This window comes from Hibiscus syriacus, unplaced genomic scaffold, assembly GCF_006381635.1.
Source record: "Hibiscus syriacus cultivar Baekdansim isolate YM2019G1 unplaced genomic scaffold, ASM638163v2 tig00111832_pilon, whole genome shotgun sequence".
Taxonomy (NCBI): domain Eukaryota; kingdom Viridiplantae; phylum Streptophyta; class Magnoliopsida; order Malvales; family Malvaceae; genus Hibiscus; species Hibiscus syriacus.
In genome coordinates this window covers 94,292-166,380 of record NW_024063190.1, presented here as the reverse complement: position 1 = coordinate 166,380, position 72,089 = coordinate 94,292, and the positions used below count along the sequence as shown (strand labels likewise).

General features: G+C 34.2%; 5 protein-coding genes and 2 pseudogenes across 6 annotated transcripts; 4 read left to right on the top strand and 3 right to left on the bottom strand.

The window, feature by feature from the left end:
* Nucleotides 1-1,822: 1,822 nt before the first annotated feature.
* Nucleotides 1,823-11,085, top strand: LOC120171337 (paired amphipathic helix protein Sin3-like 4). 2 transcript variants are annotated; one of them, XM_039179046.1, is made up of 24 exons: nt 1,823-2,171; nt 2,290-2,485; nt 3,063-3,221; nt 3,338-3,524; nt 3,606-3,704; nt 3,815-3,982; nt 4,064-4,385; nt 4,781-4,911; nt 5,280-5,355; nt 5,439-5,468; nt 5,679-5,929; nt 6,019-6,173; nt 6,503-6,630; nt 6,725-6,979; nt 7,487-8,179; nt 8,292-8,383; nt 8,718-9,347; nt 9,450-9,550; nt 9,630-9,768; nt 9,865-10,014; nt 10,111-10,274; nt 10,357-10,468; nt 10,582-10,764; nt 10,962-11,085. In XM_039179046.1, the coding sequence occupies exons 2-23, from the start codon at nt 2,409-2,411 to the stop codon at nt 10,753-10,755; spliced, it is 4,293 nt and encodes a 1,430-aa protein (XP_039034977.1). In that variant the 5' UTR covers nt 1,823-2,171; nt 2,290-2,408; the 3' UTR covers nt 10,756-10,764; nt 10,962-11,085. The 2 variants fall into 2 exon arrangements, with proteins under 2 accessions (XP_039034977.1, XP_039034978.1); XM_039179047.1 differs by having other exon boundaries at nt 1,872-1,900.
* A 3,595-nt stretch (nt 11,086-14,680) lies between these two features.
* LOC120171284 (pyruvate dehydrogenase E1 component subunit alpha-1, mitochondrial-like) lies at nt 14,681-21,981 on the top strand. The gene is made up of 5 exons (XM_039179010.1): nt 14,681-14,818; nt 14,931-15,002; nt 15,100-15,153; nt 15,324-15,389; nt 21,940-21,981. The coding sequence occupies exons 1-5, from the start codon at nt 14,717-14,719 to the stop codon at nt 21,979-21,981; spliced, it is 336 nt and encodes a 111-aa protein (XP_039034941.1). The 5' UTR covers nt 14,681-14,716.
* Nucleotides 21,982-28,531: 6,550 nt separating this feature from the next.
* On the top strand, nt 28,532-29,888 carry LOC120171334 (probable galacturonosyltransferase-like 9). The gene has a single exon (XM_039179044.1). It carries the CDS (start codon nt 28,701-28,703, stop codon nt 29,808-29,810), a length of 1,110 nt encoding a protein of 369 aa, XP_039034975.1. The 5' UTR covers nt 28,532-28,700; the 3' UTR covers nt 29,811-29,888.
* Nucleotides 29,889-32,327: 2,439 nt separating this feature from the next.
* On the bottom strand, nt 32,328-33,719 carry LOC120171282 (annotated as a pseudogene).
* Nucleotides 33,720-42,880: 9,161 nt separating this feature from the next.
* LOC120171281 (protein WVD2-like 7) lies at nt 42,881-46,218 on the top strand. Its single transcript, XM_039179009.1, has 9 exons — nt 42,881-42,928; nt 43,314-43,937; nt 44,035-44,448; nt 44,553-44,617; nt 44,968-45,064; nt 45,180-45,251; nt 45,443-45,553; nt 45,666-45,731; nt 46,060-46,218. The coding sequence occupies exons 2-9, from the start codon at nt 43,317-43,319 to the stop codon at nt 46,216-46,218; spliced, it is 1,605 nt and encodes a 534-aa protein (XP_039034940.1). The 5' UTR covers nt 42,881-42,928; nt 43,314-43,316.
* Nucleotides 46,219-47,167: 949 nt separating this feature from the next.
* Nucleotides 47,168-49,354, bottom strand: LOC120171280 (formin-like protein 8). Its single transcript, XM_039179008.1, has 2 exons — nt 48,555-49,354; nt 47,168-48,455 (listed from the first exon to the last, which is right to left on the bottom strand). Exons 1-2 carry the CDS (start codon nt 49,352-49,354, stop codon nt 47,168-47,170), a joined length of 2,088 nt encoding a protein of 695 aa, XP_039034939.1.
* A 4,677-nt stretch (nt 49,355-54,031) lies between these two features.
* On the bottom strand, nt 54,032-57,156 carry LOC120171279 (annotated as a pseudogene).
* Nucleotides 57,157-72,089: the final 14,933 nt, after the last annotated feature.

Sequence of the window (72,089 nt, the reverse complement as noted above, 5' to 3'; positions counted from 1 at the left end):
TTTAGAAATATAAAAATTTATTAGATATTTAATTAAATAGGGGTCAAACTAAAGAATGATAAGTCGTGTTTTCAAATTTTTGGTCTAATTACAATTTAAGTCATTGTAAGTTTAAATATTAGGCAAATTAAAATTTGTCTTTTGAGATTTGAGTTTTTTTTTAAATTTAGGATAAATACAAGGTAATATATATACAAAGACTTTCAACTATTTGACAATGAACGCTCATACCCCTACATAAGTGCTTGAACTTGGGACCTCAAGGTAACAACAATCCCTTAATCACTAAGTCGCTTGGTTAATATTGAATTTCGAGTTTAAATACGTAATAAGTCTTTATATTCTTTTAAATAGTCTAATATTTCGACCATACCAATATATAATTTTGACTCTGTCCCTGTACAACATCCAATAAGTCAGAAGATCATTTTATTAATTATTGCAATGAAATAACGTTGTTTTATTTTCTAAAAGGTGATGATGAGAAATTTGTGAAAGATAACTTATCAGATATCATTCAATGAGGTAAGAGATTATCTTATTAGCATCATAATAAAATAATATTATTTTATCTTTATAAATTGACAAAAAATAAAAAATAAGACAACATAAGATCTTCAAAGTCAAAAAATAAACATATAAAACTCATAGCAACCCATTAAAACCTTTATCGACAATGGAGGGTTCTTGATCAGGCCGGTTTTAGGTATTTTTTGATCCGGGGTGAAGTAAAAGAAATGGACTCTATTTATGTTTTATTTTTTGATCCGGGACTAAATAAAAGAAATGAGCATTAATTATGTAAAATATTATAGTTCTAAATTAATAGACACTATAAAAATATTATGGGCCTTGGGCGGGTGCCCCTACCCGGCCCTGGAGATATTAATACGAAGGGAAATGATAACGAGCAAATATATATATATATAAGAAATGAGAATAAAATAAAATGGATAAGTTAAAGAAAAGAGTAGATACCGAAAAAGACTGAGGCTAGCGGGAAAGAAAATTACGGTTTCGTTGAGAGAAAATTCAAAGAATCTTTTAAGTGTATTACATTCTTACTTGTTCTATTATGTATAAAATAATAATTAATCGAGTTACTAATCAATCGATTAATATTTACAATAATCATTGTATTTATAATAATTTTAATTATTAATATATTAAAAAATCATAACTTTAAATGGAAACTCTTCTCATGAACAACAAAATTCTAAAATAATTCAAATATATTTTTTTCGTTTTATTTCCTTTTTTAGTATGTAAAATGTTTATTTTAAAATAAAAAGCAAAAACCATAAAATTGTACCCAATCCTTCTCCCAAACCCTAAATTCGATTTCCATCCAAGTTACCAATTTAATCTCATCTCCGCCCATCAATCTTTAACCTATGATCGAAGCTGCCACAATACTGCTCTTTCCATGCTAAGGATTTGATTAACCCGAGAGCGTGTGTAATTTATTCTTAATCGTAAAATATAAATAAATATTTATATTAAACTATTAAAACATTAAATAGAAATATGCAGCTTAAATTAAGTTACGTTACTACTAATTAGCATATCGCCTCTCAATTGACTCACAAAATCCCTAATGCAAACCCTAGTTTTGTTTTTATTTTATTATTAACCAAAATATAATTACCCTTTTCTAATAATAACCGCCGATGCCCGGTAAACCCCGTCGAAAGCAACCGGCTAGCGGCCGTCTAATATGCTATCCTCCTCCCCATGCCTCCTTTCTCCTCTTTGTTAGTAGCGATAAGCAATTTATATCCATCGCGCACTGCACCATATATAAATAACAATTCTTAAGTTGTTCTTCAAAAATCAACAAAAAAAGAAGGAAAATAAAAGAAAAAACACTGTTTCTCCAAGGAAATAAATAAATAGATAGGTAAATAAGATTTAATTATCGTAAAATCTCATCTCTTCAACGTCTTTGCTGCAATCACGAGAATCCTTCGATCTGAGAAATACTTCTTCGCTTCTCTTTTGTTTTGTCTCGAGAACACTGATTTTCGTTTTCTCCTTTATTTTTTTTACAATTTAGCCGCTTTTTCTTCGTTATTTATGTTTCGGAAATTGTTTTTCATTTAGCGTGCCTTTATCTGCAAGTAATGTGAATTTGCTTGGGAAATTCATTTAGGTGATGATCTGGTGAGGAGGTGAGGAGATGAAAAGAAAAAAAAATCTTTCGTTTGGTGATTTTCTGTTTGGTTTTGAGATCTGCATCGTGTTTAATAGTTTGGTTTAAAATAACTGTGTTTTTTTTGTTGATTGCAGGAATTTCTTTTTGGAGATAAATCAAAGTTTGAAGCATGATTTGTTGGTGAAAATAGGGAAATAATTAAGAAAAGAGAAAAAAAAAGCTTCTGTTTTGATTGAAAAAAAAAGAAAAAAAGATGAAGCGGTCCAGGGATGAGGTTTACATCGGCGGCTCTCAACTTAAAAGACCTGTGATTTCTTCTCGAGGAGAAGGGTAAAATAAAGATTTATCTTCTTTTTATATTATTATTTTTGGTCTAATTCTTTGTTTTCGTTATGATAGCTGCAATGAGATTAAGTTTGAAATTCTAACAGGTCAATCTCTGTCACCGTTTTTTCTTTCGCTTGTTCAGTTTAGCAGATTTGATTAGTCTTTTTCTTTTTTCTTGTTTAGTTTTAGTTTGTGTAAGTTCCGTCTCATTCATAATTGTGAATTATCTTTTACCTTTGATGAAAAAAAATTATTTTTCGTTTTCTAAGAATTCTGGTTGGACATATTCACTTTCTCTGAAGGTATTTGGAGATGGAAAAAAATAGTAATAGTCTTTCTTTTCTAGATGGGCATGTTTCTAGTTTTACTTCTGTGAATAGTCCGTGTACCATTAAAGATAAAGTTTTAATTGTTGCAGAAAAAAAGCTAAGTAACCCTAGCTGTTGATCTACCTTTTAAGTTGACAATGATACATGTATATATATATGTATAGTTTTTAAATTTCATTTGGAAATATACATGACAGTTTGCGGGAAATGTTCTTTAATCTTACGATATATTATGATTTCTGGTGATGAAGCTCTGGGCAACCTCAGATGGCGGGAGGTACAGGAGCTACCCAGAAACTGACCACAAATGATGCATTGGCATATCTCAAGGCAGTTAAAGATATATTTCAAGAAAACAAGGAGAAATATGATGACTTTCTTGAAGTAATGAAAGACTTCAAGGCACAAAGGTTAGATCATTATTTATTTTTAAAAACTTACCGTACTTTTGTAAGTTTTACTCCTTATACCCTAGTAATGTTTGTATGAACCAATTTGTGACTTGTGGTAATGGTACTGAATGTAGGATTGATACTGCGGGTGTCATAGTAAGGGTGAAGGAGTTATTTAAAGGGTACCGAGACCTGATTTTGGGTTTCAATACCTTTTTGCCCAAAGGATATGAGATCACCCTCCCATTGGATGATGAACAGCTTCCCCAAAAGAAGCCAGTGGAGTTTGAAGAAGCGATTAGTTTTGTGAACAAAATTAAGGTAGAATTTATGCCATTGATGAATTTATGAGATTGGTTTCTTGCTTGCAACATTTCTGATATCATTATTTGATTTTTGCAGACAAGGTTTCAGGGTGATGACCATGTCTATAAATCTTTTTTAGACATTTTGAACATGTACAGAAAAGAAAATAAATCTATCAGTGAGGTCTATCATGAGGTTTGTTCTGTTATAGTTTCCTTATTTTTTCAGTCCTCTCTCTTTGCATGGGGTTTGTATGCCGCCTTGGTTATTGGATTTTGGTGATCAGAAACTATATTTCCTTATAGGTTGCTGGCCTTTTCCAACACCATCCAGATCTACTTTCGGAGTTCACTCATTTTCTGCCTGATAACTCAGCATCAGCCTCTAATAATTATGCTTCCTCTGGTAGAATCTCTATACCCCGAGACAGGAATTCTGCTATGCCTGGAATGTGTGCAGTTCCTGTCGACAAGGTTTCTTTTAGCCTAATCCTTAAGTAAATTATGATTACTTGTCGTCAATCAAGCTAACATTTGGTTTATGAGATTTGGCAGAAAGATAGGAGTGCGGCTTTGCTGGCTGACTGTGACCTTAGCATGGAACGCACTGATCCAGATCATGATAGAGTTATGATGAAAACTGAAAAAGAGCAAAGAAGGTGCGGTGAAAAAGAAAAGGACAAGATGGGAGAAAGAGATAGGAGAGACCGAGAACTGGATGATCGAGACTTTAAAATTGATGGAAACAGAGACTTCAACATGCAGTTTCCACATAAACGGAGTGGAAAACCTGCTCGTACGAGTGACGAATCAGCTGTTGAGCAACTTCAGCGAGTTGGGGACGGTCCTGCATATGATGATAAAAATGCAATGAAAAGTGAGTTTTCTGCTTTCCAGTTAAACATTGTAGGAAAATCTATGGCTGAAAATGATTAAAGCATAAATAGGTGCTTATCTTTCTATTCTATACAATATAATTTTAACCTCATAATAGCCTAATATCTCTTCTGGGAGTCTGCTACCATCCCCATTGACAAGTTTATTCTTCATTTAAATCCCTTTGTTTCTGCTTATTTCTTCCCAGAAGTATTAGGGGGGATATAATATTTGTGTGAATAACATTGATTTTCGTGAATGGATGTTATTGCTTGATGGCAACTCTCATCTGTATGATTTCTTGTAATAAATTCAGTATTGTAAAATTTTCAAATTTTTATATTTTTCTTTTGATTTGCTCATGTTGCTTCTTTGACTTACATCATTTCATATCAGGTGTTTATAATCAGGAGTTTGCCTTCTGCGATAAATTGAAGTTAAGAAATCCTGAGCATTATCAGGAATTTTTGAGATGTCTTCACCTCTATAGCAATGAAGTAATCTCACGTACAGAATTGCAATCTTTGGTATGCTTTACTGACATCATTAGTTTGTAATTTATTAATTTCTTCTTTTCACATGAGGAATTCATGTAGTTTATCTTTCTTGTTTTAGTTTGTTGGAAGGACTTGTGTAGTATCTTACATATTTTAGTAGAACAGTTCAAGCTTTATTATGTTTTTCAACTGAAAAAGTTCAATGCATTCCTGCATTTTTTGAATTGACCTAAGCAATTTGCAGTTTCAACATCATAATATTTGGTGCCCTGGAAAATCATAATTTATTGTCACTTTGGTTTGATATAATTGTAGATACACACACATATATTAGACTGCTTGATTTGGGACAAGACGGGGATAAAACTAGTAACTTTTGGAAGTTTTTTTCTTGTTAGGTGAATGATTTACTTGGAAGATACTCAGATGTGATGGATGGTTTCAATAAGTTTTTGGCACAATGTGAGAAGAATGGTAAGTATATGCAGAAAATTTATAGGTCGGCTTTATATGAATTCAGCAGTGTCATTGTTGACTAATCAAATCCTATTATGCAGAGGGCTTGCTTGCGGATTTTGTTAGTGAAAGTAAGTACAACTATCTGTTAACCACTTATCAACTTCAGTTAAGAGTTCCTTATAGTTTATTTGAAGCAGAGCAAAGATTGTTACAATCATAACTCTTAACAATGGTTGTATTCATGTTAAACAAAACTAGGGGAGCATCTAGTTGAACTGAACTGGCCTCTACTTTTGGTTGGGTTCCAATATATTCTTAGCAAGTTGTTATGCTTGCAGAGTACTTGCACAATGAAGGGCAGGTACCAAGATCAGTTAAAACAGAAGAAAGGGATAATGGGGTCAAAATAAGAGACCGTGAAACCCGAGAAAGGGACAGACTTGACAAAAGTTCCCTTGGCAATAAAGAAGCAGGTCACAGGGTTTCTTTATTTTCAAGCAAGGATAAATACTTTGGAAAACCCATTAATGAACTTGACCTCTCTAATTGTGAACGGTGCACTCCTAGCTATCGGCTTCTTCCAAAGAATGTAGTTTTTTTGTTCGTACTCAAGCTTGTTATTTTGATCGGAATTATACGTTGGGTCTATTATTACTTCAATTGTCTATTGCCTTGCAGTACCCAATACCTTCTGCAAGCCAGAGAACAGAGCTAGGTTCTGGAGTTCTCAATGATCACTGGGTTTCGGTCACATCTGGTAGTGAGGACTACTCTTTCAAACACATGCGCAAAAACCAGTATGAAGAAAGCCTATTTCGCTGTGAAGATGACAGGTTGAACCTTCCTCAGCTGTTGATTGCATTTTCCTCATGTTTTTGCCTATGTGGGTGTTTTTATTTAACTTTAGCTATATTTGGGCTTATGCTTTTGTTTCTCGGCCTCACCTAAGATTTTGTTGTAAATTTACCCTTCATGTAGTCCATGGTGTATGCACACAACTTCACAACCCTTTTACCCCTTTGTTAACTGTTTGAAACTAATATGTGTGTGACTGTGATCCTTGCTTTGCATTCCTTTTTGGCACTATTGATATCTTGAAATATAATCTTAATATGTTCACTTGAAGTTAATTTGTGAAAATCTAATACCTTTATGTTGTCAGGTTTGAACTGGATATGTTGTTAGAGTCCGTGAATGCAGCAACCAAGCGAGTAGAAGAACTATTAGAAAAGATTAACAGTAATATCATCAAAGTAGACAGTCCAATTCGCATTGAGGAGCACTTTTCAGGTTATAGATTATGAATAAAGTATCTGTACATGTATTATATATCACACCCTTTCCTATTTTCCTGATGGCTATTCTCTTATGATTGTCACTGCAGCTCTCAATCTTAGGTCCATTGAGCGTTTATATGGTGACCATGGACTTGATGCGATGGATGTTTTAAGGAAGAATGCTCATCTTGCTTTGCCAGTTATTTTAACTCGCTTGAAGCAGAAACAAGAAGAGTGGGCTAGATGTCGTTCTGATTTTAATAAAGTTTGGGCTGAAATTTACTCCAAGAATTATCATAAATCACTGGACCACCGTAGCTTCTATTTTAAACAGCAGGACTCGAAGAACTTGAGCACCAAAGGTATCTTCAGCTTTTGCCTTTTAATGAGAGAAAAAAAGGATAAAAGAGTTGGACAGTTAAATATATTGGTCTTTGGGAGGATTATGTTATGTTATATATATCATATATTATTATGCATGATTTTTACCTTTTAATTTACCATGAAGTGATACCGAGAACTTTGGATCAGCATATGAATGGAAGCTGGTCTTGAAAACTTTCTTTGTCAATGATTTCATGTTTCCTATTGTTCTTCATGCTTTGTGGAGTAGCTTTCATGTTTGATTGCTTTTATTTTGGAACTGATATATGGCATATCTTTCTGAATATTCTTTTTTCAAAGTGTTTCACTTATTTAGGACAAAGTTAATAATTGTAAAATATTATTATACTGGAAATTTACTAATTGAAGGTTGGTTTATATTTTTTCTCCTTGAATTGTAAGACGTATTCTTTTAAGTGAATAATTGTATAACATTTATCTATATTATTGTCTGTTTTCATTGTCCCTTTTCATATTCGGTACAGCTCTGTTGGCTGAGATCAAAGAAATCAGTGAGAAGAAGCGCAAAGAGGATGATGTTCTTCTTGCAATTGCTGCTGGAAACCAACGGCCTATTATTGCCAATTTGAAGTTTGAGTACCCTGATCCTGAAATTCATGAAGATCTTTATCAGCTCATCAAATATTCCTGTGGAGAAATGTGTTCAACTGAGCAATTGGATAAAGTAATTAAAATATGGACTACCTTTTTGGAACCCATGCTTGGGGTTCCTTCCCGTCCTCAGGGAGCAGAGGACACTGAAGATGTTGTGAAGGCTAAGGACACCATCGTCAAAAGTGGTAGTCCTAGTGTTGGTGAGAGTGAACCTGGTGGTGGTGGTGGTGTTGCCATGAATCCCAAAAATTTAAATCCTTCTAGACATGAAGATGAAAGTATTCCACCAGAGCAATCCAGTTCTTGTAGGTCTTGGTTGCCGAATGGGGATAATGGCATCAAGCAAGAAGGTTCTGCTGATATAGACAGTGTTGGTCATAAAAATGCTTCTTCCTCTGATGGTTCTCAACTAGATAGAATGCAGGTCAGTCCCTCTAACGGCGGTGAAGTTGCAGGGATCAGTAAACAAGCTAGTTCCGGTGAACAGTTGGTTGCTTCAAATGTATCTGTTATTGCGAGAGTGGAACAAAGTAATGGAAGAACAAGCCTAGAGAATACTTCAGGTTTTCTTATGCCTCTAAAGCTGTTCATTTTTTATGTCATGCTAGTTGTGCAATTGAATTTTAAATTTTCCTAGAATGTTAACTAGAACGCTGAAATATATTTTGTTGCAAGGTCTTATCGCTACTCCTTCCAGACCTGGTAATGCTGCAGTTGAGGGTGGACTTGAGTTAAAGTCAAGTAATGAAAATTTACCTTTATCAGAGGTATGGGTAATACTCATTTGGTTATCAGTTTATTCATCCCTTAGATGTGGAACTAATCCCTTTGCTTCAGTGTTTTTTACAGTCCCCAGTGGTTGATAATCTTTCTTGACAACTGGTCTATATGGTTTATCATTTGAGATGTTGTATGCCTAATGACTTATCTACTGCTGCTCGTTTTTGGTTTTTAGTGAAGCGTCTGCCAAGTGACTTTTTGATGGCATCTTTTTATAAATTGTCTATTTGTGACTGCATAGTTCAGCTTAAGTCATAGTCAATGAGAAGAAAATTTTAGGTTTTGGATTTTTCTTTGTGCTGAAATTTACATATACCGCAGGGTGGTGCTTGTTCTAGGCCAATCTTATCTGGAAATGGGATGATGACAGAAGGCACTAGAAGTCACAGATATAACAAAGAATCTGTTGGACAACTTGAAAGAGAAGAGGGTGAATTATCCCCAAATGGAGATTTTGAGGAAGACAATTTCGCCGATTATGCGGAAGCTGGTTTGGAGACTGCCATGAAGGTTAAGGATGGTGCAGCAAACAAACAATACCAGAGACGTGGTGAGGAAGACGTGTGCCGTAGAGAGGCCGGGGGAGAAAATGATGTTGATGACGATGGTGATGAAAGTGCTCAGAGGACATCAGAGGATAGTGAGAATGCTTCTGAGAATGGTGAGGTGTTTGGAAGTGATTCTGGCGAAGGTGAATCGAGGGAGGAGCAGGAGGACGATGTAGACCATGATGAACATGATAATAAAGTAGAGAGTGAAGGTGAAGCTGAAGGGATGGCTGATGCACATGATGTGGAAGGAGATGGAACATTGTTACCATTTTCTGAACGTTTCCTACTGAATGTAAAGCCCCTTGCAAAGCATGTCCCTTCAGCATTACACGAGAACAAGAAGGGTTCACGAGTTTTTTATGGAAATGACTCATTTTATGTGCTGTTTAGGCTCCACCAAGTAAGTAGCATTTTGTTGAAGTGCTAATATTTAGCTGATCCTAATGGATATTTCTTGTATAGTTTGTTCATCAACTCAGTATTCCCTTTACAATTTCAACAGACACTGTATGAGAGAATACAATCGGCAAAGGTTAATTCATCATCTGCTGATAGGAAATGGAGGGCTTCTAGTGATTCAAGTCCTACTGATCTCTATGCCAGGTAATATAATTAAACTTCTATTGGTGCAGGTAAATGTTAAAAAAGTGATTAGTTTCATTTAAACTCTTTCATGATACAGGTTCATGAGCGCACTTTACAATTTACTCGATGGCTCTTCTGATAATACGAAATTTGAAGATGATTGCCGAGCTATCATTGGAACTCGGTCATACGTTCTATTCACGCTGGATAAGCTGATATTTAAAATTGTCAAACAGGTAAGGCTGATTTCCCCACTCTCTCCTAACTTCCCCCCTTTCTTTCCCTATGTGTTCCTGACCTTATCTGTACCATCTTTGTGGTGCTTACCTCAGCTTCAAGCCATTGCAAGTGATGAGATGGACAATAAACTCCTTCAACTGTATGTGTATGAGAAATCAAGAAAATCTACAAGATTTGATGTTGTTTATCATGAAAATGCTCGTGTTCTCCTTCATGATGAGAATATATATCGCATTGAATGTGTAAGATTTACCTTTTCTCTTTTTCTTCTGGATTGTTTATTTGATCTATAATATAGAACTCTCACACGCACTGCGTTTTTTATTTTTTGTTTACAGTCATCGAGGCCAACTTATCTTTCCATCCAGCTTATGGACTATGGACATGATAAGCCTGAAGTGACAGCTGTTTCCATGGACCCTAATTTCGCGGCATATTTGCACAATGACTTTCTCTCAGTTGTTCCCGAGGAAAAAGAGAAGCCCGGGATTTTCTTGAAGAGGTATATACACTGAGGACTATAGACATGGTTGTCGGCATTTACTTCGCGAAGTTATCATGATATACAAGTATAATGTTTGCAGGAATATACGCAAATGTGCGGGTGGTGACGGTCCATCTTCAACATGTTGGGCAACTGAAGGACTTAAAATAGTTAACTGTTTGGAGTGCAAGATCGCTAGCAATTCTTCCAAGGTATATCCAATTAGATATTCCTTCTCACGTTGGTGGAATTTACTTCTTTTCTTGCAATGTATTTTAAATAGATGGATATGATAAGTTAAATGACTGGAATTGGTGCTTGATAGGTCTCTTATGTTTTGGATACGGAGGATATTTTGTTCCGAGTTAGACAGAAACCGGCCTCAAATCAGAACAGCCGGTGCCACAGCCGAGCAACCGTTTCAAATGGTAATTCAGTTAGACAACGAAGGCAACAACGATATCAGAGGTTGCTCCTGGCATATACTTTGCTAGCATAAGTAGATATGGTACGTCTGAATCTGTTCTGTTTGCTCAGAATTAAAGGACAATAATGAAACATAAAGCAATTTCTCGTATGAGTTAAATCCAATCTCTTATATTCCAATTGAATTTTTTTTCCCCAAAAAATGAAACATCCTCGGACATTTTCTTCAGATTTCTGTGTTTGTCTGTCGGGTCATGCATTAATTACATATAAACACAGGCGTTAGAGACCGGGTGAAAGAGTTGACTGTGGCGAGCAAGTGGGAACTTTTGTTCTTTCTAAATGAAATCATGCTTCAATGTAGTATCATTCATATATATATATGTATATGTGACCAGCCAAATAAAGAAATAGAGTTAAATCTGTGTAAGTTGGTGGTGGTATTTGAGCCACTGTCGTGTACTGTACATAGGAGGTAACATCATATATTTCTTTCTGGTGTACTACATGACACGTATGTTCATTATCCATTCATCCATATTATTTTAACCCATGAGTTTCTGATTTTGGCTAATATTTAGCTTTACTTATTCGCATTTGATCGAATATCCGAATCATCGAATTTTGGTATTTTTCTCCCTTTTTTGTGCAAAATATGTAGAAATAAGTAATGGTTAGGATGAAAAAAAAATGATTTTCTATAATTCTATTGAACCTATTTATTCGGAGACTCATCCTTTAATCCCTGAAGTCAAAACCTGTTCTATCCTTTAGTTGAAGCTGGCCGTCTGCTTTTGATAAATACTTAGACCGTTCAAACTTATCTTCGATTTGTTTGTTTTATTGTTGGTTTAGTGTAAAAGCTATAAAAAATTGTAAAAACTAAAAAATTAACTTTTATGTTTAAAAACCATTTTTAGAGTTAAAATTTTAATTTATTATTCAATAATGTGTTTTTTTTATAATTTATAAAATTTAAAATGATATAAAATGAGATATGAGATTGGTCTTGGATTTTCAAAATTATTTAAATTTAACAATTATACTATTCTTTTTTTAAAACGGGTCGTTAAAAGATATTTTGAAAAGATATTTATTAGATCATGTACTATTTGTACACGTATTTTTATAGAAATCATAATATACAATTCATGGACTAGAAAAGATATCTCTATCTGTTTTTTTGTTTTGTTATGTCTAGTCCAATTAGGAGTACAAGTTTATTAAGTCTGATTTATATAAAATTAAACTTTAAATAACTGATTTTAAGAAAATAGATGATCTTGATGTTTTAAGTTAAAAGTATATATTAAAATAATATTTAAATTTTTTTTATATTATAATAAAAAATATATTGGTTTAAATTATGATAAAAATAGAAAAATATATTTTTATTACTTAAAACCACTACAGGCTCTCTATTTTGTTTTGATTTCTTTGTTGCAACGTCCTCAACAACTTTACTTCTAGTCATCTCATAATCAATAAGGGTAAAGTACAAATATATATATATATACACGGGCAAATTACAGAAATGGTCCCCCATTACATGGTACTACTTAATTAAGCCCCTTGATTATTAGAAGTTACAAAATGATCGTATGACTATGGAGTGTTGTTTTGTTGAGTCTATCTACTATTAAAAGTTACAAAATGGTCATCTGACTATTCATTATGTTTCAAACTCGTCATTTTCCATTAAAAATTGACAGTATTCTAGGTTGAATGTTAACTTACTTATTGTGATATGATAAAATATGATCACATAATCTCAAACGACTATCATATCTCAATCTTCATGTTAACGTCAAGATTAGACAATCATTAATTTTTTAACGATAAAAGGATGAGTTGGAACATAATGAATAGTCGGGTGACCATTTTGTAACCTTTAACAGTCGAGGAACTTAATAAAGCAATATTCTATAGTCAGAAGATTATTTTATAATTTTTAATAGTCGAGGGACTTAATGAAGTAATATCTTATAGTTGAAGGATCATTTGTATACTTTACCCAACTAATAAACAATAAAAACAATTAAAATTTAGTTAATGAAGAAATAGATACAGTCGAGTTCCATAAAAAGCCACTAGACCAAAAGTGAGAGAGAAGGTCAACAAGATTAGAAAGCACAACACAAAAACAACCTTGTGCCCTATATATGCAATTTATATCAACCTAACTCTATAACTCTATTTTTCAAAAAAAAAAAAACCCTATATAACTTTAACACAAACCAAGCAACCTCGGTAAAAAAAGAACTGTTATTATTACTCGAAATCTTGAGTTCGAGCACCAGAAATGTTAGGAGTATGAGCATTTAATGTCAAATGATTAAGAGTTATCTTTAAATAGATAATATATTGTATTTACCCCAGATTAATAAAAGAAACTATATAACTCTAATTCATTAGTATCGATTCAAACTTATAACAAAAGGAACAAACTTAAAAAAATTACCTACATTTTTATGATACAACAAATGTGTTCAAAGAGTTAGTCCATACACAAAGTAAAGCGTAGTAAGAGAAGATTATTTATTTCTGATATTATTACGTCACATACGATATCAGACGACATAAAAAAATAAATATGTTTCTCTTTGCAATAAAAGAGGAGATAGAGAGAATCGCTTTGTGATTTTCTACTCACACTAAAGGAAAGATAATCATAAATAAATCTTTAAGTTTCTCATCGTCTAAATCATCCTAAAATATAACTCCCATTTTATTAAATTATGAGATATATAATCTTTTAATTGAAACAAGGTTTTGTATAAAACTAATTAATTTTAATTAGATTACATAATCCGAATAAGTTTACTTTGGTACTTAAAATACACAATGATTTGGAAACACAAATACATATTTAGAAACGAATTCAAAATACACCAATCACACGAAAATTCCGAACATAGAAAATACACTTTTTTTTTTAATTCTTCCCATTTACTTTTTCCTGCGCTTACCCAAACGCCCAAACTGCATCACTCTCTCTTCAGATCCGACCGACCTCAGCCACCCAATCCAACGGTCGACATAGCAAAAACCTTTTGTTCAGCTTAAGAAGCACAATTTTTCTCTGTAGTTACTACACCTAGAGAATATGTTATTATTTCTGTTCTACACTTTGACTGAGAAGATACATGTTTCTGATTAACGATAGTTGGTTTACAACATTTGAGCAACAAGCTAGAGAATAGAACTCTTTGTTGGTATATCATGCTTTCTTCAGTCTGTTTTTACGGCATTGATCTATAAAATTTGGAGTGTGATAATTGTATCTTGATATATAATGCAATATTATGTTTGTATTGCATCCCAAGCCTTAAGATTGGCAGGTTACTCCCTGAGATTGGATTTCAGAAGTACTAAAATACAAGAGATCTGCATATAACAGACTAGACTATGCAGGACACTTGTTACCTTTGGGATGGGCATGTGTACCTTGCTAATGATTGTCTAGCAGTTTTTCGTTAATTAAATTCATAGCTTCATTGGGTTCATAATTTCAGACTTTTAGTAAAAAACTTACTTTTCTATGAGATTATGAATTTAACTAAAATGTACGTATTGTTGTTTTGAGTTGCCTAATTGAGACTATCTAACTGACCCCTAGCTGATTGAGTAACATGCGAGCAAAGATCAAGCATAAAAAGGAAGCTCAGTTGAGCTTCAAGTATTGAGTTTTAGAGTTAAGTTGGATCAAACTTGGCAAAACATCGGCTCGGCTCGATTATACCCCCTATGCTACTCGCTTTCAGAGTTACAACCTGAAAGCTTAAAGTAATCTACTTAAATTGGAGTTAAAGCTGTGGAAACTTCTTTCTACAAGATGCCTAATGATATGACTCCTAATTTTGTAGGCTTATAAGTCATGACAATTGGAGTGGTATTGATGGAATGATTGCACATTTGCATTCTATCTAATTACTTGATGAATTTTTTTTACATGTTGCTATTTCCTTTGGGAAATCTTAAACTATTTGAATAATTTTTTGCATAATTAATTTATATTAATTCATGCTGTTTATATGCAGATTCTTGAAATGGACACTTATAGGTATCACTGTCATTCCATGTCTGATCCTGGAAGCACCTATCGAACCCATGGTGAGATTACTGGTGTTAGACAGGTTGTTCAACCACATTACGTTTTCAGGGATTCGTTTGTTAAATGTTAGATATTTCATGTTGTATTTTAATCAAGTGAATCCAAAACTAACATTCTAGATGCGATGTTTCTAGGAGCGTGATAAGATTGAAAGAATTAGGAAGCTAATATTGTCGCATGACCTAGCTACCGAGAAAGAGTTGAAGGTATTTTTAACTTGAGTTCATTTATGAAACTATCAGTAATGAAATTTTGTAGACATTTGTTGCGATAGACATATTAAAACAACCGGAAAATTTTCAGGACATTGAGAAGGAAGTAAGGAAAGAGGTAGACGATGCAGTTGCTCAAGCTAAGGTAAGACAATTTTTGCTGTCTTCATTTTCATTTTGTGATTCTGATTTTAGATGATTGTATTTAAGTTCATATGTATGTATTTTTTTTTAATTATAATATCATTTAGAAATTTTGTCTGGTTGTCAGTGTAATGTTTCCAACATTGGTTCTTTCTCCTTTCTTTGTTCCAGGAAAATCCAGTGCCTGAATCCACTCAACTCTTCACTGATGTGTACGCTAAAGGTTTGGGCGTTGAGGTAGGAAACATTTGTGATGAATGCAAGGAAGGAATTCGAAAAAGAAGGAAGATTGCAGAAGAGAAGCATAAAAGATTGAAGAATTCATAAATTCATTCAGTAATTCAAGCATACTCATCCCTTTCAGATACATTATTTTTATACAATAGTACTATAGAATCTAATAAGTCAGCTAGCATAAATTCTAACTGATTTCTATTACTGCATCTTAACATTGGGCTACTCAAATGGGCTACACCGTTGCTGGGTCTTCAAAGGCTGATGGGTTAATGAATCCGTGCTCCTCACGTGCAATTTAATACTTCAGGTAATAATCCCTAATCCTTCAGCAATCCCTAACCCTTGTTTTGCATTTCCCCCAATTCCTTCTTCACCTCCTCGATCGCTTTCTCTTCCTTCCCCTCGTCCTTCTCCCCCGACCATGACAATACCCAGCGCTGGAGCAGATCCTTGTCCCCAAGGATCAAAGTTGGGAAACTGTCCCCGAAGAACGGTATAGTCCTCCCAAGTATCACAGGATTCGTCCAGGTTCGTCCATCGCACCAACAGTTGAGTCACAGGTTTTTGGTTCCTGTTGACGATCCTTCTTCCCATGATATGAGAAGGCTCAATTCTAATCGACCTTCCTCATTCATTTCAGGAGGTTTTGTAGAAAAAGTTGTTGATTCGCCAATATGCTTCTTCAAAAGGCTCACGTGGAAAACCGGATGTAACTTGGATGTCTCTGGTAATTCCAAACGGTAAGCAACCTCACCAATCTTTTATGTAATTTTATAAGGGCCATAGAATCATGCTGCTAACTTTAGGTTTTTTTGCAGAGCCAATGATGTTTGGCGATAGGCTGTAATTTCAGGTACACTGCTTCTCCCACTGTAAAAGTTCTCTCAGATCTCTTCTTATCAGCTTTCTGTTTCATTTTATTAGCTGCATTTTCTAATTGTAACTTGACTAGCCTTCGAATATCCCCTCTAGTCTGCATTAGGTCACTAACAGATTGCACTGATGAATTTGTTTGCCACACCATTGTAGGGGGTGGGTAGCCATATAAGACTTGAAATGGTGTTAATTTTAGGGCTGTATGATAGGTGGTATTATACCACCACTCTACATGTGACAACCATTTAGCCCACTGCTTTGGTTGGAAAAAACACAGACCCCTTAAATATTGTTCAAGACACTGATTCACCCTTTCAGTTTGTCCATCAATTTCTGGGTGATAAGCAGTATTGAATAGGGTCTTAGTACCCAGCTGCTTCATTAGTTCTCTCCAAAAGAGATTAGTGAAAGTTTTATCCCTGTCTGAAATGGCCACTTTAGGCTGGCCATGAAGCTTATAAATATTGTCCAAATACATCTTAGCAACCTCAGTAGCCGTATAAGGATGTGATAGAGCCAAAAAATAACTGTACTTGGTGAACTTGTCAACAACCACCAAGATACAATTCTTCTTCAAAGAAGTAGGTAAGCCCTCTATAAAATCCATAGTGATTACCTCCCAAGCCTGTTGAGGAATAGGTAATGGTTGAAGTAGACCAGGTTTAGCAACATGCTCCACTTTAGTTTGTTGGCATATTGTACAAGCTCTAACATAAGTAGCCACCATAGCCTGAAGCTTAGGCCAGTAAAAATAACTTCTAATTCTCTGATAAGTGGCCTGAACTCCTGAATGACCTCCATGAGGTGAGTCATGTAGAGTTTGAAGAATCTGTAATCTAAGAGAACCATTAGTACCAATATAAACCCTGTCTTGAAATCTGAGAATTCCTTTGGAAAACTTCCACTTAAGATCAGCAGTAGGATTCACAGTTAGAATGGAAATCCACTCAGTAGCCAATAAATCCTCTTTGTAACTGTCCTCCACATCTTGAACCCAAGTAGGAATGATTAGGGTAGTTCCCATAGCAAGACACTGACCCTGATCTTCCCATTATCTGGATAAGGCATCAGCCACAACATTTGATTTACCTTTTCTGTATTGGATAGAATAATCCAATCCTAATAACTTTGTCAGCCCTTTTTTCTGAATAACAGTAGTTAGTTTCTGCTCCAATAAGTATTTTAGAGGTTCATGATCAATTTTGATGATAAAAGGCTTGCTTTCCAAATAGTGTCTCAATTTGGAAACTGCTAATAAAATAGCAAGGTATTCCCTCTCATAAATAGATAGAGCAGCATGTCTTGGACTGAGAGCTTTACTTAGAAATGCTATAGGTCTGCCATCTTGAGATAAAACAACCCCTATGCTTCCAGAGCTGGCATTAGTTTCCAAATAAAAACTTTTAGTAAAGTCTGGTAGGGCTAGAACAGGTGCAAGACACATAGTTTTCTTAAGCTCTTCAAAAGCAGTCAAAGCTGCACTGTTCCACTTAAAACAGTCCTTCTTTAACAACTGATTCAAAGGTTTACTAATATCAGCATAATCTCTGATAAAGCTTCTATAATAGCATGTCAATCCCAAAAATCCTCTCAATGATTTTAAGGATAAAAGGCTTGCTTTCCAAATAGTGTCTCAATTTGGAAACTGCTAATAAAATAGCAAGGTATTCCCTCTCATAAATAGATAGAGCAGCATGTCTTGGACTGAGAGCTTTACTTAGAAATGCTATAGGTCTGCCATCTTGAGATAAAACAACCCCTATGCTTCCAGAGCTGGCATCAGTTTCCAAATAAAAACTTTTAGTAAAGTCTGGTAGGGCTAGAACAGGTGCAAGACACATAGTTTTCTTAAGCTCTTCAAAAGCAGTCAAAGCTGCACTGTTCCACTTAAAACAGTCCTTCTTTAACAACTGATTCAAAGGTTTACTAATATCAGCATAATCTCTGATAAAGCTTCTATAACAGCATGTCAATCCCAAAAATCCTCTCAATGATTTTAAGGATTTAGGCAAGGGCCAATTTCTCATTGCTTCGACCTTACTAGGATCAGTAGCAACCCCAGCAGCTGAAATAATATGTCCCAAGTATTCTACTTGGGTCTGGCCAAAGAAACACTTAGACATCTTTGCAAATAACTGATTACTTTGCAAAATATCCAAAACCAATTTTAAATGCAGAACATGATCTGTTATAGAGCTGCTGTAAACTAATATATCATCAAAAAACACCAAAACAAACTTCCTAAGGAATGAACTAAATAATTCATTTATCAAAGCCTGAAATGTTGCAGGAGCATTAGTTAAACCAAATGGCATTACCTTAAATTCATAATGGCCCTGATGAGTTCTGAATGCTGTTTTATAAATGTCCCCCTCCTTGATTCTGATATGCCAGTAACCAGACCTTAGATCAATCTTTGAAAAATAGACAGCCCCATGTAGCTCATCCAATAAATCTTCAACAACAGGAATAGGAAATTTATCCTTGATACCATCCTTCTTTTTAATTAGAAGACATGGAGAAGCAAAAGGACTTTTGCTGTGTTGTATAATAGAAGAAGACAACATAGTAGCAATATGTTTTTCCACTTCAGCTTTTTGGTTATGAGGGAATCTGTAAGGCCTTAAATTAACAGACATAGAATCATACTTTAAGGTGATAGCATGATCATGGGTTCTTGTAGGTGGAAGACCCTTAGGCTCAGTAAAAATATAATTGTACTTCTCCAATAATGGTTGAATAGCTGTAGGAATAGGACTTGAACTTTCTGCCATAGTCAGTAAAACAACATATCCCAATAGAGCAGAATTTGAAACTGTCATCTTCAATAGTGTAGCTCCTGAAATCTGTTGCAAAAAACTTGAGGGTTGTTGTCCATGTATGACAATCTGTTCATCTTGATGTACAAAACTGAGTGTCAGTTTGTTAAAGTCCATCAAGATAGGGCTGAATAACTTCATCCAATCAACACTTAGGACCATATCACTTCCCCCCAATTGAAGAAGTCTAAAATCATGAATAAAAGAATGTCCATGCATTTGCCATTCCACCATGTTACACATGGCTGCACTGTAAAGCTGTTGTCCATTAGCCACTGTAATAGCTAAAGGATATGGTATAGTCACCTGAATCCCTGCATCAGCCCACTGAGGTGTTAAGAAACTGTGGGTGCTACCACTGTCAATTAATATGTTCAGTGGTCTGCCTAAAATAGTGCCTTGAATTCTGAGTGTATTATGACCAATACACCCAGTGATAGCATTCATAGAAATTTCTAGGCTCTCCTCTTGTTGTAGCACTTCCTGATCTGACTGATTTGATAAAGTTTCTGTGGATAGAACAGGTTCTTCTTCAATCATCATATTCAATTGTTTTGTCTTACATTGATGCCCTGGAGAGAACTTCTCTCCACACTTAAAACATAGATTGTTTTATCTCCTGTAATCCAATAGGTTCTATTTTGGAGGCATACTAGCTGAATTTTTCTGCTGTGGAAGTGGTAAATTAGGTTTAGCAATAGGTAATGGGTTTAGGTAGGGTGGGTTTCTAAAAATTGCTCTCCCTCTTTTATTCTCATATTCCACAGAAAGCTCATACAATTTGGCTTGTCTGCAAGCTTCAGAAAGTGTCTTTGGTTCCAAAGCCTTAACTCTGTGCTTAATATCTTCTCTTAGCCCACTAATAAAAAGAGAGACAAAAAACTCCTCACCCAGAGTAGGATTCTGTAACAGCATATGAGGCTGTAATTCCTCAAACTTGTCCTGGTACTCCTCCACTGATCCCTTCTGCACTAACTTTGATAATTCCTCAACTATGTCAGCAAAGGACCTATCACAGAATCTATGACAAAGATCTACCTCAAATTCATGCCATGTCACATGATGCTTCTGCATAATATACCCATCGAACCATATTTCTGCCTTCCCCATTAAAAACATTGTAGCCACCTCCCCCTTTTGTTCCTCTGCAATATTACATAAAGAAAAATACTTGAGGCATTTTTGTATCCATCCTCTAGGATTATTTCCTTCAAAAAAAGGTAGCTCGATCTTGGGTCTATGCCACATTAACCCTGCAGTATTATGAGAACCTCCATTGCCTCTTCTATCCACTTCCAAACTAACTATATTATTTCTGACTGCACTGTTTTCTCCTGCGTTTATATCATTCTTAAAACTAGGTAAATCCCCTGGTTTGGATCTTAGAATTCCAGGTTCATCCGGTTTATAAGTAAACCTAGTCTTATCATTAAGCACTGTGACTTTTACAATTTGTTTTCCCTCTGTTTTAGAAGCATTAGGGGACTGTACCTGCTCATTATCAGACTGGTTTTGCTCTCCATTTCTACCAGTTAGAATCTTTAATAATTCTTCCACATACCCTTGATTAGTGGCCATCCTGGATTCCAATGCAGAAAGTCGATTTTCTTGATTCTCCCACCATTTAGGAATCTATGTGTCATCCTGAGATTGCTTGACCAAATTTCATAACTCCTCCAGTTGTTTCTGTAATGCTGAAATTTCTGGTGTTTCAGTCATACTTTGATTTTTCTTTGGCATTCCAGTAACGATTTGCCCGGAAAAATTTGGCTCTGAGATACCAATTTGTGATGAATGCAATGAAGGAATTTGAAAAAGAAGGAAGATTGCAGAAGAGAAGCAGAAAAGATTGAAGAATTCAGAAATTCATTCAGTAATTCAAGCATACTCATCCCTTTCAGGTACATTATTTTTATACAATAGTACTATGGAATCTAATAAGGCAGCTGGCACAAATTCTAACTGATTTCTGTTACTGCATCTTAACATTGGGCTGCTCAAATGGGCTACACCATTGCTGGGTCTTCAAAGGTTGATGGGTTAATGAATCTGTGCTCCTCACGTGCAATTTAATACTTCAGGTAATAATCCCCAATCCTTCAGCAATCCCTAACCCTTGTTTTGCATTTCCCCCAATTCCTTCTTCACCTCCTCGATCGCTTTCTCTTCTTTCCCCTCGTCCTTCTCCCCCGACCATGACAACATATAATTAATAAAAGTTCTTTCGTTTTACTTCCTATATTTGCATATGTTCCTTAGTTGGTCCTTTTCTTTTCGAAGTAAAATTGCTATCAGATAAGAATGACATCCTTCAAATGTAGAGCTTTGCCAAATCTATTTTGAAAAATTAGTTAACCCAAACTAGTCTAAGCCCATTTATTTCATTCCAAGTTCTTGGAAAATGGGCAAGAAGTCACCCAATGAAAGCTAGTAGGCTTCTTTGTACATGGGGAAAATGTTATGTTGATCCCTTTCAATTTTGGTTTTCATGGTTTTGTTTAAGATGACCCTAGATGCTTTGAAAATAATGTTGAAGATAGTAGGTAGGAACCATGACTGAATTCTTTCGTCGGTCATGTGGCTAACATGAATATAGAGGTAATAGGTTTGTATTGTTAACTGAATATGCTTAACCAAGCTATACTTGGTTATAGACGAGGAAACTTCACTGGACTGAACGGTACATGAGACCCAATTCTATTGTGTGTGCATTTTGCCTCTATATATAATGTTGTATGGAGTAGGAAATTATCTTGGTTGAAACGAATTGGTCGTTGGCTCATACCAAGTGGCAACTGTTGTTTCCGGTTAGTCGATGATTCTAACAGAATTTTATTTGTTCTTTTTAACTGCAGTCATTTGGAGCAGATAGGAAAGTAAGAGCTACACTTGCATAAGGTTTGAGATCTTCTTGGAACATCATTCTTTTTGAGTTTGTCCCTCCATTTAATCTTGGAAGGAAGATGAATAAAGAAACAAATGAAGCTGACCCAGCTACAAATTGATTCTTCAATAAGAGTAACATCCATCAATCCACTGACGTTTCTTTATTAACAACTCTAGATTCACATTGTGATAGGTAGAGATGTAGAAAGTTTTAGCACAGATAGATTTAAACAATGCCCTCCTAGAGTTATATAAGATGACTTTGATAATATTGATGCTTGAAAAAAAATCAACAAAAGGATCAAAAGGTCTGATCACAATTATATATGTAATGTCGAATGAAATTCTATAGGTCATACCCGATACATGACTCATGTTCATCATTGGGTACCGACACTCTAATCGCTCTTATTGCACTTTCCTTCAAAACCCCTTGAATTGGAGGTACAACTTATACGTTCTCGGTACACTGACCGTTCCTTGAGTACATGATTTCGCTATTACATAATCTAACTTACTTATCATGCCACTTGTCGGTACATGCTCGATTGAAGATACTTGGACGTATTACACTTAATATGGTTACTTCGGTAGTAACTCACTCCTACAAGTGTTTTTAGGCCTTCTTCATCATTTATGTCCATCATGGACTAAGTTCCATTATTACTGATCATCCTTAGCTTTTATATGGCTTAAAAAGGTCATATCTAAATGTCCAAAATGAGTAATATCGATACTCTACTCACTCCTACAATATTTATCCTCTCAAGCATAAAATCATATATTTCCGTCCTTAATCATGCATGACCGCTCAATGGAGCGTATAATCAATCTGATCATCATTGGTTTGTGCTTTTAAAATCCATTGCCAACTTAAATTATGGGTGAATGATCATCAAAAGACTTGGGTTTTTTTAGTATATTTGTTCTTTTTCCCTAATAAAATTGTACTAGAATGAAAATCTTTGGTCATAGATCCCACGTCCCCCCGTGACCCGGTGGTGGGAGCATACAACAACCATTTTCTATTTTCCTTACCACCTCGGTCGGTGGTAATGAAGTCAGTTTCAGTCACTGTCATTCATATTCCATCACTCACCTACAGTTGAATATTATATATATATATATATAAAGTTGAGGGTAATTAATAATTAGTTCATAATTTTATCAAATTTTGTTATATAAATCAAAGATAAAATAAAAAATTAGGGTGGGAGGGGGCTTGGGTCCCTCCCACTTATATATTTATAGTGTAGCCCCGTCATTGTATTTAGTAGTAAATTTGATACTTTTTTGTCCAGTTATGTCTTGAATTTGATTTGTTGATTTAAATTAGTATTAAAATTTCATATTTTGGTTTAAATTAGTATTTGTGGTAAGTAATTTATTTGAATCATAAAATTAAGTGTAGGTATTTATTTGAATTTAAAATTTAAGTTCACGTATCTAATTGGATCAAAAAATAGTTTAGATGTTAAATTAAACTTTAAAATTAAATTTAAATATCAAATTCAACCTTAAAACAAAGTTGAAGTACTAAAATATACGTTAAGTACACCTACTTCCCCAAGTCCCCCATCTGCCAGTAAATTTCTTAATTAATCCCTTTATTTTTTAACCTACTTTATAATGACCATCAACCAAACAACCCTTGTTTATTTTACATGACCTGACCCACACGTGCAAGTAAATAAACACCATCTTCCTCACTTTGATTAACTTATAAACAGGACTGACTTTAAGTTTGTCACCATTAACATAAACATGTCAGATTTTAGCCTACATTTACATGTTCTCTCTGACAGTTCAGAATCCCCCTTGCTTTATTCGGTAACTTCTCATAGAAATTGATGTGATTTAGTGTCTGTATTCAGCAAGCAGGGAATTAAAATTGTGGTTGGAAATTGCAAATCTTAATTAATTTGCAGGGTTCACGAGGTCTTTGATGAAGTAAACCCTTCCTTTATTTTATCTGCAACTTGCCCTGGGAATCTCTGTACACCTTCACGTATCCATTTTACGTAGCACACTAATCATTACCACTTTAATAACATTTTTTTTTTGGATAATTCAAAATTTTTATTACTCAAGAACAGAACATGTTACAAAAACATATAAAGATTAGCCTACTTACAAAAAGAATCAGATCATAATATATCCCAATATTCACATAGAGTAATATTAACACTATCATTCCTATTAATATTTCTATCATGCAATTGTAATCTAACAGTATCCTTACTGACATGAAATAGATCTTGAAAGTTCCTGGATCGGCTTTGAAACAGTCGTTTGTTGCGTTTATCCCAAAGAATATAGATAAGAGCAGTAAAAGCAAGTTTCATGATCGATGTTAGAAGAGATTTTCCTTTCCAAGTAGAGCTTGCCCACATAATAAGAGCTTCCCAAGAGCGAATGTTAAATTGCAGACCAGAGTTGGAAAAAATAACAGTCCATAGCTGATCAGCCATAGGACAATGGAAGAACAAATGTTCCCTTGTTTCACATGGATCATCACAGAAAAGGCATTTACAGTCGTTAATAAGCTCCATACGGTGATGTCTATCTCTAGTTGGGAGTCTATCAAGTAAAGCCATCCAAGTGATTAAACTGTATTTGAGAATATGGAGAGGAAACCAAATAGTTTTCTACCATGGCACTTGGGGTCTTCTATCTCGAAAAGCATCCCAGACATCAGTTACTTTCTCTGCTCCAACAGTAAGGATGGGGTAAGCCACAGTTCGAAGTTTGAAGATACGCCTTAGGCTCCAACTGTAAGAAGATTGAATGTCAACATTCCAAAAATCATTGTCTTTGAGAATTATTAGTTGATAAAATTAAACAAATTATGGTATAAAAATTGAGTTTGCATTGGACTTTGCCTTGAAAATGTATTTATTTATTTATTTACACAAAATTGTACAACTATTGATTTTTCATGTTGGATATTTGATGAGAATGTTTAATACTAATATTTACTCCATTGGATTAACTTTCCAGTTTTTGTATGACTAAATTTTGACAAATGAAAACAGAAGACCTAATTTATCGATTTTTATAAAGTGGAAGGATCAATTCAGAAATAGACCTGGCTTGTTCTCTTCTTCTTCGCATTTTGACTTTTGTGGGTGGTCACATGTGGCACGTTCCTTTGTGTTAATAGAACACAGGTTTTGATAATAAGTTTTGGGTAAGCTTCAAGATTATCATACAATTAAATTAGTATCGATTTATACAAATTTTAATATAAATTTGTATATTTATTAACGAATGTCATTAAGAATAGCCGTTAGCAAAACCCCAAAGAAAAAACTGCAAACCAAAACGTGTTAGCCAGGGGCGGATCTTCATGAAGCCCGAGGTATTCCAGGCAACCCCTCATCCAAGGGTAGACCTCTATGGTGTCTGGAGTATCTCAAACAACCCCTTCACAAGTGTAACCCCTAATCCAAATGCCACCCCTGGAGCTCTTGTAACCCCTGACGAAGGCTTCTGCGTCCGCCTCTGGTGTTAGCTATTGCTACTACTAGTTGTTAATGACTTTATCAGTGAATAATGTATCAAAACTCTCTAGTTTGATTACCTTTACATGTTGAATAAATAAAAATTCTTGAAAGATAAAAACCATGAAAATTAACAAGTTAATAACTATAAGTTAACAAGTATATACTATGGAAATATTAGATAAATTATTGGTTGATTTAGCGGAATGAAGTGTTAATCCTTTAAATAAGATCAGTGATTCAAATTCTATCTTGTGAATTAAACCAACAAAGGTTGAACAATTATTCTAGTAATAAATCTTTACAAATTCGTTTTAATTAACTACTGATTTAGATACCGATAATTATATTAAATTCGATTTAATTTGGATGAGATTTTGTAGCACATGCATTATGTGGGTGCTTTCAATTTTATTTGATTTTTGGAAACTGGAAAAGGAAAACGAGATCCAAGTTGTATGGTTGTAGTCCAATGAGAAGACCAGAAAGAAGGCATTGTTTATGATAAACATATAAATAAAAAAATTGAAGTTTTGTGGGATTAGACAAATAATAATAGTAATAAATATAAAATAGAAAGAAAAAAAAGGGGAAATGAAGCGAAAATACGAGAGGGAGCACGTGCGATCACATGGGGAATGCCAGCAAGGACACGATGGAATTAGGCATAAACCAGCTGGATGCTTTGGACGCGAAGTTGTCACGCTACTAGTGGTGAGCCCCAGGCTCTGCTGTGCAGCCCAACCCAAACAATGACTTATATATATATATTTGGATAAATTATGCGTTTAATATCTAAATTAGCAGTTTTGATCCGTTTTAGTACTTAAATTTTTAATTTTTTCAGAATCATACTTAGCGTTTAATTTTCTTTTTATTTTAGTACTTTTAATGAGTAAATTACATCATTCATCACTCAACTGTCTTCTAACTCTTATTTTGGTACTAAAGTTTAAAAATTGTCAATTTAACTACTCAACTTTCAAATTGCTCTTATTTTAATTACTCTAATTTATTTTATTAATAATTTTTTGACATGATATTTTATTATTATTATTATTTTATTAATACATAATTAAAAATAAAAAAAAAAGTAAAATTGAAAGTTAGAGTGATTAAATTGTGAGTAAATTGAAAGTAAAATAATTAAATTACAAAAAATTAAACTTTAGTGATCAATATAGGAGTGAGAAGATTGTTGAGTGATGAATCATGCAATTTACACATAAAAAAGGTGCCACGTGAAAATCACTTGTTAAGTTTTTAACGGCGATGTACTAAACCAAAACATAAACTAAACGTTAAGTATGATTTTGAAAAAAATAAAAGTTTAGGTACTCTTCAACATATATCATTTTAATGAAATGGACTAAATGGTTGAAAAAAATAGGTTTCAAATTAAAACTTTTATATATTAAAGTGATAATAAAGTACAACTTAAAATATAAAAAATCATTTAATCTTGAACAATATACTAACCATAAAAATTACTAATTTTCAAAATCTTTATACGTATATTATTTTAATTAAGGTCATTAATTTCAATTAATATTCTCAAATTTGCAAGGAAACTTAATATTATGTTTTTTAATTAATCTATAGTGTTTATAAGTGATAGTATGTATTCTAAAGACTCTCGATCATTTAATAATGAACGATCAAATACCTTATAGTTTTTTATGTTCGAATTTGAAATCTCTATAAACAACAATTAATCTTTTAATTCTTTTAATCACTTATATATAACAACTCATAACATACAATATATATATGTGTGAATTAAATTATTTTTATTTTTATAGAATGATTAGTGTACACTTCAACATATATTCTATAGGCCCATTAGATAATTATGCTAAACTTATTCATCTTTCTTTTCTATATATTTTTATAATAATTATTTGATAAATTGATTTAACTTCACAATTAAACTTTAAAAAAATTCATGTATTTCATTTATTTATCTATTATTTGTCAGATTTAATTAAAGACATACGATAGAGTGAAATTAGAACATATTTATGTATCATATAATTATTTAATTATATATTTTTTATATTTATATTTATACTTAAGAAGCTATATTTAATATGCTAATGATGCACTTCTTAACCATAAACGAGTCAAGGGGTTGTCCATTGTTAAATGGGGTTAATATAAGATTATGTCGTATTATTATTAAATATTATTTTAAATAAATACCCTTGAGAGTGGATAAAGTAACTTGTAATTCAGACCTGGTTAATCGGATTCAACTAGGGATGGCAACTCAATCCGAATCCGACGGGTTCCGACCCGACCTGATCGGGTCGGATTTTTTTAAAAAAATTTCAGGTTCGGGTCGGGTCGGGTCGGATTTTTTTTAAATGCATTATTCGGGTCGGGTCGGGTTTAGGGTAAAAAAATTCGACCCGACCCGACCCGAAAAATATATATAATTTTATCTTATATATTTAGAGATAATTACAATAATATCCCTCCATATATAGTTTTTTCAATTAAGTCACTGTTTTCATTAAATTAATTTTTTTTTATTATTTCGGGTCGGGTCGGGTCGGGTTTCTAAGTCATATATTCGGATCGGGTCGGGTGAAACATTAATTTTGTCGGGTCGGGTCGGGTCACGGGTGGAGAACCCTTTCTTCTCGAGTCGGGTCGGGTGGCCCAAAAACCCGACCCGACCCAACCCATTGCCATCCCTAAATTCAACCCAAACAAAATAAAAATAAAATAAAAATGTATATTTCAAAAATAAATAAATCTCATACGATCGGATCCTATTACTCCTTCCTTAGATCAACAGTTATTCTTGTCATTTAAAACGACAACTCAAAGCTACCCTTTCCCTCTGGCCACTGTTCGTCTGTTATTCCCTTAAGGAAAAAACAGGAAAGAGCCAGCAAATTTTCTCAGCCCCCAAACACTCCCCCTCTTTATTTTCCTTCGCTCTATTTCCTTTCCTTTCATCAATAAATCGCGTTTCGCTTTGAATGAAACCCAGATTAATGACCAGCGAAAACCGCGTGGATTAACCCAAAATCTTGAAACTTGAAAGCTCTGTTACCTAATCTTTACGAGCATCATTTTCTTTCTCGTTTCCCTTTCACCGCAATGCCAATCATCTGAATTTTTTTTTTGTCAGAGGACCTCAAAAGCGAAAGCGAAAGCTAAACTGAAACAGAACACATCTGTCTTTTTCATGTTTTATTTTTTATTTTAAAACGACAATGCGTTCTGTTTTCTATGTCGCCGCCGTTTTACTTCTTCATTTCTTGTTAACGGCTATGTTTTGTGTCGGGATTCGGACCATCGGCGGGAGAGATGAGTCCAGGTTCTCGGAGGCACCGGAATACCGTAATGGAGTGGAATGTCCGGTTTCTGTCAACAAGGAAGTGGTTTCGTCTTGCGACCCGGATTTGGTCCACGTGGCGATGACGTTAGACTCGGAATACTTGCGAGGCTCGGTCGCTGCCGTCCACTCCGTCCTCCGCCACGCTTCGTGCCCGGAAAACGTGTTCATTCACTTCATTGCCGCCGAGTTCGACCCGGCGAGTCCAAGGGTCTTGAGCAAAGTCGTCCGGTCTACGTTCCCTTCACTCAACTTCAAAATCTACATCTTCAGGGAAGACACGGTACTCAACTTAATCTCTTCTTCAATCCGTCAAGCCCTCGAAAACCCACTCAACTACGCCCGGAACTACCTCGGAGACATCCTAGATCTCTGCGTTGACCGAGTCATCTATCTCGACTCAGACCTGGTCGTCGTCGACGACATTCACAAACTCTGGAACACGAACCTCACAAACTCACGCGTGATCGGCGCACCCGAGTACTGCCATGCCAACTTCACAAAGTATTTCACCGAGGAGTTCTGGTCCGACCCGGTTAGTTCCCGGGTATTCCATTCGAGGAAGCCGTGTTATTTCAACACGGGGGTCATGGTAATGGATTTGGTCCGGTGGAGAGAAGGGAATTACCGGAAAAGAATAGAGAATTGGATGGAAATACAGAGGAAACGAAGGATTTACGAGTTGGGCTCGTTGCCTCCGTTTCTGCTCGTATTTGCGGGGAATGTGGAAGCCATCGATCATAGATGGAACCAACATGGGCTCGGCGGCGACAATGTAAGAGGCTCTTGTCGGTCGTTGCATACCGGTCCGGTGAGTCTGTTGCACTGGAGTGGAAAAGGGAAGCCCTGGGTTCGACTCGACGCCGGTAACCCATGTCCGCTCGATCATCTTTGGAAACCCTATGATCTTTACAAGGGTAGTTTAATCAGAGATCATTCTTCATTTACTTCATCGATATTCTTGGGATTTTCTAGTTATTTGTTATGATTCTCTTCATTTCATTTTTTTTACATTGTCACATAGATGTTTGACTGATTCTTTTGATAGAAAGCTCAGCTGTATACACATTGAATTCTCTCTCTCTTTTTTTGTCTATTTTCTGGGTTCTTAATTTTTGCTCTGCATATGGCCTTTCATCCATCATCATATAAGGTTTCCATGATTCATGGAACAATTTTGGTTGGGATATATAATTGAAAAGGAAGACTATTGAGAGAGGAATAATGCTTATTTGTTCATTGTATCTTTGATTCCAATTTTTCTGGTTTGATGATGTTTGGTGGTTCATCTTTTAAAGAATGATATCAGTAATTGAATGGGTTATGATTATATTACAAGGCAAGATAACATTGAATTAAAGAAAAAGCTAAGACACCACAACGTATTCTTTTACATGAACTTGAATTTAAAGAGGTTTTGTTCTATCCGCAACTTAATTTTAGAGGATAAAATTCTGTCTACTTTTTATAAATTTTGATTCTAACATGCTTTTTAAAAGCGACCCTATTATATTTACTCAGATCAAAATGTACTAAATTCAGATCAAGTTGTCCTCATAATTTGGGATGCACTCAATTTATCAACAGCTAATTCATATTTACGATAATGAAATAATTAGCGAAAGTATTTTTTAAATAATTTGGGGATTAGAAGGTAATATTTATTTAGATATTTTCCCAACCTATTAATAACACAGATACATCCTACAAACATAACAGCTTAAATCCGGAACCTTTGAAGATAATAATACACTGTTTACCACAAAGATCACTCAATACGATCTTTCTTAAATTCACTAACAAAAATAAATAAATACAATATATAATAAAATTTAATTTTATATATATATATATATATATATATATATATATATATATTAAAACTATCAAATAAAAACTAATCATTAAATGAATAAAAACGTATACAATAAATATTATTTACAAAAAAATACAAACATAAAAATAAATATAAGAGTAATAAAATTTTGATAATTGATCTTATCGTAATTCAAGCATAACTTATATAAATGATTGTGAACATCTACTAATATGAAAAAATTAATATGACAATTTAATCCGACCAGAATCAAACTTAAACTAAATTTCAATACATGTTATAATGTTGTACTAGTTTTACTTTCTAGACGTGTCAATGATTGAAGGAGAGAGATTGGAAAATGAATTTCTCCTCCAAAAGTCGCATTATATTCTACCTGTGAAAGCAAATTTGGACTTTGGAATTTGTAGGCCATTCTGGCGTTTGACGAATAACATTTTCAAATAAAAGCCTTGTAGTTTTTAAATTCCCAATTGCTATATTATTACATGTTCCTTCTCTGTTCGAGAAACTCGATTCCCACATGCAAAACTCAAAATCATAGTCTTCAGAATATTTTTACAATTCAGAAGAACAAGGACACATGGATTTGTCTATATTCGCATATAAATTTATTTGTCAACTTTTTATCACAAACAATTAATTAAGAAAACACAACTACACAAACAATTTTAATACACAATTATATGACCGTTGGTAGGTCTATTTTATGTGAATGAAGGCTTCGAACTACCCATATTTTCCTTCATCTTCAACAAAGACAAGAATTAAATAATAATATGCGACGGTCCAATTTCGGGAAAAAAATAAAAATGAAAAAAAAACATAAATTAGCCGCCAAGGTTTCTACTGATATTGGCTAGGCCTATAAACGAACCGAATGCACACGAACGGAGGTTTGTTCATTTAATAAATAAACGAACATAAACGAACACGAATATAAACAAACAAATTTCTTTTTGTTCATGTTCGTTTATTAAGGAATATAACTTATTCATGTTCGTTCATTTAATAAATAAACGAACATAAAAGAACACAAACATAAACGAACACGAACATAAATGAACACGAATATAAACGAACATAAACGTTGGAGACCCTACCTAGGGGTGTAAACGAGCCGAGTCGAGCTTGAGTATTGCTGAGCTCGACTCGAACTCGAAAACTTTCAAAGTCAGCTCGACTCGACTAGAAAACTCGCGAGCTTAAAATTATCAAGCTCGACTCGAACTCGAAATATAATATTGAAACTCGACTTGAACTCGAACTCGAAAAGGCTCGAACTCAAAAAAAAATTAAGAGCTCGATTAAAACTCGAGACTCGAGCTCGATTCTCGATTCAAGCTCGACATTGCCCTAAGCACAAAGATGCTTAAACCTATTCTCTCTCATCTTCTTTTATATAAGTTACCAACCCTGAGCTGCTTGTTTGCTACTGATGTGGGATTGCATAACATTCCTCCACTTTCTTTCTTCCTCTCTCCTTCAACAACAGTCGAGATGAACACAGATTGTGTTTCATGTGATTGTCGACCTTAATCCTTGGGATCAAACAAATATGTCCTTAGCTTCGTGCTATGTAGAAGTTGAAAATTGAGAGATGAGAGAAGTACGTTGGTTTATTGTTCACACCAACTCATACATCAAAAATCATTCTTTCTCGGCTGGCTAAACTTCCATATCCGTATGGCGCACAAAATTTGTTTGATGAAACGCGTTAAAGAACTTCTCAACCTATGGAATAAGGCCTCACCATTATTGGCTTCTTGAGTTCAAAGTAAGCTGACTTGAGTTGCTGGTTGATCACTATTTACTTGTAAATTCGAATACTCCATTATATATGAAAGAAAAGAAGATTATTTGAGTAGAAGAAACGGTGCTTAATACTTAACATCCCTTCCAGAATCCATCACCTTTGGACTTGGTTTCGATAGCAATCGGTTTCTGGGACTCCTCTTTGCTCATCGGATAACCAGCTGGTGGCGCAGTCACATAGGGTTTTGGCGCAGTGGATGTTGACGGTGTTGGGTATGCAGCTTATGGATCGTTCAAAAAGAACTAAACCATGTTAATATTGTTAAGTTTTCCAAATAAAATTGGGTTAATTATGGAGTTGGTCATCAGAATATCAGATTAATTAATATTTTTAAGATACTTACAAATTGGTCACCAAAATTGATTTAAGAAGATTGGGTTAAACACAAATGATTGAAAATAAACAAACATAACCGAACGAACATAACCGAACGTTCATGAACGTAAATGAACGAACGAGACATTTGTTCATGTTCGTTCATTTAATTAAACGAACACAAAATCTTGTTCATGTTCGTTCATTTAATAAATAAACGCACATAAACGAACTTCCCGCCGTACGGTTCATGAACGGTTCGTTGAACGTTCAGTTCATTTACAGGCCTAATATTGGCAACATCCTGGGGGCTAATTTGAAAAGCCTTCTCCAAAATCACATCAGGAATGGGTGGACTCGATACGAAAGCGGCTCTCGAAGCTATTTGTGCGCCTGGGTTTAGCCTGCTCAGCCCAGAAACAGCCAGAGCAGGCTTCTTCGAGTCCGTGTTATAAAGAAATTGGATCAATCCCCCGAAAAAAACGAACGAGTCACCGGGCTCGAGCCGCCGAGTGAAGAGACCGTTAGAGGTACCACAAAGCCCACGAGGATAACACTCTGGAGACCAATGGTCACTTCGAAGGCTCGAGGGTGGGAATGCGCCGGAACGAGCCCGTCACCGGCTATGTTAACACGGGCCATGGTTATGCCCATGGTGTTAATCCTTGGCAAATTCGCGAGGGTGGTGAGGGTGACACTGAAGCCGAATTGGTTCGCCTTAGTGTCACCGGGTTTGGCTAGAGCCAATGTTGTGAAGTGGGAGGAAAGGGCTAGAGTCGGGTTGAGACATGGCGCATCATTGAGGTACAAAGAGGATTTTGTGTGTCCGCAATGCAATAGTCTCGGACCGGATTGGGGTCGGGTTTAGTAAGTCCCATTAGGAGAGTTGGGGCGATGAATATTTGAAGAAACAAAGTCGAGATTTTCATGGTGACCTTAAAAGTTGGATTTTGAGATTTGAATTTGAACAAGCAGATGGAAATGTATAGATATAGTGGATTTTCGGACAGTGATGTTGTAATTCCACGTGGAAGTGGGGATTGGGTAGCTTAAGAGGCATTAGAATTTAGAAGAAGAAGAAACAAGGCAAGTTAGAGGGCCAGCACAACAGCGACAATTCATGTGTTATTTTAATGTCATATTCATGTTTAAATTCCACTATATTTATCAAACATTTCAAAAAATTTAAAAATTATATTATAACAATTTTGTTATATTTATATATATTTTTGGTCATGTTATTTTCAGGTTATAATTTTACTTATACTATTTATATTGCGTTCATGTAGTTTATATTTTTATATTTTTTGGTCACTGTTTCACATCATATTTTCAATTATATTACTTGTATAATAATATATATTATTTTTTTGAACAATTCTTATATAAGGGAGGGAGAAAGAGAATTTTACTCCTATTGAGTATTAAACTGACATCCTATTATAAGAAAGAATCGAAAACTTTTAATCATATGTTCTAGAGACTATTCACATAATATATATTTATACTTTTAAATTTTTAATTATTCTAATTATATTTTTAAATCTTCATTAAGTAATTGTGTGAATGCAATTCTGTTAAAGAAATTTAAGGGGGAAAATGATAAATGCTCTTCAATAAACTCGATCCAAGGTCTTTGAGATATTTACAATTTACTTTATGTATTAAGTTTGCATTTTTTGTATTTTCTACGTTAAATATCACTCTAAATGATAGTTTTATTTACTTAAATTTTTATTTAACCACCGTCGATTTATTGATTAATATTCCGGCTTAAATTTTATGAAATATTATTATGGGAGCAATTCTTTAAATCTAATTTGCTTCATTCACAAACATTAAGATTTATATTTTTGATCTCACTTAAAAAATATAGTATTTCTTCCTACTACACCAACTTATTATTAGTTTTATTCACTCATTTTTTTTTATAGAGAACTCAATTTTAATGCCATATTTTTTTAATTCTTTATAATACTATTGATAATTTTATTATATTTTTATATATCTAAATGTAGACCAAAAGTAGAGATGTGCAAATTCGGATATCAGATCCGATCCAACCTAAAATTTCGGATATTCGAAATTTTTAAATACTTAAAATAGTGATCCAAATTCGATTAGAAAAAACCGGATATCCGAATTTCGGTATTTGAATTTTCAATAGGATATCCGGATATCCTATCCGAATATATCATTCCCTTTCTTTAGATTCTTTCTTCTCTGCGTGAATCTCTGTAGTGTACTCTCAAAGTTACACCTTAGGGATTAAGGAACCTTCAACGGACGTTTGGTTGTTGCCGGTGAACCACAGGATTTGGAGATGGGTTGTTACCGCTCAAGATCCAACATCCAACCTTTAACGGTGTTAGAGATGGATCACCGTTTCAGTTTAAAATGTCGTGGTTATTCATCCGCGGGAGTTGGTTGTTGCCGATGAACCGCTGATGTGGAAGAGTTACTGACGGTACTGACCACCATGAACCAGAGGTCGATGGGATTTCAATCTCTTTATATTCGATCATGTTTGTATGCTGCAGAACTTAAATCCTAATGCCATGTAAGTACAAATGTTAACCCAATTAAGGGTGCTTTTATTTACTTTAATTTTCTTTCGATAATGAATTTTGTTTAGTGGACACTATATATATCCCGCTTTGCATATAGATTCTTGAAAGAGAAAAACCCACAATCAAACAAGTTCATTGCAGAAGCATTGAAAAAACATTATGGTTGGGAAAGTTACGAAGAACTGAGATTTGTCTTGTAACAACCCCAAATTGATATGAGTGTCTCAATTCGATCTAAGGTGTTACATTAGTGTCGACAATAATTTTTTGTTCGAGTTTATGTATTTATAATAATATTATGATAATTCTATATTATTATTATTATTATTATTTGTTAACATACATTTTCGTCCAGGTACAACACTCTTAACAACCTCGATTTAGTGAGATTTAGAAAACAAACATAACGTTAGAGTTTTACTAGGATTCAAACTCCTAAAATTATGATAGAGTTTTATTATGATTCAAACTCCTAAAAATAGGATAGCATTTTACTATGGTTCAAACTCCTAAAAATAGGATCTATAAGCATTATAAATAGACATTGTAACTCACTATTGTAACAGACAATTGATACGCAAAATACGAATAGAAAATTTGGAGCAATCAAAACATTTTTTTTTTGCAAAGTTTCGAAGGCAACAAAGGTAAAAAAACCTTACATTTTTCGGTTGTTAGGTTTGCATGTATCGTTTGTTTCTTGCTTTCTATTTGTAAAACCACAAAAACTCAAAAGGCCGATGACCAGAGGAGATTTTTTTTCGAAACTAACTTTTTAGATCTACGGAACCCCGAGACTATTTTGTGAAAATCGTTCAGACGTTTGGAAAGAAGAGTGGAAGAGCTTTAAAAAATTTAATTTTTTTTATATTTTATTTTTCCCTTACTATTATTATTATATATACTTCATTATTATTATTATTATATTTTATATGTTTTATTTTGTTTTATCTTTTTTTAATTTATTATTATTTTTTAAAACATTTTATTTATATGTATATTCATTATATATTTTTATCTTATTTTATTTCATTTCCATATCATTATTATATTTTTTTCTCTCTCTATTATTTATCTATACGTATTACTATTATATATATATATACATTTTTTCCATTTATTTTTTTATTTGTTGTAAATATTATATTTATTATTACATATATACATATATTTTATTTATTATTCTTATATCCTTCTATTTTTATTTTATTTTATTACTCTTTACTTACTGTTTTTATTATTATTATTATTATTATTATTATTATTATTCTATTTTATTTTTTTCTATTTACCCTTTTTATTTTTTTTCCTCCATTTCATTTTTATTACTTATCTTCATTTTTTATTTTTTTTATCTTCTTTACATTTTTTTATTTGTATTTTCTTCTTATTTTATTTATTTATTTGTTTATTATGTATATATTATTATCATTCTTTTTTCATTTTATTTTTCTTATCGTATTCATTTTTATCTTCACTTTTTTTATTCTTTTATTTAGCCGTTTTTTTATTTTCTTTATTCTATTTATTTTCATTTTTGTATCTAACACGTTTCTTGACTCTCTTAAGGGTACACCTTTAAAACTATATAAGATAAGTAATTAGGATCATATTTTTACCTTTTAATTTTAAATTAGAATTTTTCTTAATTTAAGACAACTGGAAATTGCGTAGTACCGAAAGGGCAGTTCAAGGGTGCTAACCCTCATTGACTGTAACTGACTCCCGAATCCGACACATCTTTGGAAAGACGCAGATCAGGTAAGAAATAGGGTATCCGATCAACCCATTTATTTTAAAATAAATGATCGATGGTGACTCCAATTCGTTTAATCTAAGTTGAAGCCCAATTTCGGGGCCCAACCGAAAGACGATTCCGACATTATTATTACAAATAATACAATAAATTAGAGTTTATGTATTTATAATAATATTATGATAATACTATATTATTATTATTACAATTAATACAATAAATCGGAGGCCCATTTACAAAGCCCATTTACAAGTGAAGACCCAAATATACCCAAACTTGAGGCCCATTTACAAAACAACAAACCCAATTACAAGAACCCGAAGGCCCAAACCCGAAGATAAATTGGAGGTCCAGACCTGAGAAGACAAACTCGAGAAGCCCAAACTCAGTTAGGGTTTTTCCACATCTCAGCTCCAGCCGCTAGCAATCATCAACCATCCGAACAAAATAGAGATGAACGACCCAGATGATTCCAACAGAAACCCTAGGGTTTCATTACAACCCTAGGGCTATTATGGTCGCCGCCTCTAGGTGCTCCATTAAGCTGTTGTCATGCCATCACCGCCTCACCAGATGAATCCAGAAGATTTGGGTGCATTTAATGCACTCTGCAAGATTAACCGCACACCTCACAACCCTAGGGTGAGTCACCACCGTAGCTCCAGTGACTCATCGAAAGTCTATCATTGCTAACGGCACCCCTGAGGCCTATAAAAGGCCACTGATCCTGCAAGAAAAAAGGAAGGGCAAGGTCGAAAAACACACAGACAACGAGAGAAAAAGAGAACGAGGAGGCGAATAACTGCAAGTAAGAGACGAAAAAGCCATAAAAAATATCAACAACGAAAAACAGAAGAATATATAAAGGAAATGACTTACCACGATCGTCGGAGCCTCCACGCGCCATCGGAGAACTAAGACATCGAAGGTAAAAAGCCTAGATCTACTGCGTATGGGGGGTTTTAGGAAGAATAGGGGTCGTATTCAGTTTTAGGGTTAAAAATGTAATTTCAGTGTAATTTTGTAAATTTTGACCACCGTAAATGGTGGTCGACGGTGGTTGGCCGATGACCGGTTTCCCTCCGACGAGGGAAATCTAGAGAGAAGTAAAAGAGAGAAATGAGAAATTTTGGCCTTTTAGGCTGGCCAGATGGGTATTTATACCCAAATCAAAACTACGTCATTTCAAGAGGGGCCTCTACGTAATTTTATGCATGGATAAATTATATCTGTGGTCCCTATATATTGTACTCCTTACAATTTAGTCACTGAAATTATATTTATGTGCATTTCAATTTGGCATTCACATTTTATTTTATTTCTTTTTAATCACTAACAATATTTCTATATATTTTAAGGTAAAATATCCATTTTAGTCCCTATTTTTTAATAATTTATATTTTAATCCCGTATAATTATTTATGGTTAAATTACACTGTTAATACCTAGAATTTTGATATTTTTCATGATTTAATTTATTGTAGTTATTATATGTATTCGAGTTATATTATTTTATACAATGAATCATAAAATATTTCCTTAACTTATTAGGAATATATTTTAAATGATTATTGGTATAAAATAATACCCTGATGTTTGTTGGAGAGATCATAAATTAAATTAAATTAAATTCAAACTTGTAAAATTTTATTGCAAAGACATTTAATTAATGAACAAATGTACCAATTTTGGGCGTTGTGGGAGTGCTAATCATTCACTACACGTAACCGACTCCCGAACTCATTTTCTGGTAAGCAGACAATTTTTGTGTTGTTTTAATAATATTTTTATAAATTTTATTAAAATAATCAAGTGTTTTTGGTGACCAATCACACCTCGATCAATGATTGGTGGCGACTCCTCAAATTGTGTTTTATCTTATGTAAGAAGAAAAACACTTACTTTTTCGAGATGATATTTATAAAATAACGACAATTGTTTTCGTCGGGAAAATATCGTTTTGACAATTAGGGCTATTGAAGCGAATCACAGTAAAAATTCAGGAAAAACAAAATTTTTGTTAAACCATTTAAAACCATAAAACAATTTAGAAATAAAAACACATCTTTAGAAAAATCATTCACAATTAAAATAGAATCCAATAGAGTCCCATGTCAAAATAAGATACAAACTCAATGTAAAAATAAATGTAACCTACATGCCCTTAATTACACTTGTACTGTACTCTCAAGCAGTGCTGAAGGAACTCCCATACTGATGTCGATAAACGCATATAATCGATCTTTAACTTGAAATAGTAAATAACAAAGTGAGATTTGGGAAGCTCAGTAATACAATACTACCAGATAAATGTTAGAGGACAAGCAGGTATATGATACAACATAAAATTTTCCTTATTGATTCAAGCATCTATAGGTTTTTGTGACGAACTGAGGTTCCACTGATATTTCTTCTGGTAATAGACATAAAGCTTACAGTTCAGAGGAAACTTTTAGAGAAACATATTCAGGAGATCAAAATAGGATGTCTAATGTGTTCCCTCAAAATCAGAATAAATGAAATCATAGATAAAAACAATAGTAGAGTATTTCAGTAAAACACTTTTTTTAAATAATTATAAAACCCTTAAACCAAATACCGATATATAGTTCCCTAGAATTGCGTCCATAAGGACTTACTCTAGTCCCATTGGGCGTAGGAGCCAATATAAGGGAATGCCTTGGGGCCTTAGAGCATACCTAAAGAATACCTTGGGTTTTAGAGCCTACCCAAGGGAGTACCTTGGGGCCTGAGAGCCTACCCAAGGTTTACCTTAGGTCCGTAAGGAATTACCGACTTGATCAGAGTTAAACATATGTACTCCAAACTTCTACCCATACAATATCTTAGTAGAAGTCAGATTGAGTAGTAAACTATAATATCATAATCGTGATCCAGTAAAATATTGTAAAAATGACAACATAATTATTTAAATCACGTAAATGTCCTCTACCTTACACCATATGCAGATCCCCATAACCACATCTATAAAGGCTTACCCTAGGTCTATGGGACCTAGAAGCCAACCTAAGGTAATGCCCTTATGGCCTTAGAGCCTACCCAAGGAATACCTTGGGGGCATTAGAGCATACCCAAGAAAACATCTCGGTGCCTAAGAGTCTACCTAAAGGTCACTTTAGGTCCGTAAGGATTTGCCAACTTGATCAGAGTTGAACCTCCATACTCCAAACTACCCAGATAATATCCAAATAAAATAGTTTCAAACAATACCAGTAATATTCTAAATTAGGAGTCAATTGTACGTTATATCAGAAATTAGAAATCATGTTTTTATTTCAAATAACAGAGTCAAACTTTTAGTAAAACAGAGAAAACATCTTTGTACACGAGAAACACACTAGAGGATCCTGATATTTTTCGGAGGTACTTAATAGTTATCAGGAACAGAAACCATGAAACTTATGTAAATTAATCAGATTTAAGGAATGAGGTCACTATTAAAAGGGATCAATTACTAACGGGTCTACTCAGACATTTAAAATTGATACTTCAGGACCATTTAAGATTCAGGTGCACAGGAAAGTGTTCAAGAACCTTTATATCAGAATAATTTAAGATTCAGATATATCTGGAAGTGGTTAAGATTCATATAGATATATCAGGAGGGATTTCATTACTCAATCTATTAGGACATTTTTGACATTTTGATTTCTGAAGAATTCTCGGTAACTTAATCCAATAATGGTAAACAATGATTTACGATATTCAGGATTTATATTGAATTATTCGAATTTTGTGTAAGATTAGACTAATCAGATTCCAACAGTGCGATACATACCAATAATTCAGACCGAGATGCTTCACGAATATTCTCTTCTTAATACTGATTGCATAACTGAATCGATCACCTTGAGAATCATCATAGATCGATTCTCAAGGAGATGTATAGGTATTCCAATGGTATTATTTATTTATATATTGTATCAGTATCAATAATGTTAGGCATGCCTGGGTCATGCTCCATAACCTTTAGGTACGATACAACATTTAAGTTTATTGGTGTTTCTAGAATTTATCCAAAGACATTCACTTATTTCAAGTCATTAGGATATTTAGGTCACTTCAACACTCGATGTTACTTCGATCATCTTAGAGTTTAAGGTATTATGATCTTTTTAGGGTTTAGGGGCATTTTAATCATTTGAATATTGGAGGTTATTTTAGTTATTTCGTAGCTTGAGGACATTTTGGTAATTTTGTTCAATCTAAACATATGTACTTTTTCTAGTAATTTGGTCAAGTATGACATTTCAGGGTTATTTTTTACTTTTAGGGGCAATCTTGGTCTTTTTGTAATACAATGACATTTATGTAATTTTATTCTATAGAGTTATTTTTGTAATTTCTTAAACAAATATTCCCAACATTTAACCTTTAAAAAATGAATTAGAATTTACGAATCCTGTGCTCAATTTATTTACTAATTAATCATTGAGTTTAGAATTGTTTCTGATCGATCTTCCAATTTCTCAAGCGTGCCATCTGAGTCTTATATAGTGTTCTGCCTTTATTTCCGTATTCAGTTCAAGTCCAACAATATTTAATACACCTAATTCACCAATCATTTCCATTCACGCATTTACCAATTATCAAATAGTTCCGAAAAACATACAAAAGGTAGTAGAGTATTACCTCACTTTTTAATCCATATTGGTTGGTCTATTAAAATCCATTCGATCGCCCTCGATCTTTAATTCCACGTCTACAATGTCTCGATAAATGGCAAAACAAATTGCATCAAAAACGAAACATAGACGTGGAAATTCGTATCAAATCGACAGATAAAATATAAAAAACAGCTTACCGAATTTGAATTTGACGAAACAGACTTCAAATTCAGACTCATAAATCGAAAAACATAGAATATCATTTTTTAGAAATTTTGACTTTTTTATGAAAGTTAAAGTCAATTCTGATCAACGGTCATGTCAAAATCAACGATTCAATTTACCGATTTGGATGGACCGATTGGTTCAGACAGACTCGATTCATTACGATTTGGGTCGGTCCAGTTTGAACATACCAATTTCTAGAAGTCTCCCTAGGTTGTTGAAGAGCCCCACGTGTAGGGGCGGTGCGTGTGCTGGTGACAGGGCCTGTTGAGGGCCTGAAGCAATTACTTGACAATATCAATCCAAAATCAGTCAACTCCATGCCAAAAGCACAAGTAAAAAAATCGAAAGAAATAACCGACCTTACCCTCAATGACGAACGACGAAGGAAGTAACGGGGATAACGAAGTCGACTAGGTTTTGTTCGCGAGGCCACATGTAAGGGTGATCATTCGATCAAGTCAAGTAAAAAAAATTTAGTTATTCAAGTTGAGGAGTCGTATTTTACAATTCAAACTTAACTTGAATTTTTTGAATCGAGTAGAGTTATTCGAGTCGAGTTATTCAAGTTTCTATACTAATTTTATTATAATTGTTTATAGTATTATGTCAATGATTTGTTCTATTTTTTTAATTTTATCTAACCATAATATATATATTTATTCTTTCATATTATAATGTTATTTAGTATATCAAATATAATCATAATATTATATTTTAAAGAAAGTGTATAATATATGCAATTTTTTTATTAAAGATTTATTTTCTTTTTTATTTAGTCCAGATTTTGGCTGGAAAATTTTCCCCATTGTTTTGCTACTTCAAACATGAGTAACTATTCAGGATAATATGCTATTAACAAGCTCCAAAGCTAAATCAACTTTGGGTACCTTTTGTTTTCTGCTTTGGGCCTTTCCACAGTACTAGAAACAAAGTTTTCTACTTTTTAATATGAAAAGGTGAATGTGATGATAGTAGAAAGTGTTTGTGTGTGGGGGCTTAAATTCTTAAATTTATACACATAGGCCACCACATGCCTTCCGTTAATCGTTTCTTTTGTGTCATATTTGGTTTTTCAATTTCTTCGAAGATTCTCATTGGGTCTTTTTAGTGACCCAAGCTTGAAGTTTTCATGGTGGTGTTGGGAATTTAAATCTCTTCAAGTAAAGAATTTTAGGGTCTTCACTTTGTCCTTTTGATCTGAAAAAAAGAGTTGGTTGTTGGTCCCTTTGTTTTTAATTCACCTTCTTCCATCACTGTGTACTGTTGAATCTAATTTTGTTTGTTATTGGGAATTTCGCACTCATAATTGCTTACAACTCCTTTGTCATTCTTGATTTAAAGGCAATGAGTTCTTCAAATCCAGCTCTTGAAGTGTCGGTCTCTTTTGGTAGATTTGAGAATGATTCACTTTCTTGGGAGAAATGGTCGACTTTCTCCCCAAACAGGTACTTGGAAGAGGTTGAAAAATGTGCTACTCCTGGATCAGTTGCCCAGAAAAAGGCTTACTTTGAAGAACATTACAAGAAGATTGCTGCTCGGAAAGCTGAGCTACTGGCTCAAGAGAAACCCGATGAAGGAGATCCGATTCGTAAATCTAATGGCCATGAAGTAGATAAGCAAGAGATTAACTTTTTGAGTGAGGTTAATGAAGGAGATGAGCCGAATCAGGTGCCTGAAATTGCCACAATGTGTCGAGATTCATGGGTTGAGGAATTGAAAGAGATAATAAATAGCACGGTAGAGAATGAAGAGAAAACAGTGGAAAGTCCTGATGAGTTAAACAAACCAGAAGAAACTTCTCTTGAAGTTGAAGGAGCCTTTTTGGCGAAAAAAGAAATGGAAACTCCTTCACAGGAGTCTCGAGATGTTATCGAGTTATCTCAGAGATCGGAAAATATCGTCGACAGTACTCCCGAGATCGAAGATAAAAACTTGAAATTGGATCAATCTGCAAAATCTCATAGGGCGAGTTCATCATCATCATCATCATCATCATCATCATGTTTTTTTATTGATGTTTTGTATATTGGAAAAGATTGACTCAAATGAATTTGTTGTGTAGATCATAGCAGTGAATAAGGAGAGGAATGATTCGAGGCCGAAGAAGAAACCTGCCTCCCCTGTGATTAAAACACCACAAGCTACCACATCTAGAGCATCAAAGCCGACATTAACACCTACGTCGTCTGCTCCGAGACCTCGATCGAAAGCAGGAACTACATTATCTTATTCATCGACTAAGACCAAGAATTCTGCTAATGAACAAAGCAAGAAAGTGATTCCTATATCCTTGCACATTTCTCTTAGTTTAGATCCCTCGATCCCTGGCCCGGCTTCCCTTCCTGCAACAAGGAAATCATTGTTTATGGAGAAAATGGGAGATAAGGACATTGTCAAGCGAGCATTTAAGACATTTCAGAGTAATTATAATCAATTGAAACCTTTCAGTCGGGAACAATCTGCCGCAGCAAAAACGGTGTTATGCTATCTTTTGGAAGTTTTGATCCTTAAGATCTACCTGACATCTCTTTTACTGCTGAATTCAAATTCATGGATCTTTTGTTTCAACATTTCTTGCAGGTACCTGCGAAGGGGAGAGAATTGAGGGTTCCCACTTTGATGACTCCGCAAAAGGAGAATGGCGGGTAAGCTTCTAAGTCGAAAGATTTCAGAATGACTAATGCATACGTTGGTGAATTTGTGTACAACTAGTTCTTCTGTTAAAGCTAATATTAATAGGGAGATGACAGTGTCAAAATTTGGAAAAGCTATCATTGAGCATGTGAGAACTCAGATATGTATATATGTGTGTACACAAGTCATTTACTTCAAGCACACTTAGCTTCTTCATGGCCTTAAATTGGCAGGTCCACATAAGCTTGCCTGTAATTAAAATTCATACCATCAGTTTCTCGATTTCTTCTAGAGGAAGTGCGAATAATTCTTAAAATATTACGTTTAATAGTTATAAGCAGCATTAACTGGTTTGTGACAGGTCTTGTAGAGTTAGTAGCATGGAGAAAAAGAATGCTAAGGCTGCTCCATCTTATTCCGGCTTGAAAAGTGATGAACGAGCCGACAGAAAAAAGGAGGTAAGCAATGAAGACTCCTCCTTTCTATTCCCTTCGTAACACTATTTGTTTCGATATTGATGCACATTGTTCATCTCTAATTTAGAATCTCGACATTTCATATCCTTTATTTCAGTTCTCCAAGAAACCGGAAGGAAAATCCAATGATAGGGAAGCAGCAAGAAGACACCTACAGACGAAATCGATGGTACCATTAACTTCCTTTGTTGAGGATGTCCTGTAATGAATCAGACATAAGATAGAGATATTAACCGGACAGGCCGTTTGGTTGTCGGTTTCTAAGATAAAGAAAATGCCATCACTCTTAGATGTACTTACTGGCATATGCTTTATTAATTTAGACAATGTCCATTGCTCAACACTATGTAATTGACACAGGATAACAGAGATGCAGAGATCAAAAAATTAAGGAAGAGCCTTAATTTTAAAGCTACACCCCTTCCAGGTTTTTACCATGGACAGAGAGCATCAAAAAGCCCTCTCGATAAGGTATTTCCTTGTGCCGTTCCCTTGTTTCCCACTGCATGTAGTTTGATTGCTGTGATCCAACATAAACTTTCATGATTTTGCTATTTAAGTATTTCTCTTTCCTGGATTTTAGCGGTTTTGTTGTCTGATGAAAAGCAGTAGAACTGCTACAAGTGTACAGCCATCAAACAAGTACACAGTAACTTTTAGCTAATATGGAGTCATTCAAACCCCAATTATTATATAAGTTCCGTTTAAGATAATCAGCGGCTAGATGGTACAAACCAGCAGTCCTGATCCGAATAACAAAGCTGCGATTGCAATGTAATGCTGGACTTTCAAGTTGAGGAACTAGTTGGGACAAATCAGTCAGTTTTTGTAGAGATAGTGATGCTTGTCATTTTATTGCTATGCTGTTTTAGGATTGATGTCAGTCCGGTGGAGCGGACATGCATCGGTAACCTGGCTTCCTCAGGTCTATAAGTTGGTACTGAAACTTAACATGTTTCTTGTCTGAAATTTCACAGATTGGTTCCAAGGATGGGATGGAAGAAAACAAGAGGTGTACGTCGGCTTCGGAGGCTAACTACGTTTCCGGGCAAAAAACCCAATATGGTATAAGATCCAACGTCAAAAATACAGTAGATATAGTAGTAGAAAAACGCAAGACTGCGACCGAAAGTTAAATTTATGCTTTTAAATCTATAGGCTATTTTGAGGTTCTACTATTGGATGCGTCCATCCGGGCATCAAGTTGGTAGATATAGTAGTAGAAAAAATATATCGTGGTGTATCTAAAATGTGGACAACAAGAACACCACCGAGTGTGTATCGATGTATCAAATCCTGCTTGACATTTGAGATTGAATCAATTTCAAGTTTCAGTGACAACCCGTTTGTGATATGATCTGGTGCAGCCTATAAAACTTACAATGTCGGTTAACAGCCGCAGCTAACTCGAACTTGAAAATAAGATTTTTGCCTTGGACCTCAACATGCCAACCATCCAAAACAGTCTGTTGAAACAATCTGAAGATGCGATAGGTGAGAAAAGTCCATGTAAGACAGAGTCAAAGACAAAAACATATTTACCGACTTTCAAGTTAAGACCAATAAAAAAGACCTGGAGCCATTTCTTACTCATCTTCCTCCTATCTCTTTACGAAGATAAATGATCTAAACACCAACACCGATTTATATTCTTCAATCAAATTAAAAAGATGACATATTTATTTTATATTCATCGTAACTCATTTATTCCCATAAACTACATATATATATGTTACCTTGTAGCTATCATGACGATACCTTAGTTTTGACACTCAACAAACCTTTTCTCACTAGAGCTAGGTCATGTAGACACCCATCAAACTCCCCTCAAAGAAGTTACGAAGAATGAAATGATTTACGTAAACAAATTAAAATGGTGGGGTTTGAAGCATCAGGGTCTTATGTCATTGCCAAACATTGAAGTTTGGCACTCGGATCAATTCTTTAGAAATTTCATAGTAAAGATCAATTCATAGTAAAGATTCTTTACCTAAACATTGTCTTTCGTATGCCTTAAAATTGTATAAATTCGTCCACCTATAGTATAAAATTCTGCCTGATCTTTACTATGAATGTCTGTTGCGGTCAAGAATCTTCATCCGATTCGCTGGAACTGCTCCACGACTTGTCCGACATGAAATTTGATGGCAACAAGGGGAACCTCATTTTGGTTCTCGATCCCTGTGAGTTTGGTGATTGTGGCCCATTATTTGCAGTTGTTGGTGCGTTCCTGCTTTGTTGGTTCCTAGCTATTTGGAGGCACGCCTGGTCGACCATGCCGAGGAAGTCTTTAACGATAACAAAGACTTGGAAAGGATCCTTCGAAGACCCCGCTTGATAATACTCTGTAGTTATTCTTACAATTTCCATCACTCTCTTTTTCTCTTCTCTGAACACCTTCAGTTCGGCTTCAGCATCGTCGATAAACCCTTTCATTTCTTGCTCGAATCCCCCTTTTCCATCGGCCATACATTGTGATACAAGCTGCTTGGTTTCTGCTACGCCAGCAGCAATAGCTGAGCATGTGTCTGAGAATGTGTAGAAATCTATAGAGGCTGCTTTCTTCACGTTGTAGAACTCAGCACTGAGGCCTCCTACCACCGGTAATCCGAGCATTATGTATTCATTCTTTCGATCCACCTTCGATGTCGAATTGCCGGTGATGCTATTGCTGCTGCTGCTGCGAATTAGGCTATGACTTCGGCTAATAAAGCATTTCTTTCCCTGTGACCGGACTACTTCTTCGACCACAAAGTGGAGTAAAGTAGTCTTTCCATCGGTGCTTTTAACGTCGTAGAGCTTAAGTAGCGACGTAAGGTTAAAAGCTTGAGCATCGCCTCTGGCAGTCCCGGCATTCATATGATTGCCGGCCTTGAGTATTGCTTCGAGGAGTTTCATGAACAGCCTTTGAGAACGAAGCTCCTTGCAGCCTAACTCTAGAGTTTGTAAACATTCCTTCATGTGGAGAATTTCCAAGTCATAGTTTGATCTAAACTGCATGGCATTAAGGCGTGTGAAGGCCGATGGAAGAACTTTTAAAATGTGGAACAAAAAAGATTCAGCACCGGCAAGTCTCGTCGGATCACCGTCGAAATCGAGGATCTGGGATTGTTCTTCTTCGTTGGGGGCAATTCTCACGAGCTTTTCAAGAGTATCAGCATCGAGACCTTGGCCTTCATTGAGGGCATCAAGCAGTTCATTACGAGATAGGGCTAGAGATTTAAGCACGATTGAAATGTTCTGGGATTTTCGGGCATCGAGAACCATGATCTGTGCTGGTTGGCTAGCGCTCTTTGAGTTGTTTTCACTTGTAGGAGATTTCTTATTGGTTGCCACATACCCGAATAAAGCCTCCATAAGATTATCATCAACCCTGAAGAAGTGAAGAATCAATTGCATTTTTTGGTCAGAAAAAGAGCAGAGTCGGCTTAATAGTTCGAGAAATGGTGAAGATGAAAAGTGAAAAACTTACGTAAAAGATCCGCCATTGATTTTGTCCCACACCATGGAATGATCGGCATGCTTCTTGTTCACCTTATCCCAGTGTAATGGCTTCAATTTCACCTGGTAATCGTCACCATCTCCAGAAGATTCCCCCGCTTTACACCTACCGGAGTTATTTCTGGCTGCCGGAGGAGGTTTCAAGGACGTAACTAAACCGCCGGCTTTCTTAGGTGGAGGTGGAGGCGGGGCGGGGGATTTTGGTGGAGGCGGCGGTGGCATTGGTGGTGGTGGAACATGGGAAGCTGAAGATTTCCCACGAAGCAAAGGAAATTCATTGGTCGGCTCTATCTTCTTGCTTCGATCTCCTTTCCGAAACATTCCACCGCCATCTCCGCCTTCTTCTTCTTCTTCATCCTTTGGAACATGCAAAACTTCTAGCTGGAACCCATTCATGGCAGCTTCGTTTTGAAGCTGCCTCCAATAAAGAACATCCAAGCCATTTTCATCCACGATTAAACCCTTTATATTGCCATCGACTCTAGCGAACTCATCCAGGGGCACCCTCGGCCGGGAACTATCCCCAACTCTCTCCCTTTTGCCTTGAGCAAGATCATATCTTCTGATGAAAAAGAAGAATACTGCGGCGATGACAATAGTGATCCCGGCGGTAACAGCTACTGCCTTTGCAATTGTACCGTCGGCTTCGTTCCCCGAAGACGATGTTGTTGTTGATGGCGACCACGGTGGTGGCGGCGTTTGCGTTGGGTAGAGGACTTCAATATTTTGAGGCGAAGCCTGGGAAGAAGAGAAAGGCAACAGAAGCAGCATGTTGAGAGGAATCAATGTTGGAAACGTGACAGCAATGAAAGAGCCGGGATTGAGGAGGAAGACGTGAGGAGAGAATTAAATGTAATGATTTTGGCTATGTTTTTGTTTCTTTTTTGTTGGTCGGATTGTTCTTTTTGGATTTAGTATTTTAGTTGTTTCTAAAGAGTTGTTACTCCGTTTATGTTCCGTTCCTCTATGGCCGCCGATTCTTGTAAAAATACGAGATCTGATTGATCTAATCCGACGATCCAATGACACGAACTAAAAAAAGGTAAATTACATGGGTGACAACCAAACAATGGTCATTAATTGATCTTGTCACCAAACTATTTTTTATCTCAATTCGACCACTAAACTTTTAAATTGATTCAATCAGACCACTCTCCGTTAAAAAAACAGACTTGCTGACGTGTCTGTTAATAAAATTGGCATAATTATATATTTGGTCCTTAATATTAGAATAATTATACATTTGGTCCTTAATATTTACATATTATATGAATTTAGTCACGATTTTAATTCAATTAAATAAATTTAACTATCCAATTAGAATATGACATGTGTCACCACCCTGATTGAAATGGAAAATTGAAGACACAACAATGCGCCAAAGGAGAATCGAACTTGTGTTTATGGGGGAGAATAATCAAGCGCGTAAACCGTTGGGCTAAGGGTCCTATATGATTCTAACTTACAACAATTTGTATTTGACTTGTAAAAGTTTGTTAATGATAAAAAATAAACAAATTATTTGTTTAAATAATTTTTTTTCTTTAACCGTTAATCGAACCGAAATTTATTTGAAAATTATTAACCGAACCAAATTAACCAAAATTTTTTCTTTAACATTAATCGAACCGAAATTATTTGATCGTTAATCAAACCAAAAATTATTTGAAAATTATTAACCAAAACAAATTAACCGAATTTTTTTCTTTAACATTAATCGAACCGAAATTATTTGACCGTTAATCGAACCGAAATTTATTTGAAATTTATTAACCAAATTTTTTTCTTTAAACATTAATCGAACCAAAATTATTTGACCGTTAATCGAACCCAAATTTATTTGAAAATTATTAACCGAATTAACCAAATAAATTAAATTATTTTTATTTAACAGTTAATCGAACCGAAATTTATTTGAAAATTATTAACCGAACCAAATCAACCGATTTTTTTTCTTTAACCATTAATCGAACCGAAATTATTTAACCGTTAATCGAATCGAAATTATTTGACCGTTAATCAAATCGAAATTTATTTGAAAATTATTAACCAAATAAAATAAATTATTTTTTCCTTAACCGTTAATCGAACCGAAATTTATTTGAAAATTGTTTACCGAATTGAATTAACCGATTTTTTTTATCATTAACAAACTTTTTGAAAGTAAAATATAAATTGTTGTAAATTAAAACCATTTGGGACCCTTAACCCAATGGTTTGGGTGCCTGGTTATTCTCCCCTTCAGATATAGGTTTGATTCTTATTGAGTACCCACAACATTCGAGTCGGGATACGGACTAAAAAATCTAAAGACCCAGATACCCGAAAACCGGGTATCAAAATTTGAACACCCCTAATTAAAACTATATCCTCCTGTGATAAGAAACTCTAAGTTCTTCAATAATTTTATATACCATTTGATAATATTTTAGGTAATACATTATATTTTTGTCTTAAATAAAGATTTAATTTTTTTAAATTTTAAAAAAATTAAATTTAACTTAATTAATATATTGTTGGTATAATATATAAAATGATGCAAGATTCAAACGTTTAACATCTTTTATGTATTTGATTAGTTTTGATTTCTATTAAGTACCTCGATTATTTCCTTATAAATTAAAATAATATGGATAAATTACATAAATATTCCTTCGATTATAGGTTACTATTTTATTAAGTCTTTCGATTATTAAAAATTATAATTGTCTGACTATAAAGTGTTGATTTGTTGAGTCACTCGACTATTAAAAGTTACAAAATGGTCACTCGACTATTCACTATGTTCCAAAATTGACGATATTCTGAACTAAACGTTATCCTACTGACTGTGACATGATAAAATTTTATCCCAAAATCTCAAATAACTATCATGTCTCAATCATCATGTTCCAACTTAAACAACATCTAATTTTTTAACGGAAAATAATGAGTTTGGAACATAATGAATAGTCGGGTGACCATTTTGTAACTTTTAATAGTCGAGGGACTTAACAAAACAACATTCTATAGTCAGAGGACCATTTTGTAACTTTTAATAGTCGATGGACTTAATAAAGCAATATCCTATAGTCAAGGGATCATTTGTATACTTTACTGGATATATAATTACTCTGTAGTATCAAATTTATTTTTAATTTTAATTTTTAATTAAATGTTAATTTTATAATAAAATGTTTTATATTTACCTCGTTTGAAAATAAAAGCATTAAATAGAAGTCATTCCTAAAATAAAATTCATTTGAACTGTTAGTATTGGGTTCAAATTGATTTGATAATTTAAACTTTAATTTAATTATTTAAAAAGAAAATAAAATATTGCACACTGCCTCTTATTGGAGGAGATTAAGAAGTCTATGTTAGATTAAAGTGGGAATAAGAGCCCTTGAACTCGATCGTTATACCTATTGTTGAATGCAGTGCAATATTTTTTTTCAAGCATGACTTTATGCACGCTGCTTTTAATGGTACTACTCTAGTTCTTGCAGATGATTGAGAAGGATGTAGGTAGTAATCTTGGAAAGTTGTCAGTTCGTTACTCGGACATTCCCTTAGTTACGAGGAGGTTTACTATATAAAATATTGTAAGCCTCTTGTGGTCAAAATTGAGGCTAAATCATTTAAAATTAGTAGAGTTGGTGGAACGACTGTCATTAAAGTAGGTACTTAGTTCTTCCAATCACTGTATTAGAGTAGGTAGTTAGTTCTTCAAATGACTGTTATTAATCGTATTAATCAAATGTGTGTAATTTTTTTTGAAAGAATAAATATGAGGCTGGAAAAGGGGCACGAATTAATTAAAATGCGATTTTTTATAATCAAGATTTTATTACCCAAAATAGCAGTAAGCTGCTAACAAAACAATCCAATCAAAGGAGCAAGAACGGGGATCTATTTACAACAAAATTAGATTATACCCCAAAAGTTACAAAGAGCTAAATTTATACTATCTAATCTATTAATATTCCTATTACTTAGAAGAGATCCAACTATCTCCTTAATAGTATTGATAATTCTCTCTTCGGTTCTGCAAATTCCTTTGAATATCCTTCGATTCATTTCCTCCCAAATGGTGTAATTAAAGGCGTACCATGATAGCTTAAGAATGCAAGAGATCAATGAATTACCTTTCCATGTAGATGTCGCCCATTCCAACAGGTTAGGCCAAGTCGAGAAATGCATGCTCAAACCAGAAAGTTGAATGATTGATCTCCAAATGGAAGCTGTCTTCAAGCACTCGGCAAAGAGATGGTTTCTAGTTTCCTTTGCTTCCGAACTGAAGATGCAGAGATCATTGGTAATAAGACCAAAGCTTTGCAGTCTGTCCTTAGTGGGGAGCCGACCCAGAATAACCAACCAAGAAATTAAGCTATGCTTCGGTACATGAAGGGGATACCAGATTAATTAATGCCATGGGACTTTAGTTTCTTTAGGACGAATCTCGTTCCAAATATCCTTAGTGGTTTTTGCTGCTGTTACAAGCATTGTTTGGGCAACTCTTCTGATTTTCAGCATTCGATTGAAGCTCCAGCTTGCATTTTGCGGTCCTTCCATGGTCCAGAAATCTCGTGTGGAATAAAAGGGTTAAAATGCTATTTGTTGTCCAAAGACTGAAGGAATAGTTTGGGGCTCAAAGATTTGGTGCATTGGAATAAGACTTGCTTGTTTATGCTCATCAAATCAATTTTAAGAAGGGAAAGTTTATTATAAATTGCATGGATCTACGAGTATGTGCTTAAGGGATATATCTTTTGATAAGTGAGTGTGAAAGCAGAGGGTAACCGGACTTGGAGAAGTTTATTGAAGCTAAGGATTACTACCAATCTCACTCTTACTAAGACTTCAAATGTTATTAGGCAGAGAAGGAATGAGATAGAGTGATGTAAGACTTGAAAATGAATTAGATCCGCCTGAAGTCCATCCGAACTTGAATTAAAATGGTCTTTAACTGCTTCAGACTTAAATTTTTTTGACCTGAACTGACATCGATTCGAACTGAACCTGGTGTCAAATCAACCTGAAAATGATCCTACCTGATTTGATCTGGACCCGGTCTGATTTGACCTAGACTCGACCTGATCCGAGTCGTAGCATCAAATTGACATGACTTGACATGTATCTGATTTTACCCGACCTGACAGGATCCGACTGAAACCTGAACGATTATCCGATTTTACATCCCTACCTACGTTAATGAAGAATTATTGATTTGTTATAAATTGTTAACATTAGTGATCAATTCGTTAATTTTAAAATTTTAATAGAAAAAATGAAAAACTTTAATTACCATTTAATTTAGTTTATTCTTACTTTAACTCCGGATTATTACAAATTTAAATATTAAAACATAACTATATCCAGGGCATTAGATTGAACATGCTTATAACAATTGTAATGAAATATTGGTTTATATCGCAAACTACATAAACGGTAAGTGCAACGAAAAGATCATTGCAAATCAAACTCTCCATCCCAAAGTTCCTCGAGGGTCTTGAAAGGACCGTCTTCGGACACGAATTTTTCAGCACGGCAGCATCGTCTTTGTGGGATTTGATGGATCATTTTCAGCTCATCCTCACTCAATGACCAATCGAATATCTCCAGGTTTTGCTTCATTCTCTCGGCGTTGAAACTCTTCACGATTACACTCACACCTTGTTCATAAGCCCATCTTAGACATACCTGAGCTACCGTTTTCCCTTTTAAATTGGCGATTTCCTTGAGAAGCTCACAGTCCATGACTCTGTTGCTACCCCAAGTGGTTCCCGCAGCTCCCAATGGAGAGTAAGCTGACAGAAGGATCCCATTTCCATGGCAGAACTCTTTCAGATTCTTTTGTTGCCACAATGGGTTCATTTCCACCTTCAAAACAAATTGAAATAGCATTTCACCTTACGGTCTCAATTGGCCTAAGTGAGAGTGTGAGAGAGGAAGAGAAAGAGAGAGTTACTTGATTAACAACTGGAGGAATCTTTGCGATTGACAAAATATCCGCCACCTTTTTGCAGGTAAAATTGCTGAGACCTACGGATTTGGTTAAGCCAAGCCTCTGGCAATCTTCCATGGCGGCCCATACGGAGCTTAAATCCATGGGGTAAGAATCTTCCATGGCGGCCCATACGGAGCTTAAATCCATGGGTAAGAAAACATATTCTTTGTCTCCTTCGCTCCTTTTCTTGAAGCTCATATGCCAGTGAATAAGATAAAGATCCAGGTAGTCCAACTTCAGATTCCTATAGTAGTTCAAAAGATGAGAAAAAAAATACAGTATAGCGATACACCAAAAAAAAAAACTGGGAAAGTAGTATTTTACTATAAGCTTCTCTTGAGAGCAGGAAGGACAAGATCGGCATAACCATCGGTGCACCACAACTTGGAAGTGATGAAGAGGTCATTTCGGTAATTGATTAAGCCAAGCGAACATTTGAATGAAAAAATATATTATCTGGATAAACTCTTTAGGTGAGTGTGTGACGAGTTTATTTTGTACGGTAGTATTTCCCGTAGATCCCAAATCAGTTTTGGAAATCATCTGATGGGCCAATTTTTTTACCGGATGACCTATTGGGCCAATTTTACCGGCATTCTCCAATTGGGTAAGTTCAGTTGGACCAGAAAATTTGTATGAATTTTTGGATATAAATATATTTGATCAGACAATCACTCATCTATCACGTCCTTATAACTTTGCAAAAGATGGTGAGGATTGGGATAATCATTTTAGAGTAATATGTTGCAACTTATGGTGAACGTGTAACCAAAAGATATTTAATGTTGATTATATCCAGCAGAAAGGTATTTTAGATGCGAGCAATAGATTATGTTTGATGATTAAGATGGCTCGTCAATTTGGAATGTGAGCTAACAAGCATACTATGAGGACGATTGTGTGGTCTAATTTAGATGAGGGACATAGACTAAGGTTTAAGAAGATGGGGCAAAAAGTACATCCACAAGGTTAGCTTCTGAGTGGAGAATTCTTTGTGACTCTAATGGTAATTGGTTTTTTTTATATATAGATATGGGTACATAATTATCTATCGTTCGGTGTTTGAAGTGGAGTTGTGAGGTGCTTTAATGTGTTGAATAAAGCTTGGGATGTAGAGATTATAAGGCAATTTTGGAACTTTATAATTTTGAACTAAAATCATTTGAGAGTCTTAAGTTTTCTAAAGATGAATTGCAAAATGAAATGTAAGCACTGACTGGAAATAAATTAATAGGAATAAATAGAACTTCGATTATGATGTGGAAGAAGCACGTAGAGGCAAAATCGTCTTGATTGGTGTAATCGTTGAAATGAATGCTATCTCCTGAAGTTAATAAAATGTGTATTAGTTCAATTAAAACATTTAAGATGGCAGTTGTGATATGGTAGTTGTGATGATTTGATAATCTCACATAAGCTTTTTCGATCAAGTGTAACATTGAGTAGTATACGCTTTGCTCCGAATTTGATAAATGATTATATATATATTGTGAATATGGAGTTTGATAAGTTAAATCAAACTAAGTGGAGCAATAAGATCACACTTTGGGATAATATGATCTATGTGGAAGCCTACGTGAAAAAGGTTATAAAATGTACTTTAAACTATGATAATCGAACCTTTCATGTTTTCTTTTTGAATTAATCCATTTGCAAACGTCAGGCAGAAAGATATGTTATAGAGTCTATGGTATTAGTATGCAACTTTTATATATACTTTGGTCTTTGACGAGGTAGAAGGATGTTGTCCTGATGGAAAGAAGAGATGGTAATTTCTGTATGATATTGATGATTAAGATTTGAATATTCGTATATTACTATATTATTGGACTATACTTTATTCTACTATGATATAAATTGAAATTCTATGCATAAATATTTTGAAAATCATTTTAAACTCTGATATAAATGAAATTTCTAAGAATATATATTTCGACAATCATTTTAAACTTTGATATAGACAGGATTATAAAATCTAATTTTTTAAATCATTCGTATATCAAATAATTTTTATAATTATAATTGAAATAAATTAGATTTAGTTATTAGAATAGAAAAATTATATATAAGCAATGAAAAGATAAGAGAAGTAAATAATCGTTCAACGAAAAGATCACTGCAAATCAAACTTCTCCATCCCAAAGTTCCTCGAGGGTCTTGAAAGGACCATCTTCGGATACGAAAACTTCAGCACGCCAGCCCCGGCTTTGTGGGATTTGATGGATCATTTTCAGATCATCCTCTCTGAATGACCAATCGAATATCCCAAGGTTTTGCTTCATTCTCTCGGCGTTGAAACTCTTCACTATCACACTCACCCCTTGTTCGTACGTACCTGAGGAACCGTCTTCCCCTTTAACTTGGCGATTTCCTTGAGCACCTCGCATTCCATGGCTCTATTGCTGCCCCAAATGGTTCCTACTGCTCCCAATGGAGAGTAGGCTGATAAAAGGATACCATTTCCAAGGCAGAACTCTTTCTGTTTCTTTTGTTGCCACAATGGGCTCATTTCCACCTTCAAAAACACATTGAATTTAAGCGAATAAGATTCTTCACCTATTACACAATCAGGAATACTTCCCATATTCTTTTTAACAACTCAGAAAAAAGAAACAGAAGAGAAAAATGGTTTGTTTAAAAATGGTGTATCAACTTGAGGAAGAATGGTATAGTTTAAATAGGAACTTGCGATTTAGTTTAAGCCTTTAATTTATTTTAAAAATGGTTAAATACTACTTTTACATTTGCATTATACCAATTCCTTTAAAACATAATAATAAATATTCTTTATTTATTTAAAACATAATAATAAAATTGAGAGGAAAGTACATAAATGATATCCCGACTATAGGAGTTACTTTTGTTGAATACCTTAACTAATAAAATCATATTTTTAATGATATCTACTGACATCGTCGTCGCTTTCAAACACTGGCTCGATGATATAATATTTCAAGCACTAGTTCGACAACATAATGTAAACGAAGAGTCAATCCACAAAATATAGCTCAGACGATTTTGTGATCAAATTTTATCATATTCTAGTTAACATGTTAGCGTTCAGCTCAGACGACCGCTAATTTTTTTAATGGAAAATGATGAGTTTGAAATGTATGAATAGTTGAGTGATCATTTTGTAACTTCTAATAGTCAAGAGACTCAATCGAATAACGCTCAATAGTCGGGAGACTTAACAAAATGTCTCTAATCAGGGGACTATTTTGTAACTTTTAATAGTCGAAAAATTAAACAAAATAACACCCTATAATTGGGAGACCATTTCTATACTTTACCCTAAAATTAATCTTTGATGCTTTATTAAACTTTAGTGTGCTTTTTTTAAATTGCACAAAAAGAAAAAATTGATTTTAATATCGTAGAAAAAAATAAAATAATTGATATCGATTTAATAATTATATTATTTTCTTTGTCAATTCATTCAATATAATTACAAACTTAAGAAATTAAAAACTATAATAGTTTTTAGAAAAGTTTGAAGGTTAAGGATAAGGAGCCATTAAATTTAAAAAGAATATTCGTTTGGCTAATTAGTTATCTCTATTGAAAGTATACTTTCGTTCCTCTAAAATTATATAAATTTGTCGCTCTTCAAATTTTAAAAATTACTCCTCTGAGATAAAATCATGTTGATTGTATTGATGCATATATCGGTTGATCCTCTTAAATACAATAAACTAAATTCTTAGATTGATGAGTTATCTCTAAATATTTTTGTTAATCCTCTTAAATATAATGATAAACTTTAATTTTTTTATCCTTTTAAACAAAAGGATATCTAATCATTAATTGTCAATAATAAATATAAATTAATTTAATTAGTTGAATATATTAACATTTTAATAAAACTCGAAATTCGAATCTCACCCCAGTTCCATAACCATTTATGGTCGAAAACTAATTTACTTTTAACATAATTGCACAATAAAAAATAGAATAAAATCTATATTTGGTACCTAAACTATCATTTTTGATCTGTTTTAGTACCTAAACTTTTAATTTTATTCAAAACAATATCTAAAGTTTAGTTTTTATTTTTTTAGTTCTATGTTTAAAATTTACTGTTAAGTTTTGAAAAAAATTAAAAATTTATGTATTAAAATTGATAGTTTAAGTATCAAATACGTAATTTACCCTAAAAATTAAAGATGGTCAAAAATCAATTAGTTGACCATAAAACCTCTGCAAAATAGTCAGACAAGTTGGCCTTTTGATTGTGATACTTATGTGATGGTTTCCCTAAAACAACAATGATTATATATAGATCTAATTTTCATACGATTATATATTATTATATCAGTTTTAGTTATTATTTTTTATGTATGGACTTGTAAATTTTGGATTTTACTTGTGTCGTAACCGATTTTCGTCCGGGCACGAATTTTGTACTTACTTGGCGGGAAAAGTGATGTGAATAAATGGTTTTTAAAATAATTTAGGAGTCGTCATCGACCTTTTGGGTTAGGTAGGTCGAATACCTAAAAATTATCTTTTAAAAGAGTTTTAAGAAAACATCAGTTAAAAGATGAACTGATATGCGTTTATAACCAAAAATTCGTTCTTTTTAATAATAAAAAGGGATTCGTGGTCGGTTACGTTTAGGGAAGGATTAGCACCCCTACAACGCCCAAAATTGGTATTTTTTAATTATAAATTATCTCTATTATTGAAAATTTAAAAATTCAAAGATATATTTAATTCATAATTCTATTATTTCAAATAATTTTAAGAAAATATATTAATATACATAAATAAGATATTTACTTATTTAGAAATATCAGAAAAGGGCTTCTAGGTGCTTTAAGACAACTCTTTTCTTTGATATTAAAAAATAAATAAATATCAAAAACATTTTATTTTAATATAGTAAGATATTTATTTATTCAAAAATATCAGAAAAGAGCTTCTAGGTACCTTAAGACAACTTTTTTCTTTGATATTGAAAAATAAATAAATAACCAAAATATTTTCTTAAAATAAAAATTTATTTTAATAAGATATTTATTTATTTAAAAATATCAGAAAAGAGCTTCTAGGTGCCTTAAGACAACTCTTTTCTTCGATATTAAAAATAAATAAATATCAAAATATGATTATTTTTCTTAAAAGTAATTTATAAAATTAAATTTATAAATAGGAAAATAGAATAAATAAATAAATATTATATATATTTATAAGACTATATATATTGACATAATTAATAAATAATAATAGTAATAGTAATAGTAATGATAATTAAATATATATGAACATAAATATATAAAAGTAACATATGATTAAATAATGTTTAAAATAAAATTAAAACATGGTATAAAAAAAATAAAAAGTAATAAAGCTTGTAAAATAAATGAAAATATTAAACTTAGGGACTAAATTATAATCTAATAAAATTAAATACCTAATTTGTAATTAATTATTTAAAATTACAGGGATTAGACATGCTATTTTGCCCATTTATTAATTTAGTGACTAAAATAAAATTATATAAAATTTTAATATCAAATTAAAATAACTTAGAACATACTGTTCAGGATTAAAATATTAATTATTAAAATTAAAGGATTAAATTAGTAATTTACCTAAAATATTTATATAAACATATTAATGATTAAATTATAAAGTACATAAAATTAAAAGGCTGAATTAAAATGATCAAAAATTACTTTTAGTGACTAAATTGCAAAGTTACAAAAGTATGAGTGTTGCGGAAAGGATTTTACCCTTATCAAATTACAGGCAAGCCCCTCATCAAAACTACGTCGTTTTGGTGAGGGTATAAATACCCTTTAAATGGCCCTAAAGGCCAAATTCTTTTCATTTTTTCATTTTCTTCTCTCTCTCTAAAAGAGAGAAAAAAATTTCTCTCCCCCTCCTCTCTAGAGCCTCCAGTCGAAGGGAGCTATGGCTCCGGTCACCACCGCCGGCCACCGCATACGATGGCCGGAAAATACAAAATCTTCTCAAAATATAGATCGGACCATTCTAAGACCGATTCCGACCCCGTTTTCCCTACAAACCTTTAATTTACGTAGATCTAAAAAATACCTTCGGGTATTTTGATTCTTTTCGCGGTGTAGGGAGGCTTCGACGAGGTAAGTTCCCTCTATCTCTTCTCTTCTTTTCGTTGTTGGTCGTCGTTGCTTGCTCTCGTTGCTTGCTCGTGGTTTTGGTGGTTGTTCCCTTTTTTTTATTTTGCAGATTTGGTGGCTTTATAGCCACCACCAAGGCTCGCTATGGACCAGTTAATAGGGTGATTTTTCGGTGAGTCACCAAACTATGGTGGTGACTCACCCTATAGCTTCAACGTGGAAGGGCAGCTGGCTTCTGGAAGCTGCTGGAAAGGGTGTTGTAGTAGAGCTGAAACGTGGAGGGGCTGCTGCAGTTGGAAGCTGCTGGAATTTGCAACGTGGAGGGGCTGCTGCAGCTAAAACTTTAGTGTCTACAGCTGCCCCTCTTTGCTCATTCTGTGTTAACAAGAATAGGGCAAAGACGAAAAGGCAATAAATTTTTGCTCATTTGACTTCTCTTGATTAGGACATAAATGTTGAACAAATTCTTCTCATTATGAACTTCTTCCACTGTAAATGACAATTCATCCCCTTCTATGATGAAATCTAGCAAAAGGTTGAACATTGATGTTGCTCTATATCCTTCTACGATAGAGTCGAACAAAATGTTGAATAAGTTCTTCTCATTACGAACTTCTTCTTCTTCAGAGGAGTTCTTCTCATTATGAACTTCTTCTGGCAAAGTTGATGTTGATCTACCTTATGTGATAGAATCAAGCAAAATGTTGAACAAGTTCTCCTCCTTCTTCAGATGAGTTCTTCTTATTATGAACTTTTTCGCTGGGGATGACAATTTATCTTATTCTGTGATGTAATCTAGCAAAAAGTTGAACAAATTCTCTTCCTTCTTTAGATGAGTTCTTCTTATTATGAACTTTTTATGGAAATGCTGATACTGATCTATCTCATTCTGTGATAGAATCAAACAAAGGTTGAACAAGCTCTTCTCATTATGAACTTCTTCTTCCTTCTTCAGATGAGTTCTTCTCATTATGAACTTTCTCTGAAAAATTGATGCTGATCTATCTCCTTCTACGATAGAGTCGAGCAAAAGGTTGAACAAGCTCTTATCATTATGAACTTCTTCTTCCTCTTCAGATGAGTTCTTCCCATTATGAACTTTCTCTGGAAATGTTGATGCTGATTTATCTCCTTCTGGGATAGAGTCGAGCAAAAGGTTTAACAAGTTCTTCTTATTATGAACTTCTTCTTCTTTCTTCAGATGAGTTCTTCTCATTATGAACTCTACTTGGCAATATTGATCCATCGAATGATGAATTCAAGCAAAAGGTTGAACAAGTTCTTCTCATTATGAACTTTTTCTTTCTTCTTCAGATGAGTTCTTCTCATTATGAACTTTACCTTCGTAATGCTGATCCATCGAATGATGAATTCAAGTGAAAACTTGAACAAGTTCTTCTCATTATGAACTTTTTCTTCATTCTTCAGATGAGTTCTTCTCATTATGAACTCGACCTAGTAATGCTGATCCATCGAATGATGAATTCAAGCGAAAAGTTGAACAAGTTCTTCTCATTATGAACTTCTTCTTCTTTCTTCAGATGAGTTATTCTCATTATGAACTCTACCTGGAAATGTTTTAATAATAATAAAAAAACATTCTGCACTGTAAGGCTTACAGTTGACTCGAAAGTTTTGAAAACATCAAAAAGCTCCCAAAGGCTTTTTGGAAACATCATGCACTATAGGACTTATAGATGACCCTAAGGCTTTGAAAACATCAAAAAGCTCCCGAAGGCTTTTTGGAATCATCATACACTGTAGGACTTACAGATGTGGGAAATAGTTTACTAAGTAAGAAACTATGAAAATCGTTTTCTTACTTTTCAACAATTTTATTTTTAGAAAAGATTGAATGAGAAACTATGGAAATCATTTTCTCATTATTTTTCAAATTAACATGTTGATTGGGTAACATGACCCAACCTCAAAATAATGTTCATTCTTGTGGATTACGTCCATCTATTCTTCAGATGTTGGCGTGATTCTTGTATTCGAGGTTTTGAATTCTACATTTTTCTTGTAAGGTATTGTTCATCATGAATCTTCTTTTTCATATGAAGATCTGCAAAACCTTATGTTTGAATGCAATCATATGTATCAATGTAATGTATTATCTATTGTGTAAATGATATTCTTATGAATGCATGAATATTGATGCAATCTTTATTTGACTTCAAAGTGGTGAACTTGGTCTTCCTTCACTTCATCATTTATTGCCAGGGTTACCTCTGGATATCAGTGTAGAAACTTATGCTATCAAGCTTGCATTTCTGCAGAATCATCTGATCAACTTGTATCTTTGTGTCTTCTTTGCTTCATTTAAGTCTCATAAGAATTGTTTCATTTGTGGAACTCTTGCCGTAGTCAGAACTATGACTTTGATGCCCCATTTTGTCTTTGGTAACACCAGCTTTCTTTTTCTAGACTTGTGTAGAAATCCAATAAAGCTTTCATCTTTGAAAAGAGAATCTATCATCTTTGAAGAGTGTAGATGTAGATATGCCTGACTCAGCAGGGATTAATTAGGAGAGTAGAGTCTGTTCTGATTTGACTCTTGAAACATATCACAAGGAGGATTTATCCTAATTCCTTTCATGTCTCCACATCTAATCCAATCTCGAATACGGCAACTTGGACCATATCACGTCGAGATGCTTAACAACAACCTGTCGTTCAACCTTAGTTGGCACCACTAGTTTCTTGTTTAAAATTTCAGTTCTCCTTCTGTGGAAAGAAATCTTCATCATATCTCATTTATAATCTTGGTGTTGAAGAAGACAAAATTTATCTTGGATCAATAAAGGAAAACCATATGATAACAACATTGGTTTAGCATCGGAATAACTGGTTCGTAAAACATTTGACAACACATTCATCATTTCTTGTGGTTTCTGCTCGAATTACTGGTCAATGAAGCTCTTTTCATGGTGTTCAAAGTTTTTGTATGATGTCACAAAACCACTTGAGAACAAAACTCAATGGGAATACAAGTGAAATACTGGTATGATCAAAAAGTTGGTCAAATTCACAAAATGTGCTGGTGTCGAATTGAATAGGAGACACTAATTGATCTCGATATCATCTCGGGCAAGGGAAAGTGTAATACTGATCACGTTTTCTTCTATAATGAGTGTTGTAGGAATTAGAAACACACCCACTATAAGAGCCATGTATGAAAAGATATCCGTAGAATTCTTGATGCTGGTGATGAAACGCACATGATAAACCAAATAGATGAAAACTCGGTTCAGTCTAGCTGGCAATGATAACCCCAATAACATCGAGAAAGAGCAATATACATGAGCTTCTCTCTTCAATGTCATCAAGTAAACAAAACTGATGTGGAAAACAACTTCGTAACCTCAACAGTATGGTTGAAACTAACTGACAGGAATCTCAAAGAAATATTTTCAATTATCACCGACACACAAAATGCCAAATTCAGATTTCGAGGTCTCGAAGAACTGATCCTTGGATCGAATGGTCTACAAAGGGACCATTTTTATTCATGCAACCATGATGTAGCTTAACAAAGAACACACTGTCATGTGACACATGGTTTAAGAAGATTGTGTATTTGAAACCATACTTGCTGAATAAATATTTGTTCAACAACAGGACCCTAATGCAACTTCCTGATGAACGAAGCAATTATGTGTTGTCAGATTGACTGTTATTGTTTCACCATTTTCATTCTTCATATTTTTCTGTCTCATTGGAAATATCTGCTCAAGTCAATGATTTTTAACACATGATGATGTGGGCCTTCAGCATGCCCCAGCATTTGCTGATACGATCGTTCAAAAATGCATCAACAGTCCTAATTCTGATTGAAATGGGCTTTCAACATGCCCCAATATTTGCTTCTTGTTAATATGAGCCTTCAAAATGCCCCACATCGATCTGTCTGAATAAACCTTTAAAATGCCCTAACATTTGCTGATACAGATGTTAAAAGTGTGCTCAACATTACTTCTTGTTGAGATGAGCCTCTAAGAATGCCCAAATATTCATATTGTTGTGAGCCTTCAAAATGCCCCAATATTCTATTTCTGATTGAAATGGGCCTTCAGTCTGCCCCAATATCTACTTCTGATTCAACTCTTAATGTATGTTTGACTGAAATGTCATGATCCCCACGAGGTTCAATTTTGACAATGCACTGTTATGTGTACTTGTGGCTTTCTTCATGCCCCAAATCTGCTTATTTTGAATACTCTCATTCTGGTGTCACTGAACAGTAGTGTTGTCAAGTAACTGGAGGAATTCTCTTCTTGTTGTCACAAAATTAAGAAGTACTCAATCATTCTGACAGAAACGTCTGAGATATGTGCCTCTTCTGAATGAGGTGACCATTTTATGTATCTGGAGGGATTTAATCAGACAGCAGTAAAAATAGCTTGGTAATCCGTTCCAGGCTGACACAGTGGCTTATCATCTTTCAGTGAAGGCCATTTCTGAAATATACTTTTCTGTGGGAGAGAAACCAATTTATGCAAACAGTAATCTGATGCAATATCAAGACTACATATACAGTGGTACAGGCTTATCAAAAATCCACACCCATGCAACATGTTGATTCTGATAACAACTCATCTGATTATGAAGCAATATTTCAGGATGATTTCACATATATTGATAGTTCTTCTGATATTGAGGAAATCCTGAATTCTGATTCTAATGAGGAGAATAAACTGTTATACTTGACAAAAATGGGATTCTCAGAGGCTGAGGCTTCAATAGCCATGGAGAGATGTGGTCCAGATTCATCAATTGTAGAGTTGATAGATTTTATATGTGCTGATCAAATGGCTAAGGCTGCTGACGTACTTCTTCCAGTAGAAGGTAGGAATTCATTATACAATGACCCCAATTACAAGCAAAGGCGAAACTTGGGTTATGATTTTTGAAAAGGAAGAAGCAGAGAAAGCTTGAAAAGAAGCTTCTTAATGAAGACGATCATGCAGTTCATCTTTTAATTCCAATGATTGGTTCTGGGGTTCCTACCGAACCAGATCAGATAACTCAAAGAACACTTCCAGAAGATGCTATTGGGTCTCCTTATTTCTACTATGATAATGTGGCACTTGCTCCAGTTAATGTTTGGACTGTAATATCACAGTACTTATTCAATGTAGAGCCAGAATTTGTAGATTCGAAGCATTTTTGTGCTGCTGCCCTGAAATGGGGCTATATTCATAATCTGCCAATTGAGAATATATTTCCTCTTATCTTGTTTTCTCCACGCACTATACATGATTTTTTCCATTGACAAAGAAATGATGGCCTTCCTGGGATCCAAGAATAAAGTTGAACTGTTTACAAACATGTACAAGAAGTGCCAAATTAACAGAAAGGATCCGCAAGGTTCTTGAAGCTTGTGATGATGAGCCATCTTTGAGTGTCCATAAGTATATTCTTGATTAATGCTGAAAATGGGATCTGGTATGGGTTGGAAGGAATAAAATTGTTCCACTTGAACCTGATGAGGTGGAAATGCTTCTAGGTTTCCCTAAAAACCATACACGAGGAGCTGCTAGAGACATGTTCTCCAGTGATATCAATGTCCTGTCTCTTTTCTCTGGGATCAGTGGTGCAAAGGTTGCCTTCTACCTGTCTTGGCATATTTTTGAAAACAGATGTGCAAGAACTGAATGGTGATTAATTAGAGCAATTGATGAGTAGATTTGGTGAATTCGACCTTGTTGTCGGTGGCATCCATTGTAACAACCTTACTGGAAGAAATAAACATCATCAGGATGAAATAGAAGATTTTTGTTGGTGCATTTTCTTGCAATGACTGCCACGACAATTGTCTCTTCTGTTGCTCCAATATATCCCACTCTTTTCGAATCATGGAACGGTTTAATTGACGGTAAAATTGGTCATCTTCAACTTTTAGAATCCTGTAACCAATGTTACCCTATATAAAAGGCCTATAAGGGTAGATTCTGTTCCAATGTCTTATTCTGTGCCATAAGTCCTCAAATTCAAATTCAGCAATCTTCTTAAGGACATAATGGATATCATCTTGACAAAGAAAATGATCGGCATAGAAGAAATATCAATGATGTATCAAGACTTGAGCTAGCATCACGGTATAACCAGAGTGCAGGTAGTGACTTGTTCATGGCTCTATGATGTAATCTTCTAGAGAACATGAATTGATGGTTGGGGAAAATAATCTGTCTGGTGATGCTTATCGCCCTCAGCATGAGATAAACGATAATATTTCTTGATGAGCTACTAATAATGTCATAAGAGAGTGTCACAAGTTCAATTCTCCAGACTTTCTGGCTTCTTGGACCACTTGCCTTCAAAAAAGTGAAGTGCTTCATTATTCTGGCCTCGTTCATTCTTTTTCTACAACAGAGGTAGAATAAGCAACAATTGCTTCAAGGACCTTCCTCATTTGAGACTGTCCTGTTTAAAAATGTTTTTTCTCCTTTCTTTATTGAAGAATGAAAGAATTTTGAAAAGTAACGCCCTTCTCAGGTTCACAATAAAATCAAATCATAAGCATGAATTCAAATAATATCAAAAGAATCAACAACTCTGTAATGTTTGAGAATTATAATTCTTTGACAAGTATCAAGATTTGGTTTGGTTTCAGGATGGCCTTCATATTTTCTATGGTTACATCTATTTAAGATGTCACTCATCTCTCGCTCTTTGTGAACTTTGTCACATGTCTCACTTTGAGGACTTGGTATTTTAACCGGATGCGTGCAAAATAACGCAACTAAGATTGCCAATCACTAGACCTTCTAGAATCCTTCCATTTCAATTCTCTGGAATCTTTCATTTAGACTCATCTAATCAAAGTAGTGCAAAAATATCGGTCTAAAAATGAAATTTCTGAGTGATTGTGTGAAGTTGACTATAACAGGTGTTTCACAACTCCCTTAGTCCATCTCTTAACACATTTGCCATTTTGGCTAGCTGAATTCAGCTTTATTGTATATAATAATCACCTTTATCAGGTTAATTGAAACTTATCCATAAAGCCGGGGCAATTAACCAATTGCTCTAGAGAGACAGTTATATTGCATATAATAGTATAAATAGATTAGCTGAATATTATCCATAAAGCCGGGGCGATTAACCATTTGCTCTAGTGGGACAACTCAAGCTTTATTGTATATAATAATATAACATGGGTATCCAAATCCAATTTCTTAAGCTTGTTAAGAAGAACCTGTTATAGTCTAGGTGTTTTGGTGGAATTCAGAAAATCTCTTCGTTAGAGTTCAATTCCCAAGCAACTGACTTAAACTAGATTTACCTATTTGTAAAAATTATGTTCATCATCGAACGTCATTAATAGAAAAATATTCTAATCGGTTTTGTAATGTAATACACCAACGATGCCCAATGATGTACGCTCCTATATATAAATACCAAGCTTTTTTGTAATTTCTTTCAATAGGAGTAGGCTATCTCATATTTGTAATAGGATAGTGTTTGGGTGTATTTCTTCTGAGGTAAGGTCAATGGTCCTTGTTTTTCTGGTTTTCAATCCTGATATTCTGTCAAAGATTATAACTCTAATCATGAAGAGCTTTTTAATCCAGTTGATATTCAAAGAACTGCAAGATTGCAAAATTGACTGAATGCTCATAACCTTAATAAGCAACACAAATTTATTTATTACACAAAAGGCGGAGAAAGGAACAAAAAACAAGTTTAAACAGGATGCTGAAAATAGAAAAGTACTACAGTGGTAGATAACAACTTCCACTTGTTTATTTAGCCTACCCCATCATTCCAATAATGTTGGGTGTGTAATTGGCCTAAGATTTTCCTCATTTGCCCCCCATTTCTTGATCATTTCTTGTGTCAACTTCTTTGGATAAACCTTCAGATACACAACTCTTTCCTTCTTCCTGAATAGTTTCCATCATCATCCTTTTCTCCCCTGACTGGAGATTGAGCTCATTTCTAGATCCAGAACAACTTTTACTAAGGATAACAGCTTTGTCCTGATTCTGATTATATATTTCGGTTGTAATTGGAGTAGTATTCACCAGACTCTTTGTATTGTACACTGCCTCACTTGTTCTCAGAAAATCTGATACAGGTGTTTGAGGTTTCTTCAGACTTGCATCTTTTTCATTCATTCTTAGACCTATAGGCCAGTCTCGAATTACCTCTCCTTTTACTTCTTTATCATTTATAATTAGGGAGGTATTGAAAATTGAACGTTTTATCTTTGGCTCAAATACTTCATTTTCTTCTTCCCCTGCAACATGTACTTCATTTGTTTTGATACTACCAACTCCATTTTGATGTTTAATTCTCGATTGTTTGACCAAAACAAACTGGTCATCCAATTCTATGATTCCATGAACCAAGAGGTCTTGAACTCGTTGTTTGAAGCGACCACACTTTTCAATGGAGTGTCCTTGGGCTCCAGCGTGATAATCACAAGAGAGTTTCTCATTATACCAACTCGGGTATGGAGGCTTAGCTCGACATGGAGTAATAATCTGGGCTTTGAGTAACTCAAGATATAACTTTTTGCATGAAACTGAAGGAAACTTGGGTAGAATTTCCCCTGACATCACTGTCATATTACAATTGTTTACTCTGCTTTCTTGAAGACCTTGTGATTGTTTGCTTTGTTTAGCTTTCTTCAATGGTACTGAAATTTCTTTCATGCTTCTCTTAAACTTGATCTTTGTCGCATTATCTAGGGTCATACCCGATTTTTTGGAGATTTATCGAATTTCCACATTCCCCGACAAAGTCTTGGTCATTTGTTTCCATTGTATCAGCTACATCATTCATAATCCCATTCAAATCTTTCACAACAGGATCCTCTAAGGGTTTCTCTCCATGGATTATAATATTCATCAGGTCCATCAATTTGGTCAGTTGTTCCTTTGAATCATTCTGGAATTTTTTCACTTGATCAGTCATCTCTTGTTGAGTCTTGATAATTTGCTCTTGTAATTTCTCAATTCTACCAACCCTTGCTAAAATCTCATTCATAGCTATTATCTCTCTTTAGGAAGACCAAGTTAGCTCCACTTTGATTTCAAAAATTCTGTCATGGAATCTTCCCCGAATTATTCCACATGTTTAAATGTATGCAAAATATTTTTAAACAAAATGTAAATATGTAAAGATGTAAACGCAAAAAATGAAAATATGAATACGAACGTAAAAATGCAAATATAAAAATGTGAATGTAACCATAAAAATGTAAATTGTGCAATACAAAAGCAAACATAAAAGTATAAATGCAAAATGAAAAATGCAAGGATGCAAAATGCAAATGTATGTATGAAAAGGTGTTACTCAAGAGTGATCATCTTAGAACAGATTTCATTGAACACAAAAGTTTCGGTACATCAAACAAAACTTTATATATAGGGATATTTTTCACTTCTAACTTCTCCAAAGACCAGTTAGTTTCCATTCATGCTCAAAAGTTGAGTCTTCAGTCTGCTTCATCTCCTTGTAAAGTCAGCTAAATCTATCATTTAAGAACCATATTGCTTGTCTGGACTGCAACTTCTTCCATGACATTCTCTTTCATCTTCTGTGTCACTTCTCGAAGTTGCTCATTTCCCTTGTAAGAGAACCTTTCTATCCAAGAAGTTCTTGAACAAGATCTTCATATATGTTGCAGTTCTTTTTCAGTTGCAGTTATTTTTCAGCTTGGTGACCCCTGTGATCCACTCTTCTGGGGTGTTTCCTATGCCAGCATTTCGAAAGGCTTGACTGATCTTCTGAAAATCTTCATGCATGGTTTTCATTTCTATGCTCAATTTCTTGTTTTGGTCGTTCAAGTCCTTCAAATAACATGCTTGAGCTTCATAAAAACCTCCACTACTCTGAATGCCCTGACTGTTGTTCTTACCATAGATTGCTTTTGGTATCAATCTGGTAGGATCTTTGTGTAAAACTTTTGGTATTAATATAACCGGTTCTCTATGTACAAAACCTCCCTCGATCGTTGTAGTTTCTTCAGGATGTTTTTCCTTGGCAGCATCATATTTTGTTTGATCATAAAACTTTTTGTCCATTTACGATTTCTTTCCAATTTGATGAACAGTCTTTCAAGTCAACACCTTTTGATTATGCCATGATCATACAATGCAAGCAAAAGAAATCAATATGAACAGATTAGAGCAATGTAACATGCATGAAAAAATAAGAAAAAATAGAATAGTTAGTACCAACTAATGGGAAAAAAATCTATCTATCAAGGTATAAATCTTAACCTTATGCTTTCTAGTTCCATGCTTTGTTTGGAAAATTTAACCTAACCGCATGATTTCTAGTTCGCATGCATTTATTTAGGAAAAAAGAAAAGGAAATAAAATAAATTAAAAGCTAGAGCTTATTTCTCCTTTGTGTATATCTACTGATAAAATTTCGGCATGGTTTCAGATCGGGAGAGTTTCTAGGGTTTATTATATGCAGGTTTTCAGTTCTAGGAGTAAAGGTACTCGAACTGTCCTTGTTGATGCCCCCTTGGGTTGTCAAACCCTCAATCCTAGTCCATCACAGACTTAAGCGGATCGAGTTCAATTCGAGGGGACACATTTCTTTATGTCTGACACGGAGAATAAATTCTCACGAAGATATAGAGCATATGAACCACGAAAGCTACTTGCTAGGTCTGACACGGAAAATAAATTCTCACGAAGACGTCGCTTTCACTCCCACTTAAAAGGGACAAACTCAATTATAGAGCTTTATGTTATGCAATGCAAGTGTTGTGTGTGAGGAGAAATGTTCAAACCTCTAATAGATAAATAAAATAATTAATACCTGAAAAAAAATATTAATAAAAAAATATAAAAATAATAAGTAATAAAAAATTTGAAAGAAAAGAATTAAAAATTAAATAAATGAATTTTTAATTTCTAATTAATAGAGACAATTTACAATTGATTTTAAAGTTTGACCAATCCCCAGCGGAGTCGCCAAGCTGTCGTAACCGATTTTCGCCCGGGCACGAATTTTGTACTTACTTGGCGGGAAAAGTGATCTGAATAAATGGTTTTTAAAATAATTTGGGAGTCGCCATCGGCCTTTTGGGTTAGGTAGGTCGAATACCTAAAAATTATCTTTTAAAAGAGTTTTAAGAAAACATCAGTTAAAAGATGAATTGATCTGCGTTTATAACCAAAAATTCGTTCTTTTTAATAATAAAAAGGGATTCGTGGTCGGTTACGTTTAGGGAAGGATTAACACCCCTACAATGCCCAAAATTGGTATTTTTTAATTATAAATTATCTCTATTATTGGAAATTTAAAAATTCAAAGATATATTTAATTCATAATTCTATTATTTCAAATAATTTTAAGAAAATATATTAATATACATAAATAAGATATTTACTTATTTAGAAATATTAGAAAAGGGCTTCTAGGTGCTTTAAGACAGCTA

Bases quoted from the DNA above. Each gene is read 5' to 3' on its own strand.
- LOC120171334 (XM_039179044.1), top strand. From the start codon at position 28,701: ATGCGTTCTGTTTTCTATGTCGCCGCCGTTTTACTTCTTCATTTCTTG.
- LOC120171280 (XM_039179008.1), bottom strand. From the start codon at position 49,354: ATGCTGCTTCTGTTGCCTTTCTCTTCTTCCCAGGCTTCGCCTCAAAAT. The intron at 48,456-48,554 runs GTAAGTTTTTCA...TCACTTCTTCAG, and splicing joins ATCAATGGCGGATCTTTTAC to GGTTGATGATAATCTTATGG.
- LOC120171337 (XM_039179046.1), top strand. From the start codon at position 2,409: ATGAAGCGGTCCAGGGATGAGGTTTACATCGGCGGCTCTCAACTTAAA. The intron at 2,486-3,062 runs GTAAAATAAAGA...CTGGTGATGAAG, and splicing joins ATTTCTTCTCGAGGAGAAGG to CTCTGGGCAACCTCAGATGG. The intron at 3,525-3,605 runs GTAGAATTTATG...TGATTTTTGCAG, and splicing joins GTTTTGTGAACAAAATTAAG to ACAAGGTTTCAGGGTGATGA.
- LOC120171281 (XM_039179009.1), top strand. From the start codon at position 43,317: ATGAGTTCTTCAAATCCAGCTCTTGAAGTGTCGGTCTCTTTTGGTAGA. The intron at 45,252-45,442 runs GTACCATTAACT...TAATTGACACAG, and splicing joins ACCTACAGACGAAATCGATG to GATAACAGAGATGCAGAGAT. The intron at 45,554-45,665 runs GTATTTCCTTGT...CCTGGATTTTAG, and splicing joins CAAAAAGCCCTCTCGATAAG to CGGTTTTGTTGTCTGATGAA.
- LOC120171284 (XM_039179010.1), top strand. From the start codon at position 14,717: ATGCAGATTCTTGAAATGGACACTTATAGGTATCACTGTCATTCCATG. The intron at 14,819-14,930 runs GTTGTTCAACCA...CGATGTTTCTAG, and splicing joins AGATTACTGGTGTTAGACAG to GAGCGTGATAAGATTGAAAG. The intron at 15,154-15,323 runs GTAAGACAATTT...TCTTTGTTCCAG, and splicing joins ATGCAGTTGCTCAAGCTAAG to GAAAATCCAGTGCCTGAATC.